We start from the raw sequence: 72,089 nt of genomic DNA on the forward strand, positions 1-72,089 counted from the left end.
TGAATAAATACACGGTTTCTATGCGTAACTTTAAAGCATACAATCAGGCCTTTTTGCACTTGAACAACCATTCCAATTTAAATAGGTGTGGTTCTCTGCTTGCCCTTAGTATTAGCATGACAGTCTCTGGATTCATAGAAATGCTTACAGTTTTCCTCATGGGTGCACATGCAGTCATTTGTACCTTACATTTCACAGAGCTCCCTTTTTCATCATGGTAGTGAGTAAAATGAGCAATCCAACTGGAAGCATACTTGTGTGTATGGTGCCTCCTCTACTCTTTCATAAAGAGTTCCTTTTGTCAGTTCACTTAAAGAAAAAAAAACTATCTCCACCGCATTTTCTTCTAGAAGACTACATATAGAAAAATGATAATCTCCTTATGTGTCTTCCATGCATAAATAGGAGCTAGTCCATCGTCTATGTTTACTCACAATCACACCGGTGACTGAGCCATGCTGTATGCTGCTAACAGGACACATGAGTCTGGCTAGATGTGGTAATGGGGTTTATGTGAAAATGCTGCTTTTGGGGGCTAACCTCTCCCCATAGAGCTTTTACTTTCTGAACAAAAAAAACAGCATTATCTCCTCAAATTTGGGGACGGGTTAGTGATTTGTTAAGCCCTGAATCACTCGAAGCTCCAGTTGATTTAGGATTGATCTGAATAAATTTGCCACATTTAATCAGGAGTGTGAACCCAAAAGGTGTCTTGGGTGCCTCTTGCTATTTCATCATGCCAATGGAAAATAAAAGTCAAACTTTACCCTACACAGTGCTGTTTTTTTTTTCTTAAATAAAACAAAATACAGAAACATGCCTTTCCTGCGCCGCCCCGACCGGGCTGCGCAGTGCTGCTTAAAGCATCAGTACACTTTGCATGTTGATGGTTTTGATACCATCAGCATAGAAAATGGACTAAGGGGACAGCAGCACTGCTGATGCTGGACCATACAGGAAACGTACATGTCTTCTATTTTTTTAAATACCATTAGCACCTATGTAGGAAACTACACGGGTGCTACGGTGAAGTAGAAGGGGGAGCGGGGAAGTTAAGGGGTGCTAGCTGCCCAGGCCGCTTGGAACGCAGACTTGTACCATAGAGTACAGCCCGCGTTCCGAGCCTCCTGATTGGCTGGAGGCCCCCTTCAGGGTGCTACTGGTGTGGCCTTGTTGGAGATATCCGTGGCACAGGATGCCTTCAGGATGGCATCTCTGGAATGTCTGTCCAGCAGAGTTACTTGACACCAGGTAGCAGTTCCATGAGACTATCCATATCTCTGCTTGCGGCCTTGGCAAGTTTTGATGCTGTCAATGGTGTTCACAGGAGATCTATGTGCTGGTAGCTCCATTGGTGCTAGCACCTCGTCAGTATACGGTTTTCTGCCCAAGGCAGTTTGCTGTGACCTTTATGGGGTCTTTCCAGTCCTTCGGCTGCCCCTGGCTCACATTAACAGTCAAGTGGAGCTCTGTATGCTGCAGCTCCTCATTACACCTGCTCTCTCTGCCAGCTATAGCGCCGCTCTGCATCCACTGCTTTCTCCCTTATGAGGCTGGACATACTAAAAAGCATAAGTCTGTCTAGTCTTTGAACCCGATTCTCACACTGGGATTGCTGGGCGGCTTGTCGCGCGATAGCTGAGTGACATCAACTAGCTAACATAACCTCGAATCACCTCAAGAGCACTGTTCGGGACATCACTAGGGTTAAACATACACGTTTTGAATAGTTTCCTAAATCCATAATGATCTGAGGTAGCCTCATGGGGCAAAGGAAGTGTGTTCCAGAAGGAGGAGAACTGAATGACCAAACCTCTTCTGCCCATTCTACTTTTCCTAAATTTAGCCTGTTTTAAAAGTAATGCAGATTGTGATCGTGAATATCCACCCGAGTGGTGGAGTTTACACTCATCTCGGGAGAAAGATGGGGCATGGGCCATTAAAAGATGTGTTGGTGATATAGAGGGCTTTAAACCTAATCCTCTTATTCAACAGAAGCCAATGGGGGTCATTCCGAGTAGGGCGGTAAGGGTTAACGGTCACCGGTAATGAGACCGGTGCCGTTAAACCCTTACCGCCCTATTCCGAGTTCCCTTTGTGGGTTGGTACTTAACGCCTGCTTTTTGCAGGCGTTAAAAAACAAACCCGCAAAGGGACCTTGGAGGTTATTACGGTACCGTAATTTACGGTACCGTAATTACCTCCTTCCCCATTCCCATTGAGCCATATGGGGGCAAAAATGGGAATGGGGAAGGGCCCATGGTGAATGGGGAATTAGCGCCCCGCCAACCTTGGAATGGGGCGGTAATTCCGCCATTCACCATGGCAGAGATGGAAAAATACCGGCTTCAACCATGGCGCTAAAAGCGCCATGGTTAACGCAAGGGTCGTAATGAGGCCCAATGTAATGCTTCATGCATTTCTGTTGATGAATCCAAACACGGCTAGGATGATCCTAACAGGACATCCCCTTAAATACACCAATTTCCAAGAGAAGGTATATTATATTTGACTTGCAACAGAGGCAACACATATACATGAGCACCAAACTGCTCATTCTAAACGTGAACCCCATTCTACTGCAATGGCTGTTATGAAAGCAACTTTATGACACTATTTTGTATTTGTATTTATTATTTGTATAGCGCGCAAAGCCCTGAGGTATCTAGGTGCTTAAACTTAGTTACAGTGCTTCAGGTTACAGGGTGGGAGGCGTAGGAAGTATCATACGCAAAGTGCAAAAAGAGAAGTAATGCATACATTGAGTCTGGTGCCAAGTTACAGGTGGCAGTAGTTCACAAATGCAAAGGACCAGCAAAAGGCAGGTAAATGGTGCCTACCCCATGTTGTAGGGCGGCACCGACACAAAAATGCAAAGGTCCAACAATAGGCAAATACATGGTGCCTGCCCCATCTCACAGGGCAGCAGCACCACAAGTGTCAAATCCGTGGGCAAGTACATGGTGCTTGCCCCATGTTGCAGTGCGGCATCAGTATACAGATACAAGGGACCAACAGTAGGCAGATAGATGGAGACTGCCCCATGTTGTGGGTCAACGGTAGCATGCAAAGCGATATAAAGATTAGGTAAGGTTGATCAGGGGGAGGCGGTGGGGTGCACACAGATTCAGAGGCGACCAAGGGGAGGGGATGGGGGCACACAGATTCACAGGTGACAAAGGGGGGTGGGAGCATACAGACTCACAGGCAGCAGCCAAGGGGAGGGAGTGGGGGGCACACTGATTCACAGGCGACCAAGGGGAGGGAGTCAGGGCTATACGGACTCACAGGCAACCAAGGGGAGGGGGTCGGGGCTATACGGACTCACAGGCAACCGAGGGGAGGGGATGGAGGGCACACAGACTCACAGGCGACCAAGGGGCTCACCGTGCAAACCTGGATACGAACAGGGAGACAAACAGGGGCCCTAGGAACAGAACAGTGATTTAGCATGGAATTTCTTATATCATTGAGACAACTGTGATCTACATGGATTAATTCGTATTGTTGTTGATTTGCCAATTTCATAGGGATAGCACTGTAATTAAATGTTATATGCCAATGAGTAGCCTTGAGAAAGAACTATGTTGCTCAAAAAATGTGTCGACTAGGGCAAGCCTTTATGTTTTTCTGTTCTTTTGCACCTAATTTGCCAAGAGCAATGCCATGAATTTTGTATTATTTGTGTTGATTAAATAACTCTTTAAGATCTAACTGGAGAAGCGCAGTTTTTAGGTATACCAATTTGTATAACCTATAGCCTGATAAGGCAATCAGTTGCGCTGCTTCCATCTGCCATCTCTATGAAAGGTGAATCAGGTAAGCTGATAAGCCTAAATAAACACTATTCGTGCAATCAATCCATGAAACAAGTAGCCCCAGTGCTGTTCTGGTTTTATGCTCTGCTGTTAAAATAGGAATAAATATGTGCTAAAATGTTCAGAGAAAGAAAGCACCGGAGGGGGTGCAGCCTTGATCTTGCCGGAGTGGAATCCTGCCTCTGTCATTTCTATGCAAGCCTACTCCTCTTTCGAATGCCTTGTCTGCAGGCTCTCTCTCTCTCCTCGCCACTCTCTTACCATGGCTACTGTCTATCGGCCACCTGGTCAGATCATCTCCTTCCTCTCTGAGTGAGTGGACCTCTCCTCCTTCCTCCTAGCCACGGCCACTCAACTCCTCCTTCTTGGAGACTTTAACATCCACTGGTATGCTTCCTGTTCCTCCTCTGGACTCCTTCGTGACCTTTGCGACTCTCTATCTCTTTCTATTCTCCCCTCTGGGTCGATTCACTCTGCAGGGCACACTCTGGATGTTCTGATCTCCTCAGACCTCCCCCTCTCTATCCCTCCCACCACTCGTCTCTCCTGGAGTGATCACTTTCTCCTTTCCTCCCATCTCTCACTCTCTATCCCTCAAACCAAGCCAACTCCAGAACTGCCACCTACCTTCTCGGTCATCCGACCCATGAAGCGTGTGTCAGTTGAGGCTCTCGTTGCCACTTTCTCTCCCCCTCCTTCTTCTCTGGCTGATTCACATCCTCATACAGCCCTTTCCATGCTCCACTCTTCTATCTCTGATACTCTTGGTGTTCTTGTCCCTGTCATGAGGATCCGCTTGAAGCTCAAACCCAAGTGCAACTCCTGGTCTGACTCTGACCTCCTCACCCTTAAACACAACTGCAGGGTGGCTGAGAGGATATGGGTAGCTTCTTGCACATCCTCTGACAAACTAGCCTGCTGCCTGTTTCAAAGGCTATACCGGCTCTCGGTCCGCACTAAGCAGGAAGCCCACATGCAAGCCTGCGTCTCTGCAGCATCTAACAAATCGGCTGAAAATCTGCAAGGAGCTGGCCAATCCTGCTGCAGTCTCTACCTCTCCTGTCCCCTCCCAGGCCCTCTGCATGACCCTGGCTTCTCATTTCATCTCTAAAACCCAGGACATCCTGTCCACCCTCTCATCCTCTCCTCCTCCTCCCTCTACTCTATACTGTACCTTCGGGCCCCCATGTGGCCACCTCTCCTCCCTCCGTCTCTTCCTTTGCTCTGTTCTCCCCTGACAAGGTTTCTAGACAAGTCCGATCTATGAAAGTGTTGTCAAAACAGGTTCTTCCCTGTTCTTCCAAAACCATCAAGGACCACATTGACACTGTCGCTCCTGCCCTGACTGACTTCTGCAACCACTCCTTCACCACTGGAGCCTTCCCTTGCACCTTGAAGCACTCTCTTGCGAACCCTCTTCTCAAGCAACTCTCAGCTAACCCCTCTTGCCCAGCTAACTATTGCCCGATCTCCATCACTCCCTTTCCTGGGCAAACTCCTGGAAAAGCTGGCCATCTCCCAGATTAATCTTCCCACTGAATCTGTTGGTTGTCTCCATGACCATCAGTCTGGCTTCAGAGCAGCCGGAAGCATGGAAACTGCTCTCCTGAACATCCATGAAGACCAGCTCTCTAACCTTGATTCTAATCTCCCCTCTGTCCTCATCTTACTCGATGTCTCTCTTCTGCCTTTGACACGGTCAACCCTGCCATCCTGCTCAATCGTCTCCGTGATAACCTGGGTATCAGTGATCAGGCCCTGACCTGGCTGAACTCGTTCCTCTCTGATTGACCCTCTCAGGTCCAACTTGGGTCTTTACTTTCCTCTATCTCACTCTCTGCCTGGGGCGTTCCCCAGGGGTCTAACCTCTCACCCTGGATGCTCAACCAATATCTGGCACTTCTTGCCCACCGCATTGCTGCTCTCTGCTCCAAATTTCAGTGCTATGCAGATGATACTCAGCTTGTTTTCAGGCCCCCCTCTGACACCTCTTCTCCTTCTTCCATTTTTGACTGTATGTCTGCTATCCAAGAGTGGTGTGCCGCCAACGATCTCTGCCTTAATGCCAGTAAGACAGAGATTATTCTCATCAGCACACCTGCACCCTCCTTTTCTGTCACTCTCTGGCCTGCCTCCCTTGGCCCTCTTCCTTCTCCCACAAGTGAGGCTAAGAACCTCAGGATCATCTTTGACCCCACACTCTCCTTTTCTCCTCACAGCTCTGCTATCTCCAATAAGTCAGACTACAAACTGCAGCTCCTCAGAGGTATTCTTTGTTTCCTCTTCTTCTCCCAGAAACTCACTGTCTCTAGAGCTCTGGTTCTCTCTAGACTGGACTACTGCAACAGCCTCTTTCTAAATCTGCCTGATTCTACTCTCTGCCCTCTGCAACTCATCCAGAACAGGATTGCGAGACTTGTCCTTGGCCTCAAGTCCAGGGATCATATCTCTCCAGCACTGAAATCTCTGCATTGGCTCCCAGTGACTGCAATGATTAAATTCAAGACCCTCTGCATTCTCAGCAAGGCCTTCTGGGGCCTGGGTCCTCAATACCTCTAACTCTCTCTTCGTAAATGCCTTCCTACTCGAGGTCTTCACTCCTCCACCTCCAACTTCCTCAGGGTCAGTCGCTTCTCCAAGCAACGAGTTGGTGGTAGATCTGTTTCTTCAGCTGGGGCCTCCCTCTGGAACAGCCTTCCTGCCTCTCTGAAACTTGAGCAGAACCATCTCGAGTTCCGGAAGCACTTCAAGACCTTCCTCTTTGCTTCTGCCTTCCCTCTTCCTCTCCCCTGCTGATTTCCTGTCTGATACTGCACTGGTCACCTGGCTTCCCTCTGATTTAGGGCCCAGGTCCATGCCCACCCAGTTGCACACCCGCACTGCCTCCCGGCAGCCCTTGCACTTGGGTCTGTATCTGTAACCCTACCGTCCCCCTACCTGCACTTTTGGACACCTGCTGTCTGGACTTTCCCTTGCACCTGCCACCTGTTGGCCGCACTTCTTGTTATTGTTTTGATCCCATGTTCAGCACTGCCCCCTCCCCTTCCCCCTGGCATAATGTTTCCCCTCTCCCTTCCCTTGCACTTGCGCAATTTCAATGTCACTTGGCCTAGTAAGATCGCTGTCTCTGTCATTCCTCTGTTCCCCCTTCCTTGCCTCGTCGCGCCTTGAAACACTTGTGTGTGGGCGCATTACAAATGCCATATCATATCACATCAAATCCTGATTTTCAAATAGGTTATGAACCTGTTGAACTGACAAAGGACATTGACCTCAAACCTCCAACCAACTTTTCTTAATTTTTCTTGGCCAGGGCACATCTGAAGCTCCATTTCTTAAGAAGACCATCTACAGTCTGATCTTTGAAGATTAGTCATGCCAAAGACCATGTTTAAATCCCACTCCAGGATCAATAAATCTCACATTGAATGCCAAATTATGTTATATATATGGTGTTGAAATTGGCTCGCGCAGCTTTTGAAATGCAAGGCCGAGCCAGCAATGGCCTTGCAAATTAGCATCCGCTTATCCGACAGAAGGGCAAAGCAGAGGACACAGAGCCGGTCTATTTGCAGCTACAATTGTTTGCAAATTGACCTGCCCACCAACGTGTACCCTTGAATTGCCGCATTACGACTTAGCAAGGTAAGTATCCCTCACCAGCCAGCACCATGCTGGCATGCTGCGTATTTTCTGCATGGATGGGAAATGGTATTAATGTATTCATAATGTGATGGTATTAGGAGGTCACGCTTTTGTGGTGACTTGAGTAACGGAAATACCCATAGGAAAGAGGACACTTTGTTCAAAATCGACGGCATATTCCACAATGTGTAGAGTGCAACCCCGTCGGAGTGTTACCATGTTTGCAAAACTGGGGGCATTTGGCAATGTTTGGTGTCTCACTATAACAATATACATGATTATGTGGGGTCTGAACCCGTCTGCATTTACACATGCAGCAAACGGCCTTGGGTTGGGGTTTGGTGTGTGACAAACTCCCGAGGCTCACCTTGCTCCCAATGGCCAAGACATACCTCTATCCGAAATAGCAAAGTAGTCATGCCGCTACCAGGTGGATAGAGTGATGTCAAATTTGATGCAGCACAAGCAGAGGGAAGAAGGGGGGGACCTGGGGAGCATGCGGTACGCGTAGCTCCCGATGGAGGTTTAGGGAGGGGGTAGAGTGCCTCCGTAGGTTATTTACAGGGGTGCCAGCAAAGGTTCAAGAACAGTTGGCAGTTAACGTTGTTCTGTGTTGCCTGGACCTACACCGGCACCGAGGCTGAGATGGCAGGCTAGGGGGCACACGGGAGCGGGGTGTCCCAGTGAGGGGGGGGGTTCTAAAGGGGATCGGGATAACAAATAAAAATGTTTAAAAAAGATAATAGGTGTCGGGGCGAAAAAAAGCCTGATTAGCAGCTGGTGGGCCGGCCCAGCCACCCGTTTTATTTAGGGGGGGTGGGGCAAGTGCTCTGCCTGCTTCTTGTTCTAACCCCGGGCTGTCCACAGGGAGGATGGGGACTGTGGGGACATTCCCTTGTTCATGTTGGGCGCTGTGGGGACCTGGGGGAGCCTTTGTGAGCCTGTCTGGCTCCCGGTGCAGGGAGCTCCGTAGTGTACCGTTGGTAGGGAGAGTGCTGTGAGGAGAGTGGGCCACCAGGGGGAAGAGGATGCTGTGCAGCCAGGCGTGAGGGTTATCTCAGGCAGTGGGTTTGCTTTAAGGTGGGGGGGTGTTGTGGAAGGAAAAGGACACGGAGCCCTTTAAGACAAAGCAAAAGTAGAAAGGGAAAAGGGGCGGGCGGGAGGAGGGGAGGCGGGAAAGTGAGAGGTGGCAGTTAGTGTTTAATAAAGCAAGAGTTAAGACGTATCTGGAGTCCGCATCTTATTCCAGGCCCATGTAGGCCCATAACAGGGGGCAGTTCAAAGGAATCATTTAAAAAACAAATAAAACAAGAGCGTATACATATATATTTAGTGAATGGTTCAGAAAAACAAAAGGGTTTGAAAGGGCGCCTGGCAGTTTAAGTAAAGGGGCAGAGGCTTCAGGTTTCCAGCACCAAGGTATAGGAAAAAAGGAGGAACATTTTTGCACCTTAAAAGAGAGGGTGATTTGAGGGGAGCTAAATGCTAATGATTACTGTCCTTCAGAGGTGTAGGGAGTTATACGTTGTCAGGGCACCAGATAATTGGGCTTGGCAGTTGCTCAGAAAGGCTATTTAGCTCACGGGTGTCCAATATTGAAAAAGGGGCACTGCCCCTTCATTGGCTGTGGATGGCTGCAGTGGTTAGGCTGGTTCTAGGGGGCATAGGTGGGGGCAGACAGCAGGGGAGGTTAGAGGGGAAGATGAGCCTGAGTGGGTAGTGGGTATGGGTCTTGGGGAGAGTGTGGGGTAGAGCGGGCACCTCCCAAGGGGCACCCGGGAGAAATGGATGGCTGCCACGGTCTGCCCCATCAGGGGTCGGGAATGCCCCTTTTCCTGCCCCTGGCTTTTGTAGGGGGTGCAATGTGTGCCAGGTTTCCATGGCTCACGAAAGAGTGGGTGGCTAATTGGAATTGGGGGGGTCAGGTGGGCCAGTTAGGTACCGGGAATTGGAGGAGGGAGGAGTGTGGGAGGCATGCTAGGGTGGGTGCCACCCAAGGAGGACTGCAGAGTCCCCTTTTGTGGGCGGCGTCAGAGGGCTCAGTATGGCGACTAGAGTGAGGGGATTACCTGAGATGGCTATCACGGCATGGGGAGATGGCCGGAACGCTATCACCCGCAGATTAGTGGGGATAGATTTGGGACGGCTCCCCTCTGGCAGCGGTGCAGCAGTGATGGGGAGATGGCCAGAATTCCGTCACCCGCAGAGTAGTGGGGTGAAGGTTTAGGCCACCCCCCCTTGGCAGCGTTGCAGTGGCAATGTGGAGATGGCCTGAGCGCCGTCACCCACAGAGTAGTGGGTGAGAGTTTGGACAGCTTCACCCCGGCAGCGGTTCAGCAGCAATGGGGAGATGGCCTGAGCACCGTCACGCGCAGAGTAGTGGGGAGAGAATTTAGATGCGACCCAGCAGCGTGCAACACCGATGAGGTGTTGTGAGCCCCACGCGTCGACAGATTGGAGAGCAGATTGTTCCTCATCTCGCAGCAGTGAGGCAGGATAGAGAAAGATAGGGTGACGAGGAGCAGCGCAGAGGAAATGGTCGGAAGGGTGTTCCAGTGGGCAATGAGGTGAGCAAAGTCTTGAACTGAAGGTGTATTGGTGTTTGGGAAGGGAAATGTTGGTGATGTTGCAAGGTACTTTTGGCTAAATATAAAAAAGGGGGATAAAAAATATGAAATGAAGAGAGGATTTCCAAGGTTGGAGCAGGAGTGGGCGGGTAATAATAATAAAAGAAATGGCGTTGGGAGCACAGAAGCCAAGAAGGTGGATCAAAGGGATGATAAAGAAGAAGGGAGTGACATGGGATGCGGAGGGGGTGTATAGTTTTAGGTTCTATTTTAAAGTTGCAGAGGGGGCCTGGTGCAAAAGTGAGGGGTAAGCGTGAGCAGTGTTCAGTAGTTAAGGAAATAACAGGAGGTGGTATGTTCTAGGATTTGTGGGCAGGAGGTATCGGGGCCCAGGTCCGGCATAGAGCAAGCAGCGGGGGGTGTTTTGGTGCTATGGCCTCCTTGGGCCTTGTGGTTTAAGAGCTTGGTGATACGGCTGGCCTGGCCCGTGCCTTTTCCGGCCCAGGTAATGGTCGCCCCACCTTGGACAGGGCTGGGGGGTTTAAGGAGGCAGAGGGAAGGCAGCAACCTTCGGGGGCGAGGTGGCAGCAAGAGGGGTACTGATGATTGTGAGGTGAGGGGCACCAACAAAGGAAGAATATTGGGGGATAGGTGCATACCAAGTCAGAAGTTGTTGGGCTTGTGTATGGCGACATGTAATATGTTTTGTCGTCTCTATTGGGCTTTTGTTTGGCTTAAAGTGAAAGGTTGGTCAGGAGACACTTAATGTTGGTGACAGTTAAGATGAGTGTATACAGGTCAACAAAGAAGTTTAGGACTGGGATGTTCACGGATGCAGAGAATGTCATTTAACAGGGATCAATTGGATAGGTAGAAGGAGAGGTGAATGGGAGGGGACGAGCATTGTAGAGGTGGGGAGTTATACATTTCTTGACAAGGGAAGGAGATGCTGTCTTAAAAAAAAGAGAAGAGGTAAAATGAGAGCAAGGGTTCAAGGATCATTAGTGGGGAAAAATCATGGGGTGCAAACGGGGATATAGCAGAGAATTTGCACGATGAAAGGGGCGGAAATAGAGTGGCACACCGGGGATAAGGGAGGCATTGGTGCTACATAAAGTAGCAAGGTGTGTGTATTGAACTGCATCGAAATGGGGTGCATGGACGGCCCCTGGTGCAGGGGGGTAACGCTGACCGCATTGGAGCATGTGCAAGGGTGAATATGGGGTGCATTGGCTAAGAAGGAGGATTGCAGTGTTGCTGTGGGCAGTGCGCAGAGGGAATTAAAATGCAAGGGCAGAGGGTGCAGGTACGGCAAGTGGTACAATGGGTGGACAGCAGGTGAGATGCATGGCAAAGATCGGGGGTGCAAGCATTAACAAGGGTGGAACATGGGCGTATTGGCAACGGAGGACAGTGGTGGAGCTATGGCAGGGAAGAGGAGGAGGAAATAGGCTGCATGGACAGAGGGTGCACGTACGGCCCCTGGTGCAGTGGTAGAGCAATAATGACGGGTGCATGGCAAGGTGCGGGGGAGCAATTGGCATGGCTCTGGTGAGTACAAGGGAGTACACGTGGAGGAGTGCGTTGGTTAGTAGTTGGCCATGAGATGCTGTTCGATGTGTTGGCCCCTAAGCAAATGCGACTGGGATTGGTCTAGGGTTACACTGGTTTACAGTGATTGGCAAAGAAGAGGAGTGGAGGTGGGCTATGTTTGGAGGGATGAATATGGGAAAGTACAGAGGATGGTTACAGCAACATTTGTGTTTGGGTTTTTGTGTGAGCATGAGCGGCACTGGAAAGGGAGGGGAGCATGTTGTTGGTGTTACATTATGGGGGGGATTGTCAGAGGGGGAATTTGGTAATCAGGGGGTGACTAGCAGGGTTTGATTTACAAAGAAGGCAGGGGGTGAAAAGAAGTGAGAGGATTATTGTGACGAGCGTTATATAGAGAAGAGGAGGAATAGCAAGGTGGTTCAAGTTCAATTAGTGTGGAGCTTAATTTGTCTTTTCTTTCACAGATGCCTCAGGAGGTGGTGTTCTGAACAAGAGAATAAGGGACTAATTGCTGTATGTAAGGTGTCTATGGATGTAGGGGTATAAAGGTTTTATTGCAGTTTGGCTACAGTGTTTTCCCAGGTGAGTTCCATTGGTGGGGACTGAAGGGATGATGGCTATTATGATTGCGTATAGAGGTAGGGGGGCCATTGTGGTCGGAGATCAATTGTTAGATATCAAGTTACAAAGGGAGTTTGGTATTCAAGGATGGAGTTGGGTAGGGATGCTATAAGCGGGTAGAGGGAAGGGCATAGGAATGATTATAGGGGTACTGTGTACAATTTGAAAGGAGGGTTTGGAGGTAAGGGAAGGAGGAGAAATTACACAGGAAGGAAGAGTTAAAGAACGGTTCTTTCAGTTTGGGTAGTTTGTAGCAGATTTTATGGCACGGCACACTCCTGCCAGGGACTTGTTCCACTAACCATGGGGCGCACAATAAACAACTCATCTCACACCTACCTTAACAAATACCCTGTGTCGCCCTGGACCATGAACCAGGCTGGTGTGTAACAAAGACATATTTATTTATTTTTAAAATTCAAAGGAAAATCAGAGCAAAACAAAATTTTAGGAAAGCAATCAGCAGTGTGGTGACAACATAAATGCAAAGTCTGATAATACTGTTAATTCAACTTTCTAACATCATCTCCATAAACCTAAAATAGTAATGGAAACAAAATCACTTTTTTCAAAATCATAGATGGCCCTTATGTTATGCACTCCCCCTGCAACACTCCCCCAAACACCTGCTAACTAAATTCTGTGTGGATAGAAAGTAGTGACAAGGAGTCAGCAAGAATAGGCAACAATCAGTTTTTAAATTGGACCCATCACTCCAGAATGGGAAGTCAAAGAGGAAAATAAACACCTTAAAAATGAGCAAAATAGCACACTCGGATTGCACTTGTTACTTGTAGACCAGTTTACACTTGCGGTTGAATAGATAGGACAGAAATTTGTGTGGCTGCACAAAAGAGAAAATGAAGCTTACAGGCTATTGAGCAGGGTACTAAAGCAACAGGAACACAGGTGAGAAAATCAATTTTGGGAGGGAAACAAAACAACAAAAATCACATGCGGCAGAATTGCAATTTCTTATTTCACACAGGCTTTAAATTGGGAAACAGCTAAGAAAATGAGCTTAGCAGGCAAAATCGGAAATCGGTTTGTGGGATGAGAAACAAAGACACAGAACAGATAGGATACTGATGGGAAGGGATGACTCTTATGGGATGATGATATGGGTTTTTTAATGGGAAAAGCAAATCGGATTTTTAAAAGGAAAGCAAATACACGGGCAAAATCGTTTTTGTTAAACAAAGATTAGTTCAACTGAGATTATATTTTAAAGACTATAATTGTTAAAGAAAGGCACTTATCATGAAGAGGTTGAGTTCGAATTACAACCAAATCACTGTGAATCTCTTCATAGGGGAATTCATTTGAATTATTCCCAACGATACTAGGGACTTACACAGGTAACTGAAGGAAATAAAGAACAAATATGCTAACAGATATGTACATACACAGATTCTTCTAGGGAAAAAGATGAACAAAGTGCACTGGCAATTTGGGAAATGATTAGGGTTTTTATGGGATTTGAATAGGGTTTGAACAGGATGCAAGGTAAAATAGTGGGATATGCAATTTTACGGGACTTGGTAAAAGGATACTTACAGGCAAGCTTGGGTTTGGTAATTTGCTTAGCCAGTAGGGTCTCTAGGTGGTGGAGCCACAGATCTGGTCACGGGCAGCATGGTCAAGAGATCTGGTTACTAGGTCAGCTGGGCTCTCCTGGTGGGTAACTGCTGGGCAAAGTCTGGTCAATGTGGACAGCGGGATGATTCAGCTGGGCAAAACGGTTTGGTTGCTGGATTCTCCTAAAGGGATCAGTGACCTTTCCTCCTTTCTCCCTGAATTATTGGGATGAATGTGGTTCTGGTTAGGTGGTTCTGCCTGGATCTGGGTCAGCTACCTCTGGACCTGGTTCTGGAGTCTTGGAATCTTGCAGGGTAAATTTTGAATGTTGAATCTCCCTGTGTCTCCCTGTCTACCCTTTAAATAGCCAGAGTGACATCATAGAATTTTACAATATGGGCGGAAATACTCTGGACCTACCCCTTGCATGGGATAGGCCAGGCTACGGGTGTCCCCTCCTCCCTGCAGGCGGATTGGCTCTAGGGAAGTGCCCTCGCCAAATGTGTGTGTGTTTTATGACTTGCTTTGTCTCACCACATGTACTCTTTACCAAAATAAGTTATGGAACAAAACTCTCATATTTATAATAGTCACCATATTAAAAATCAGATTGGTAGATCCCATATTTTACAAGGAATATGCCGGTTTGAACGCCAATTCTGTGCGATGTTGCCTCGTCCTTGGGTACAATTTTGCCATTTTCAGGAGAAACATATTACCTAAAATTCTACAAATGGCTACACATAAGCATAATAGTCTTTGGCTTAGTTTCCCCAAGTTTAATATCTATGCCATTTATGCTTCCCCAGAAATGCATTTTTCCTATCATTTCAGTTCACCACGTGCCAGATAGCTGCACATAGTCTTATTTTGCTTGTTCAAAAATTACATTAAAACTGTCAAAATATCACATTGCTGCTGATTCACATTGCAATTAAAAATGCCTTAAAGTATAATGTTCTGCATTGTCAATGAGGCAGATTTGCCAAAGAAGTGGGCGGCGCTGCCACCCCCCCCAATCCAAATTGTCTTCCCTGGGTCATCTTGCACAAGAGTTTCCAAGGGTTTCCATGACTCCCTGTTTGAAGTCCTCCAGTGGATACTGGGGATGAATGGAAAGAAAATCACACTTACGAGGCACAACACAGGCCTTCCCCCCCAGCCTTTGTCCTTGGGAGCATTTGTGCCTGGCAATCTGGGATAACCTATAATTATTACACGGGCAGGTCCATGGGAACAGGGCACATGCCCTTGCAGCCTTAGTCACTGGTAGGTGCAAATTTTGCCTTTAAACCAAACTTGTCTGACAGTAATGCCTGGGCCTCACCCAGGATGTTGAAGTCCTTTTTGGGGGGATAAAACATAATATGCATATCTTTGCAGCCCCTCTCTCCAAAGGTACAATTGTGTTTCTGTGCGAGCTACAGTATTATTTCACATTTAGCTTTCCCAAGTTCATTTTCTGCTTTGCAACAACAGATTTAGCCAGGTTCATTTTTTTTTCTCATGTTCATTTCACAAAATGCGTTTTTTACCCACACACACCTTCCTTTGCATTTACTTTCTGACCGGCTTTTTATAGATCTGGTCATTTTGTTTAGACACAGAGACATGCTTGAAAATGGTTTCTTAGGCCCTCATTACGACCCTGGCGGAGGACCATGGTGCAATTTGCACCATGGTCCATGGCGCAGAGCTGCCAACTCCGCCATGGGGGTTGGCGGACTTACCGCCCCATTCCGACCTTACCCTTCCCCATTCCCATTTTTGCCCCATAGGGTATAATGGGAGTGGGGAAGGCGTTAATTACGCCACTGTAAATTACGCCACTAAAAGCACCATGGCTGCCTCCAAACTCGTAATGAGGCCCATAATGCACAGATTTCCCAGATTGTGGAGCTGTATTTCCAATCTGGTGAGTAATTATTTGCCAGATCCTCGGTCTGGGAAGATCCGTCCCAATGATAGCATTGAGTACAGATAGGAAGAAATGCCATATGAGGAGGGACTTGTAGATGTTGTTTAGTTATTTGCCCACCCATTGACTTCTCATGGCCATGCTAATCCCTATGGCAATTCTCACCCAGTTAAACACCCTCCCACCCAAAACACCTCCTCAGTAGAACTCCTTGAGCTAGCTTTAAACACGCCTTGCCATCATACGTTGCCCTCAATGTCCCTGCAAGTGTTTCCTCAAAGGAGTCTTCATTGGAGTTGTAAACACGGAACTGGTGTAATAAACATTTCTTAATCAGGTCTGCCTTTAGCCACTCGATTTAAAAACACCTGGGTGTCTTTCGCTGAAGTTCTGTTAAAAACAAGCATTGGCAAAGCCAACAGTTTTGGCTTGTGCATAAGTATTAGGCATTTGCCAGGCACTGCTATTAGCTGCTCAGGTACTCAAACCATGTTGCAGCGGCACTATCAATGGCCAGCTAATACCAATACAGAAGTGCCTTTCCCATGCCTTCACGAATGCCCAAACTGTTAGCATTGCCAGTGCTATTTTTTCTTGACCCTTGATGCACAGGACTATGCATCAAAGTTATAGCAAACATACTACTTGGCTAAATTGGCCCACATTGTATGTAGGCCAATCTAGCCAGTAATAACACTTATAGTACACAGTCAGCCTGGATATACTTTTGGTGGCATGGCATTTTTTACTGGCTGGGAGTCCGTACATGGTAATAATGGCATATATTGATTCAGCCTGCATGGACATAATTAGAACAATCAGCATGAATATATTTTTATACTAGCATATCTTGCGTGCAAAGGCGGCATGACATGCATTGGAAAATGTTCCTATGCACGGTTTGTGATTTGCAACTATTGGGATTTTCCATGTGCTTCCATACAAAACCAATTGCAAACTGTATGGATTTCTACCCAATTTTGCAAAGAAAGTGCTGTAAAATGCATAATTTTAACCCAATGTTTCAAACATTTTCTTCGGAGTGAGAACCCCCCTCAAGCAACCTTTGTTTGGTTTGGACCCCCTCACTGTGCTATGTTGATCCTGCCAAATTGGCACAAACATTTAAGCCTCTTAAGTTAAGAAATGTACCAGCCTCCACTGTACATCATTTGCCACTGTGTATGGTGTGTGTTTTAATGCGCACAGAGGGGCAGGGTGCTCCTTAATGATATGATATGGAATTTAGACCGTGCCTGTACACAAGTGTTTCTAGGCACGATGAGGCAAGGAGGGGGAAACAAAAGAGTAGGACAAAACACAGATCTTACTAGGCCTTGTGTCATTCAGATCGTGCAAGAGCAGGGAAGGGGGGAGGGGAGAAGTGCTGAGGGTCGGGTAAGATGCAGAAGTGCAGGAACAAAGGAGAAACAAGAGTGCAGCCCACGTGTGGCAAGTGTGGGTACTCATAAGGGCAGCCAACGGGTGGAGAATAAGTGCAAGAGAGGGGACTGTAGGGTTACAGATACAGACGACAATTGCAGGGGAGCCAAGAGGCAGTGCAGGATTGCAACAGGACAGGCAGGGACCTGGGCCCTAATTCAGAGCTTGAACAGGTGACTAGTGCATGGATCAGGCAGGTGATCAGCAAGGGAGAGGAAGAGAGAAGGCAGAAGCAAAGGGACAGGTCTTGAGTTGCTTCCGGAGATGGTTCTCCTCAAGTTTCAGAGAGGCAGGGAGGCTGTTTTCAGAGGGAGGCCCCAGCCGAAGAAAGAGATCTGCCTTCAACTCTTCGCTTGGAAAAGTGACTGACCCTCAGAGAGTTGGAGGTGGCGCAGTGGAGAGCTCATGCCATCCTATTAATATTTATGCATATGATACAAAAGTTAATCTGGCATAAACCTTTCTACAGTAGAGAAATCTAACTTTGCTGTAGTTGATTTGGAGTTGGAGTAATACACCATATTTGGGATCCTGCACACAAACTCAAGGGCAGATTTCTTGAGTCTCCTGTTTGCGGAGGTGCCGCCGCTGGCCGAGTGCAAAAAATTCTAAGGGGGCCTCACCAAATGTTTTGCCCAGGCCTCACCACATCCTCTGACAGCCCTGTGTAAACCGAACCGAAGCTGCCAGCAGGACATCACTGCTCTCTTGCGGTTTTAACCGCTCTGTCCAACTAACCATACCCTCTTGCTTTTCAGATCCGTCAGAGCGCCAGGGGACATTACTGCCGCAACCCGTCCCAAAGAGGTATGTGGTGCCGACAGCTACGCGGCTTAGTGCTGTTACACTGGGCCAAGACCGGATGTAAGCTCCACCTCACTGCACTCAAAGAGGTTTGTCATAGAAGTGCAGATACTTCAGGAGCATCTGAATTCACAGAACATCTTCCAGTGGCTGTAAACGTGGGGTGTTTGTGTGTGCATCACGCAGAAAAGAAACTATTTGGGGATCCAGCGCCCACCTCATATCAGGCGTAATGAGGTTCAATCCCTACATTTGTTTTGGCTTTTGTCATTTCTCTTGGAATTACGTAAAGTGAAACATTGTACACTCAGAACTTGATTCAAGCTCTTCTTCACAGAGATCCATGTACTTATTCTGTGGAGGTACTGGATTAATACGCCCCATGGTTTTACTTACTATGTTATGTTAAGTTGTCTTACACTGCGCACCGTTACCATTGGCATGGTCTCCAGGCACTCACGTGGTTTGGGTAGATTAGTGAGGGAAGAGGATATGATAGAGGGGGTGTGTTTCTGTTGGTGTTTGTAGAACCAGGAGGAACTGCAGGAACTGTTGTCTTCTGTGAGTCTGCTTTCTAGGTGTGTTTGGATTGTGTGCACTAGGGTTATTGTGTCCTTAAAGGCAACGTCCAGTGGTTGTGATGTGTGTTTGTGCCAGTTAGTTTCCTGCTGGATGTGTGGGTTGTGTGTTTTTGTGAGATTAAGCTGATCCGTTAGATTGTGTGGGGTCCGTTAGATCGTGTGAGGTAAGTGTGGGGTATGCTGGAGAGGTGTCAGGAGCACTGAGGGTCAGCAGTTGGTGTGTTGTGTTCGTTTTAGTGTTGGTTCTGGAATTTGTATTGTCTTGGGTTATTTTAGGTCCCTGCTGGTATCACTGCGCCCGTTTTATGTTAATCATTATTTTATATTGTCAATTGCAAGGTTTATGGGCAGTTATATTTCTGTTTATCTGAACTCAGAAGTGGGGGTACACTTTATTTTTTCTGGAGCACACACCCTCCGCAGGGATTTTATTCTATATGTAACATAGAGCCATCTAATCTGTTAGCCAAACCTGATGAAACAGGGGTAAAAGAGATCTTTTCATTCTAGTAAGTTTTCTATTAAGATATTAGAGACTGTATATATGGTGGGCCCAGAAAACCTCATAATGTAAACCAGTTGGTATTTTGTTTTCACCACCACCCATGGTTTTAAAAACCATGGGAGGAGGACTGTTTTTAGCCTAAATGTTAGTGCTGTCTTCTAGCTAGGAAGACTTTTAAGATTACTATTTTAGTGACTCTGTTATTTCCCAATTTTAGAATTGCTGCTTAACCTAAAAAAATATAACATTTCTCTACCCTTTACAAATGCCATATCATAACCACTCACGCAATGATGTCACAACTCTTTTATTAAGAATTTCCTACACAGAGCCTACATGACTCCTGCTAGGATGAATGTCATTGGCTCGGAGCGGTCCCACGCATGTCCGAGATGTAATCAAGATTCAGCGGGCTACCGGCATATGGTTTGAGAGTCCGGTGATCTAATGCTATTGGAAGGAGGTGATAGACAGAATCAAGACATTACTTCATAAGTCCTATAAATGTGATCCGTCTATATGCGTGTTAGATACATTATCAGTTAACAAGAAAGAGAAACAAAAAACAAAGATTGCCCACTTTCCATTCTTATTTGTAAAGAGAAGGATAGGAATATCGTGGACGTATCGAAGGGCCTCACTTATCCTTCAATGGGTGCCGGATATAATAAGTTGGGGTTTAGCCGAGTCAGATTGCTGCGTCAGGGTGAAGATGTGGACATGGAGGGGGGTGTATTGTTGGATTGGGGACAACTGTTGAATGCTGTCCTGATTTGAAATCTCCTTGAGGAAGAATACTTCATTTACCGGGGGTTTAACTGTGGGCTCATGCCCTGGATCTATTAATGGGGAGCATTAAGGAAGCTGTTACTCGAATTTGTTCCTGAGAGGGATGTGGTGGCGTGTAGGTAGTCACTGATCTGACCGACTGAGGGAGAAGGCCTCGATCAGTAAAATGTCTGCATTAACACTTTACACAGCCTAATTTGGGGATTGCATTAGAGGAGACAATGGCCCTCATTACGACCCTGGCGGAAATCGAAAATCGATGGCGGAAATGCAATACCGCCATCGAATAGCGCTCGGTGCGATTATGACCCGTCACCGTAAAGTACGATGCCATTAGCGACACCGTAGTGAACGCCAACGCTAACTGCACCAAGTACGCGCACGCGCGCCATGCCAAACCGTAATTACCACCATGGCGCAACGGTACGCGAATTCTGACCCTAGCGGACATGTACCTAACGCCATCAAGCATGGCGGAAAGTACCATTCCGCCATGGTGAGAAGTACGGCATCGCGAACCAACCGTAAACGGCCCTACTGAGTGCCTGTACACCACTCCCTGGCCACATTGCACAACTCCTCGTAGGTGCAATGAAGTCACACAATGCAACCAGTGAAATGTACAAGTCACCCATGCATGCCAACGAACAAATGAATCTAGGGGCTCCAAGTGCCTTGTGAGTGGCCATCCATATTTGCCATGGCACCATTGCCGCACTGATGCAGCACAGGCATGGAAGGTTCAAGTACAGCAACATGAACTGAAATATGAGACAAACAAAAACAGGCCCCCCCATCGACTGACACCAGTGCAAGGCAACATTCAAAGCAGTATCCTGAGTGAGACTGCACCAGCCCTGTACTTCTGCCAGTAAACAAACCAACCATCAGCATAAGCATGTACCACACAAGTTGGCAGAGTGACTGAGCAGCCAGGCTCATCTCAAGAGGGGCCAATGGGAGCTGCAGGGCACAGATGGCACGAATACAGAAGCTATTCCAATGGACATGACCTCAGTCTCCCTCCAAGAAACGCACGCAAACACAGGCACCTGTGACCAGCCATATTCTGATAATCACATCATTCCACCAATCCACCTGGCTGACCGGCATCTGTTACACAAAAGCTAATCCCCCGCCCCTGAGCATGACATCATTAAAACAGTCATAATGGTAGCCCCTATCCCTGACCACACTGGGCTTCGTAGGCAAACGCGGCCAGTACAGTACCACGCAACTATACTCAGAAGCCGGAACCCAATGCAGATCTTCTCACAATACATTGCTCCACAAATAGGAATATGCTACATTACTTGCAAAGAAGAACGCTACACGGTCAATATCAGAATAGAAATTTAATGCACAACAAAATCACCAAGCCCATACAGCCATTAGGACATGAACTCCAAAATATATTTCATTATTGTGGGCTGCATCCGCAATAAATGACCAGCTTCTTCTTGTGTGACGCCCTGTTCCTTCATGGTACACAGGGGCTACATTCACGTTCAAAAAGGCAACATGGAAGCGCCTAGAACCGCAGGGCCGTCCCATTAGGTAGGCACTAGTCCAGCTGAAAGGTCGATATGTTGCTCCTAGCCACTAGTACTGCGTAAGGGCATGTGGCCCATTGGCGATCGTCCCATAAGATCGTAATGGTGCTCCACTGATTAACACGAAGCAGCAGGTGTCGGGAGTAAAAGCCATCTGCAGGAGTGGCATACAGATGGCAGCGGCAAAAGGGGAGGAGATACCTGTCACCCAAATGAAATGAAAAAGAATAGTATGGGCATCAGAACTTCATTTGAATTACTCACTTCAATGATCACACTAAATCCACAGCCATATGCATGCTAGCCCACTCAAAAGGATTATTCCCACCCAAAAATCACTTGCGAATCATAACTATAAAAATCGAGGTGAAAACACTATTACAAACGAGTGTTTGTGTGCATGCGTCTGTCAAAACAGAATCCATTAGATGGGATTAGTAACGTGCATAGACACAAGTGTTTGAAGGCGCGTCGAGACAGGGAGGGTTCAACAAGGGCAGATAGACGATGGTCCCACTATGGCAGCTCTGCATCACATAGCGCAGGGGAGGTGGATAGAATCCAAAAAGCCCTGTACATGGCAAACTCTCCATTAAATCATCTGTCCATGCATCCATACATCATTCCCTCATCCCGGAATGAAAGCGCCTGATTATTTACTCACATAACATGTGAAATTTCCATTGAGTCTGTGCGTTATGCAGTCAGCAAAATCCACTGTGCTCCAGCCCGGAATTCCAGTGTTGTGAAGTAACATGTATTTGGGAACGTCCGGCCTTATCGTCCACTACGCTATTGCGCATCCCATACTATTCATATCAATCATTGCATTCTCGCCATGGCCCCTGTCCCAAGGACATTAAACAATAGAACGTTATATTTGCAGTCAGACCTGTGGGCGTCTCCTCGCCGCTAGCTGAAAACCGAAAGCGCTGTCCTTCGAATTCCTCATTTGCAACATCACGTCGAAAAGGCATCTGTGACCGCTTGAAATCACAAATTCATCCATGTAGTGCAGCAGTGTGTGAAAATGGCAACTGGCTTCACTCACAAATGGGACGCCCCGCCCGTCGGTGAACCGCGGTACAGTGCTGCATGAGGGTCCAGCGTTAATCGAGTACTACATTCCACTGACCCTTCACAAGTTTGTTCGCGACTGCAAAGATAGTATGTGAAACAATGGGACCATAGCAGAATGAACATATGAACCAATATTTCACTGCCATCGGGATCAAATACATGATTGTAATAGCAAGATGCCATGCGTCGAATTGCAGCGTTGTGTGCGGGACGTGCTCGCCCAAAGGGGATTGCAGCTTGCACAGGTGGAATGAATCACCACAGGTGGAGGCTATACAGCCTGAAAACACATAAATTGCACACCCAACCCCCTCCCACAACCACACCCACTCCAAAATGCTACCGGCAGGACTAGCGATGTTGGCCCTGGGGGACCTGATAGCACTGCAAGTACTCCAACTTCAAGAAGAAGACGAACACCAACTACTACAACAACCGGCCGCACAGAGGAGACGGAGGAGGAGGAGGAGGGCAAGGCAGGGCCAGCAAGGCCCACCAGCACAGCCACTACCACCACGCAGGCAGCCCGCAATCCCACGCCTCCGAGCTCATCCGTTCAACCTCACTGCTGAGCAGATCCACACCCTCTACCGTTTGGACCGGGACACCATAACCGCCATTGTGGACATGACACAGGCTGACCTTGTCAGCATGATAGATAGCCCAACCGCCATCCCACCCCTACTGAAGGTGGTGTCTGTACTACACTTCCTGGCCACAGGCACCTACCAGCACACAGTCGGACAGTTGCATGGCATTTCACAGCCAGTGTTCTCACGGACACTATTGCAAGTGCTCGATGCCCTCCTGAAGCACGCAGACGACTACATCTCTCTACCACGCTCGGAGCAGGAAATTACGAACACAAAAGTGGGATTCCATGCACTTGGCGGCATACCGGGTTGCATTGGTGCCATCGACTGCACCCATGTGGAATTGGTCGTCCCACATGCCATGGAGGCCCAGTACCGCAACCGAAAACAATTTCATTCTCTTAATGTACAAATGGTGTGTGACTCCAACAGGATCATTACACATTGTTGTGCCCGATTTCCTGGATCAACCCATGATTCTATGGTCTTGAGGAACTCTACAATACCACGCTACATGGAGCGACACGCAGGGAACAGATCCTGGCTACTCGGTGAGTCTCATTTCATGCATGATAATGTGGGGTATGTGATGCGGCAATGACCTGGCAGGAAGGGGGGGGGGGTGCGTACGTAGCTATGTCATTCCACAAACATCCTTTATTGTCCACATACAGGTGATGCCGCGTATCCACTGAAGAGATGGCTCCTTACACCACTCCGGAACCCACAGAACCAGCATGACGAGGACTACAACCATGCCCACTCACGTACCCGTGTATTCATAGAACAGGCATTCGGCCTACTGAAGACTCGTTTCCGCTGCCTCAGCAGGTCTGGCGGGGCACTCCTGTACCGCCATGAGAAGGTTGCAAAGATGGTCATGGCATGTGTCATGCTACACAACATGTGCGTACGTAGAAATGTGCCCATGCCCCCTGACGCAGAACTGCAAGCACCTGAAGATGGTCATGATGAGGGTGGGGATGTGGCAGCACCTCAAGGAGTCCGCGAGGCACAGGAGGGCCGTGACATTCGTCAGATTCTCATAGATTCATGCTTCTAGCACTCACGCCTGGTGGCTGATACATGGACACGGGACTTGTTGCACTGTGTGTGTCTGGAACATGCACAACATGGACTGTACGCCTATAAAGGCCTCGTACACAAAGATCAATGTCCACACATCTCATTGGATGATCGTGCATTGTTTATAGCATATGTGAAATTATGTTACACACCCCATCGACCCGCCACCCAAGTGAGCCCAACACACCCCCTCCACCCTCCTACCTCCCCCCCGAACACCAGTGTCCAAAGATGCTCATTGTCAGTGGGCAGATGCTATTGCAAGCCCCCTCTCCGGGTATCAGGGGCACCCCTGCCTGTGGAGCGCAGGTTCCTCCCAGATCTACGTTGGGGGCTGCCCTGGACGGAACTTGCAACGGATGATGTCTCTGCCTGCTCACGTCCATGCATGTCCCTAAGGGTTTGTGAGAGCTCAGTGAGCACACGGCGCACAGCGGCAAGTTCAGCACATACGTCTTTGGACGTCGCATGCAGTTCCCCCCTCAGGCTCTCGGTGCTTCTCTCCATTTGTACTCTCAGGCTCTCGGTGCTTCTCTCCATTTGTACCCTCAGGCTCTCGGTGCTTCTCTCCATTTGTGCCCTTAGTGTCTCTGTACTTCTCTCCATTTCTGCCCTAAGTGTCTCAGTTGATGTTTCTATGGCTGCCTTAGTACCCCCACATTCATCAGCATGGTCCTTGAGGAGCGTGGCCAGTTGCTGCTGTTGCACGATCACCTGGTCGAGGGACTGTTGCCTCTGCTGTGCCATGGCCATTTGCGGTGGTGTCACAGAGGGGCTGGTCACCTCATGTTGCCTTGCCACAGGGCTTGTGGGGGATGGCCAGTCGTCGTCTTGTGGGTGCCCCTGCGTGGTATCCTCATGGTGTACGGGATGAAACAAACCGGGGGATTGAGACAGGTCATGGATGGATCCTACATCGACATCCCCGTTTTCTGTGTCGGAGCATGCTGCCATTAATGCAGTGTCACCTATGGTGCTGCTGCCACCAGAAGCAGTGCCTTCTGTGGCATCCATTGGGGGGACCTGTGGTGGTGCTGTTGTGGGCATGCTGGCTGCTGGGGTGCCTGTTGATGTTCCCTCCTGTGTGCTGCCACTTGATTTGTGCTGCTGCCGTGTCTTGATCCGTGCAGCTGAGGTGGAGGGTCTTTGGCCGTTGGTCTTGGCCCTCTTTGCAGGTGTGCTGGTAGGGGTGTCCTGGAGCTCGTCGTTTGAATCGGACCCTGTGGTGGAGTAAAGGAGGGCGAGCGTTATTAATGGGTCTGTGGAAATTGGAATGGCAATGTATCACATGCATTGAGGTGGTACCTGAGGGTGATTTGGGTCAGGGCCTTGGAGGTGGTTTCATTTTTGTGTGGATTGAGGATGCAGTTGTTTTGCAGCCTGCAGTTAGGGTGTGCCTGCTGCACGTGTAGAGGGTGTTTTTAGGATTTTTAATTATTTATGTATTTAATGTGAGTTTTAAAGTGCGCTATCAGGCCAATGTATGTGGACGTTCTCCTGGACATGTGTTTCTGTTGCACTATGTGGACACATGGTACTTCACATGATTGGACATTGTGGATTTGGCATTGTTTTATTTGGGCCACCTACCTGATTCTTCGGATGTCTGCACTCCTTTCTCCATCCCTCCGACTCCCTCTATACTCTCCATTCCAATGGTGGAGGCACAGATTTCTTCCCAGGGGGTCAACTTGATGGGTGATTCCGATCCTCCCCCGGTAGCTGTGGCAATGTTACGGTTGGCGGATAGTATGCTCCGTACGCGTATCCGCAAGTCGTCCCATCGCTTTCTGCATTGCTGTGGGTTGCGGGGTGCGGTCCCCACCGCACTTACCCGCTGTGCCACCAGGGCCCATATGGCCTTCTTGTTCGCAAGTGCCGTCCTGGTCATTTGCGTCGAGAAGACGACGGCAGCATTCTCCTGGAGGGTCTCTGTGAGCACGGTGAGTTCCTCACGGGAGAAGTGGACCTGCCGCTTGCGGTCGCACGCTTTTTTCGCTACTTTTCCCATTTTTATTGCTTTCACTAGGGTGGATGACGGGTTGGGATGTGTCTCAGGGTAGTATTTTTTATGGTTGTGTGGGAATTCTGATTTTATAGGTGTACGGCGTGCTGTTTCCCGTTCCGGGACCATGTTTTTACTTCCGTTTCCGTATATTTACGGTCACCGTACTTTCCGATTGCCGCTCATTACGGTGACCGCTAAGATGGGTGGCGGAATTGCACCTAGGGCGCCGTACGACGGCGGTGAGGGGCGTTTTGGGGACATTTCCGCCATCGCGGACTTTGCACTTCCGCCATGGCGTAGTGCTCGTGCCCGATGGGTCGGAATTAGCCGCACTTTGCTCCGTCGTGCAATGGCGGAAACGCTATTTACGCTATGGCGGTCAGGTCAGTCACTTTCCGCCAGGGTCGTAATGAGGGCCAATGTAATGCATGTCGCCAATAATGTATATGCTCAGACTTGACTGTTTGTTGACTGTTTGTTTTCGTTTGTCATTTTGAAAATCAATAAAAACATTTTTGAGAAAAAATAAAAAAAACAACGCCTGGTATTTTCCCCAAATCCATCTACTGCAGCGACTAACGGCAAGACTGACCTTTCTCATGCATGTTAACTGCAATCTTGATTACGTGTGGTACGGTTTTTATCCATACTTCACTTCCTATTTTATAAAATGGGGCCATGTTTTTGCTTTATGAGGTATGTTGATGTTAGCTGATGTATTTTAGATAGTCAAGCGTTTATGCAATCACACCCTGTGTTATTATTCTTTACCTAATATAAAACCACCAGAGCTAAAAAAGAAATCACTTGCATTGTGAATTGTTCAGTGTGGTCTCTGGCTGCAAATTGCCTGGGATGTGTCTAGCTACCGTCAATTGCTGTTACTTCTCCCCTACTGCAGATGTTCAGAGTTTCATAGCATTCCCCAAAGTCTATTGAAGCTATTCAGGTTATCAGTACTGGTACCCTTACTCTCATGTGGGTTCAATGTTCTTTTTCAAACAGGAGACTTGATTGATTTTTTTCTGAACACACCCAACCCCCCCAAACTCCCATTTCCCTATGGTATTCTCCCTAACCCTACCCCCTCCCCACCTCTTTTAACCCCTCCCCCTATATATTTCGATGAGTTTTTTTCAATGGAATTTTTTCAGCAGAAACTCAATCGAATAAACTCCTGTCGACAAAAAAGCACAATTCCTCATATATATATGAGAGAGGAAGGACTGGTTAGAATAGGAAGGGTTGAATTACACTGAGACGGCAATGTGTTTTTATCTACTTGGAAGGGAGATGGTGCCATGACTGCAACTTTCTTAACATATTTTGGGCACTGTTAGAGCTGCTAAATCACGCACAGATCTTTCGAGACATACCATCTCATCAAGTGGCATGTTCTGGCTTATGAAATGGGTTACCACAAGGTGGAGGATAGGGCTTAAGCAGGGTATATCATTGTTTCACCAATTCTCAGTGCAGCTACAATGTTAGACCCATTATTAGATGTCACAAAGAGCACTTGTAAATCACAGAAAGGAAGTCAGTAGAAATGAATGCCACAGTCAAACCCTTCCATGCACAAGGTCACCTGCTGATGAATGGCATTCCGGGGTCATTGGTGACTCATTTGATTGGGTGCAAGGGTACTCAGACCTTGTTTTCTGCAGTAGTTGAAAAGATTTAAGTTTTGATTTACATTCAAAACATACATATTTCTCCTTGTACTGTCGCACTACGCTGCTGCAAAAAGGCAATGATTCACCATTGCAAGGTGGTGGCTGCCATACAGGATGCTGGTGGGGTTTGCACTTAACGGGGGGGTCACAATATGCACAATGAATATTGTCTATGTTTTCTGGACTGACCCGGAAGGACTCTGTACAGATGTTGTTGAATTTTAGAAGCAGTCCTTGGGTGGTCAGCGATCCAACCCTACAGCTTCTCTTTAACAACAATGGCAGATGCTCAGAGCTGGACAAATGCACATGCTTGTTGTGTTGGGAGTATGGGGCTGATGCAGAGACTAGCAGGGAAGTGTAGACAAAATATTTGTGTGTATGTATTGGCATATCATGGATCCAAAGACAAGACCTAGCCTGACTTATGGTTTCAATGTACTTTAACTATCTTAGTGTCGTTTTCTGAGGACAGAGGAAGATAAATCAATGACTGAAGCAGAATGTCCATTCCCCTGGCCTACTTTCAGAAGCTTCTTACTACCCTTGTCTCTCTGCCGGTAATCTGGGTTTTATTGGAGTTCTTCCTAAACAATGTCCTTTGCAATTCATTTTCAATCCTAAACAAGAATATTCTTCCCGGAGTGCTCAGGTTACTTCTCCTTTCCCTATTTCGAAGGAAGATAACAAAACAATTCAACAGGAATGTCTCTTCCCAACCAGGCAAACATACAATATCCTGACCGTCTCCTCTGAAACGTTTCAACAGATTGAGGGTTTCCTTATCAAGGTTGCAATTGTTCAGGGTATCCTAGTCTCTTAGGTGGGCCCTCTGTTTTTGCTCTACCTTATCTCTAGTTGTTTATGTGAAATGACTACCTTGACACCCTTTGTAACTATTTTAGACAATGCTGTGTCTCCACCACAAGCTGAAGATACAACTGGAGCTTCCTTCTCCTCAACTTTAGGACAGAGCCAACTGGGGTTTACTTCTCCAGCTTCCACATGTAAGAGTTGTGAGAAACCTGAAGGTGTCTCCCTGGCTAGTCCCCGGGATCTGTCATCCAGGTGGCCTGGACACGGCCATCGCTATTGGATCCAGTTCCATGAGGTGGACCAGTGAGGGAGGATCACCTGGATGGGGTGGTCCTTGGGGAGTGGGAGTGTGACACCGACGGGAGAGACGCAGTATCTCCCTTATTTGTACACCTTTTCTCCATCCTACCGCGTAGGATATTCCAAAACACTGCACTCCCTTTTCCGATACGAACATATTTGCACAACACAAAAGACAACAGACTAACACCAGAGCCCTTTACCTGCCATGTCTCAATACAAAGGTCAGGCAAAGTCAGGTAATTGACCAGAATCACACACACCTGATGGCCCTTTTCCTGCCCCACAGGGATAAAAGGTAGAACACAAGAGCACAGGACGAGCAAGGCAGATCACACAATGTGAGAGCTAACTCAGCACGGCAGTTCAAGAGGAGGAGAAAGACGGCACATACCAAGAGGGTGACAAGGAGAGAAGAAACCTTGCTCTTTCTGGCCAAGGCCCATGAAACCTCTGTAGAAGGAATCATAAGACTGCGAACAATAGACAGCGTGTGTTGCAGCAGAAGTCAACGGTACACAAGACCCGCCTCTGCTGATTACCAAGCCGGGGAGAGACGCTTGTCTCTGTGGTACCAACCTTGACTCCAAATAGAAAGAAAGCCAAGCGTTTCATCACAGCCGGTGAGTCCAGGGGAGAGTCGATAAGAAACTGAACTGTGTTGAACGAAAAGTAGCAAACAGCTAATTTGAACTTTAAAAGGCTTTAAAAGATATTGGAATAAGGATGTAATTCAATTATAAGAAGAAACAATGTTGATACATAAAGAGACGTAAGGAAATGTAGCTGTGAAGCAAGATGGAAGTATTCAACCAGCTAATGCTTGTAAATAAGCTTGGAACGCACCAAGCTAAGAAAATAGAACTAGTTGCAATGCTTAGTAGAAGAATAGAGCGGCATGCGCCAATTATATATCTACCTCAATTAAGCACATTATACAAGTGTGACTCCATTTTGTAAAGCAGAAGTAAGCCCATGCTGCAAGGGGCTAACAAGGCCAAGATTCATATTCCAGCCAAAGCCAGAGGAACGAGCAGAATCGAAACTCAGTAAGAAGCAGCTCATGCATGGGAATTCGAGGTCAACCTAATGAAGGGAGGAGAGTAGCAACCTCGAAGAATCAAAACTTCAGAGCATACCACCCAGCCAGTGAAGGTTGAGATAAAGAGGCCCCAGGCAGGTGGTGAGGCTGCGGAAGAATCAAATACACGAATAGCAGAAAAATGAAGCAGATTCACTGTGAACAGACACGTGACCGGCCAGGCGCGAAGAGGTACCAACGTCTGATGTCAACCAGAACCAAGGATGCCATAACTTTTCCAGATAAGAGGCTACAGTTTCAAGGCCATCCCCAGCCAACTAATTGACACATAGCCCTAAAGGTACTGATTGATGGAAAGGAGGCAGGGTGAATCTTGGGGCACAAGGCACCTGGGTGTCCATTCTGCATGCTGCCAATTAAAATGGAGATTTATGTCTAGGGGTGTAACCCACCCAATCACAATGGACCAAATAATCTAGGGTCCTATAGCTTGTAGAACCAATAAGACGTCGTAGTTGTAGTGACGTCTATCACAAGTAATGTAGAGGGATGGGTGTAGACACCCACCCGATAAGAATTATCCAATCCTCACGCTCTGTTACCATATACAGATGTAGCACCTTTACTTAAATTACCTTTTCCAACCAATAGAGTTGCATGACAAACTTCAAGCTTTACACGTCAAATGATGACAAATTTTTCCTATAAGAATTGCTGTTTGAATGGAGAAGTTGGAAGTTGAAGCGAGACAGGCGATCGTGACACTATTGATTGTCATTAAACTGACTTCCCTTTGCCAAACTATTGAGTTGTCCTTATTGAATTGTGTCGGAAGAAAGAGAATCCTGCACCCCATCCTCCTCAAGGTGCAGCTATCATGTCATACAGGTACTAGAGGGTGAGCTCTGACCTATGGGCCCGTCAGAGGATGCTCCGCCCTCCTATACACTTGGTAGCAGAGGATGGCTTCGATCCATCGATTATTGATTAATTATTACTAAGACACCTATTGACCATTGACACGAAGTAACTCTAGGTCTTCGGCAATATCACAAGTTCTTCGCCTTTCGGACGAGTAGACTGAGAAGCTTCCCGTGGACAATGATAGTATAAATCCATAAAAAACTGCAGTAGGTCTGAAGGAACCTGCCTTTCAAAACATAACCCTCTCATTCCTACGGGCAGCCGATAGGACGAAAAGGCTGAAGGAGGTGTAAAAGAGGGGCGGTGATCCTGAGGATCCAGAGAGGCAAGATGCGAGCGGTGAGTGAAACAATAAATTCAACATTTTGGCAAATGTCTTGTAGGCATTAGAACAATTAACGGAAAAGGTAACGGAGGGAGGCGGAAAATAAAAATAGTCAGAAGTAGAGAAGACTGAATATATATATAAGGGGATAAAGAGAAAATAAGTGGTTACCGGGGGGACACCCGAGAGAAAATAAGTGGTTACCGGGAGGACACCCGAGTGAAAACAGTGGTTACCGGGAGGGGCACCCGAGAGAAAAAACATAGGATACCAGGAAGGACACCTGAGATAAAAAAAAGTAAGAGGATTCGCCTTGTTCCTGCGCTTTAATATAGCGGTCAGAAGAAATGTGAACTCAGAGCCCACATAATAGGGGACGATAAGGCTACTGTGACGATTAAAGACATCACAAAAGGGGTTTGTTTAAACTCCATGTCGGGGTATTGATTAGAAGGCAGGGATATGTGTGTCCAGCTGGTGTCCGTCTAGTCTGTCAAGTGTCTGTCGTGCGTGTCCTGTTATATGTCAAATGTAAAGAACTGTATCGTTGATTGTTTGAAATGAAGTTTGTGTTTTACGCGATTCTGAAACTAAGAGGGAATCGCCAATGGAATGATGTTCTTGAGTAAACTGATGATATAGAATTTTGGCAGGAAAAGATTGGATTGGAGCTTGCGTATTTGGTGCTGGCTCATATTGTTGGAAGTATTGAAATTGCATGAAAATATTGTTGGTAACGGAATTCAAGAATGGAGGAGATTACCCCACTTGCCCACTTATGTAAGCAGCTGCCCAAAAATGCACCCAAGCTTAAAAAATACAGCACCGAGTGGGTTAAGGGTACCGCCAACAAGATGTTTATGCCATGGCCACAGAACGGGTCCTTAGCTAAAGCCGTTTTACAGCATATGCCGACTTATCTACATGCCACCTATACAGGTAAACAACTAGAAAAACTTCTTGCTGTTCTAGAACTTTGGAAAATGTTCGAGCAGCCGAAGGAGGAAGAGCCACCTGCAGACTGGATATTAAACGTATGCACGGAGGGGGGTGAGACACCTACCACGCCACCAGCCCTGCCTGAGCCAGTAATCAAGGGAAGTAAATCAGAGGGACTCTACCCACTAAGAGAGCTAAAGGCAGCTACGGGATATAGTAACCCCATGTATGAGTCACCTACGTACAGTAGTGACAAAATCCAGGGGAAGGAGCAGGAAATTAATATTACCTCCGCAGTCCTGAGGGACAAGGAGAGACACGATGATGAAAGAAAAGACCAGGCACAGATTGGTGCACCTCTTGACAAAGAGAGAGAAGGAAAGAAGTGGAAAGGAAGTGAAAATAGAGCTGATGAGATAGCATTCACAAAAGACGAATGGATGGGAGGACAGATATTATTGAAACTCGATGGAAAGGGAGGTGATGATGTGAGACCTAGAGAGAAGTCTGATGAGACGCAAAGAAGGGAGAAAGAAAAAGAGAAGGAAATAAGGGACGAAAGGATAAAAAGGAAAGATAGGCTGAAGCGAGAACAGTTATATTGCGAAGAGCAAGAAAAACAGCTTATTCGCAGACAGAAGGCAGCCTATGACCAGTACAGACAGAATTGTTGTGTATGGCTTGGCTTTGCAGAAGGAATGTTGTGGTGTCATGTGGAGTGTTTATGTCTGAGTGATGGAATGCATGGGTGAATGTTCTAACCTGGTCAGTTGGTCAGCCAGATGTCTGGGTGATGGGCTGCCAGTGTTTATATGTCCTACCTGTAACTTAAAAGTAACTTATGTAAAGATTCCTATGAATCTGGAAATAAACTTAGCATGTCAACTTAAGAAGGCTGGGAGTTGCTTCATAACAAGAATCAGCAAAGTTTGGAAGAAGAGCAAAGAGTATGTGAAAAAAGGACAAAGAGGCAAAAGGATGAGGACGTCAGAAGGGTAAATTAATGTAGGAATGAAAGAAAAGGGGAAGAAGAAAGGACTAGAGAAGATGCGAGGAGACGCAAGGAAGTCGATGAAGATATAGAACGTAAGCGTAGACAGAGGGCACGGGATCTTGAATATTTGGAGCGGGAAGTTAAAAAACCCAATCCTGTTGTAGAATGGGAAGACATTGAAGAATTCTTTCCTGCGTATGACTCAGTACCAGGCACGAGTGGGGCGAATATTGATGATGAATCGACACCAGAAGCATCGGGGAAACGATTGATAAAATATACGATGAAATGGGGCTGGAACAAATATCCAAAGGGGGAAGGGAAGATGTGCTCTTGGAAAGCACTCAATTGTATGACACTGAGGATGTCACCCGAAGTAGTGGGAGTAGGGGACTGTCCCTGGACAGGCTAGAAATTAGTAAGATCAACGAAGATACAAGGAGTTGCGTGAACTGGGAACAATCAGCGTCCGACTCCGAAGAGGAGACGGAGGACGAGACAAACGAAGAAGGGAGACGGCGCGAAAGGTGGCTCCCAAGGGACAAAGGGGTGCGATGGTCAGACGCTAGCGAGTCCGCTCCTAGGGCATCAGAATTTGCCACGCAGCCCAGCCGGCATGAAGGAACACCCCACTGTCAGAGGGGGGTGTCAGCACCCGCCTATATAGACAGATTGAGGACATTGCCAGGTAGACGGCGTTGCGGAAATGTTACCCCAGCGATAGACAGAGAGCTATGGGGAAAGAGAAGGAAGACTTTGCATCCCAATTCCCTCTGCTAGAAAAAGGGGGAGCAAGACCACAATATATTCCATGGCCACACACGGATTGAGAGAACCTGAAAAACAAGCTTCCAATGCTGATATCGGGAGCCGGGAAGTGGATACACGAGTTGGAAAAAATGACAGGGGGTGTCACATTAGCAATAGGGGACATTAAGGGCCTTCTGATCGCCATACTTGGTGAGAGAGCAGACGATGTATGAAAACGAGCTGCATACCCTGGTGTAACCATAATTAACACTACCCATGACTGAGCGCCATTTAATAATTGTAGAGCAGCAGTGTGGAAAGTCCTGCGAGTGTTGTACCCAGACACTTCCGATATGGGAGCTATAATGACTTGAAAAATAAAAGAGTCAGAAGATCCGTTGATTTATATCCAGAATTTTCAAGACGCATGGGTGCTCGAAACGCATGAATCTTGGACGAAATCTATCCCTGTATTCTACCATATATTATGCCAAAGGGTTGCCTGAACCGGTGCAAAAACAGCTCAAGAAATTGGTAGGAGTAGAAGCTAAACCATGGGCCCGAATACAGTTGATAATTGCACATTACTGTAGATTGTTGCAAGAAAAGGATCGAAAAAGGAGGCAACTTGTAAGGGTGAGGAAGCGAAGCTGGTGCAAAAGAAACTCTCAAAGTATGCTCTTGAAGGAGCTATGCTGACCGGCCCAGCTGAATCAAACGTACAACAGGCGACTAACCCGTCGCAGAATAATCAGGGTAACGCGGGAATTTACCCGAGGGGAAGGGGATTCAGAGGAAGAGGATGGCAGAGTAATCAGGGAGGTTTCCAGAATAATCAAGGAGGCTTTCAAAATGTGTAGATGGGCAGTCCAGATATTTCAAATGGACAGATAGCCCGTCCACCACCTGTGTGTTGGCTGTGTGGAATGACAGGACACGTGGCGCGCTCGTGCAGAAGCCAAGGCATGTGGCAAAATGGTCAAGGACTGAGAGTAGGCACGGTGAATCCGCCTGCTGCCCCACAACAGGGCGGTGCACAAAATCACACAGTGCAGCAGCAAGCACCAGGCCTGCAGCAAGGTGCTCAACAAGGGGTTCAACCCTCGAACATGGGGAACCTGCCACAAGGGAAATCCCAACAGGCACCACCGCAAATGTCTCAGGGCACAAACTCCGGAAGGGGAGTCAACCCTGGGAATGGAGAAAATACACAAGCATACAGTGGACCGAACTTATACATCAAACGGGACAGCTCGCTGGGAACCATGATGTGTCCTATCCTATCAGTGACACCAGACCCTAACAGGGAACCAAGGGTAAATGTCATCATAGGGGGGAAAGAATATTCCTTCTTAGTTAACACGGGTGCAATACGCTCGTGCATACGAGAAGGGAAGTTTTCATTGTCCGGCCAGGCCATAGATACTCAGAGTTTTACAGGAGCTCACAGCAGAGTTCCCTTTATGGTCAGCCAGATGTCTGGGTGATGGGCTGCCAGTGTTTATATGTCCTACCTGTAACTTAAAAGTAACTCATGTAAAGATTCCTATGAATCTGGAAATAAACTTAGCATGTCAACTTAATAAGGCTGGGAGTTGCTTCATAACAAGAATCAGCAAAGTTTGGAAGAAGAGCAAAGAGTACGTGAAAAAAGGACAAAGAGGCAAAAGGATGAGGACGTCAGAAGGGTAAATTAATGTAGGAATGAAAGAAAAGGGGAAGAAGAAAGGACTAGAGAAGATGCGAGGAGACGCAAGGAAGTCGATGAAGATATAGAACGTAAGCATAGACAGAGGGCACGGGATCTCGAATATTTGGAGCGGGAAGTTAAAAAACCCAATCCTGTTGTAGAATGGGAAGACATTGAAGAATTCTTTCCTGCGTATGACTCAGTACCAGGCACGAGTGGGGCGAATATTGATGATGACTCGACACCAGAAGCATCGGGGAAACGATTGATAAAATATACGATGAAATGGGGCTGGAACAAATATCCAAAGGGGGAAGGGAAGATGTGCTCTTGGAAAGTACTCAATTGTATGACACTGAGGATGTCACTCGAAGTAGTGGGAGCAGGGGACTGTCCCTGGACAGGCTAGAAATTAGTAAGATCAACGAAGATACAAGGAGTTGCGTGAACTGGGAACAATCAGCGTCCGACTCCGAAGAGGAGACGGAGGACGAGACAAACGAAGAAGGGAGACGGCGCGAAAGGTGGCTCCCAAGGGACAAAGCGGTGCGATGGTCAGACGCTAGCGAGTCCGCTCCTAGGGCATCAGAATTTGCCACGCAGTCCAGCCGGCATGAAGGAACACCCCACGGTCAGAGGGGGGTGTCAGCACCCACCTATATAGACAGATTGAGGACATTGGCAGGTAGACAGCGATGCGGAAATGTTACCCTAGCGATAGACAGAGAGCTATGGGGAAAGAGAAGGAAGACTTTGCATTCCAATTCCCGCTGCTAGAAAAAGGGGGAGCAAGACCACAATATATTCCATGGCCACACACGGATTGAGAGAACCTGAAAAACAAGCTTCCCATGCTGATATCGGGAGCCGGGAAGTGGATACACGAGTTGGAAAAAATGACAGGGGGTGTCACATTAGCAATAGGGGACATTAATGGCCTTCTGATCGCCATACTTGGTGATAGAGCAGACGATGTATGAAAACGAGCTGCATACCCTGGTGTAACCATAATTAACACTACCCATGACTGAGCGCCATTTAATAATTGTAGAGCAGCAGTGTGGAAAGTCCTGCGAGTGTTGTACCCAGACACTTCCGATATGGGAGCTATAATGACTACAAAAATTAAAGAATCAGAAGATCCGTTGATTTATATCCAGAATTTTCAAGACGCATGGGTGCTCGAAACGCATGAATCTTGGACGAAATCTATCCCTGTATTCTACCATATATTAGGCCAAAGGGTTGCATGAACCGGTGCAAAAACAGCTGAAAAAATTGGTAGGAGTAGAAGCTAAACCATGGGCCCGAATACAGTTGATAATTGCACATTACTGTAGATTGTTGCAAGAAAAGGATCGAAAAAGGAGGCAACTTGTAAGGGTGAGGAAGCGAAGCTGGTGCAAAAGAAACTCTCAAAGTATGCTCTTGAAGGAGCTATGCTGACCGGCCCAGCTGAATCAAACGTACAACAGGCGACTAACCCGTCGCAGAATAATCAGGGTAACGCTGGAATTTACCCGAGGGGAAGGGGATTCAGAGGAAGAGGATGGCAGCGTAATCGGGGAGGTTTCCAGAATAATCAAGGAGGCTTTCAAAATGTGTAGATGGGCAGTCCAGATATTTCAAATGGACAGATAGCCCGACCACCGCCTGTGTGTTGGCTGTGTGGAATGACAGGACACGTGGCGCGCTCGTGCAGAAGCCAAGGCATGTGGCAAAATGGTCAAGGACTGAGAGTAGGCACAGTGAACCCGCCTGCTGCCCCACAACAGGGCGCTGCACAAAATCACACAGTGCAGCAGCAAGCACCAGGCTTGCAGCAAGGTGCTCAACAAGGGGTTCAACCCTCGAACATGGGGAACCTGCCACAAGGGCAATCCCAACAGGCACCACCGCAAATGTCTCAGGGCACAAACTCCGGAAGGGGAGTCAACCCTGGGAATGGAGAAAATACACAAGCATACAGTGGACCGAACTTATACATCAAACGGGACAGCTCGCTGGGAACCCTGATGTGTCCTATCCTATCAGTGACACCAGACCCTAACAGGGAACCAAGGGTAAATGTCGTCATAGGGGGGAAAGAATATTCCTTCTTAGTTAACACGGGTGCAATACGCTCGTGCATACGAGAAGGGAAGTTTTCCTTGTCCGGCCAGGCCATAGATACTCAGAGTTTTACAGGAGCTCACAGCAGAGTTCCCTTTCTGGACAATCTCCCGGTCTCTGTAGGGGATTGTGAGATGAATGTACCCTTATTATATTCACGCCAGACCCCAGTAAACATTTTGGGTCGAAACTTAATGAAAAAGTTGAATATGACAATCTCGTTCATGGAGGATGGCATAGTATGCTCCACTCCAGGAATGCATTATTCAAACATGTGCGAAATGATCAGAGCATACTCCGGACACATAGCCATGAGACCTTTAACATTAGAACCAGAAGTCTTCGCATATGGCGTGCGTGTGCTTATGGCGGGATTGCCAGGCCTCGCAGATAGAACTATGAGAACCTCTGATGAGTTCCTCTTCAGGCCAAGAATACCTATGCACAAAGAAGAGGGACAAGTATTTCCCTTGGCGATACATATTGCAGCAGTGCGAGGGAAAGTAGCATTGGTCGAAGGATACGATGATGAAGGCAGACAATGGTGCGCGAGTGTCGCCATTGAAGAAGGGTATCGAGTGACTGACATCACCGATGACGATCTGTTCGAAGAACACCTTGATTTAGGAGAGACCAGGGTGGAAGTAAGTCTCATATTCTGGGTCAAAATGATCAAACGAGAATTGCCACAGAGAATGATGTTGGCGTTGATCCGTCCCGCATTCTTTGATGATGACATGGCCCAGCTGCCTGTCTCAGTATGGACTACAGGACCCTATGACGTAGGCCTCATGAAGGAGGTGGGTGAAGTGAAAATCAAATTGAAAGGAGGAGCAATTTTAAAAAGAGCGCGACAATACCCCATGTCCAGAGAAGCGATGAAGGGATCGCAAAGACAATTTCCGCCATGATGGATCAGTGCATCCTAGTGACGTCAGAATCACCCTGTAACACAGTGATTTACCCCGTCAAGAAATCAAAGGGAGGGTCATGGCGTTTAATCTAAGATTTAAGAGCATTAAACGATTTTGTTGAAGCCGAGTTCCCTATAGTTCCTAATCCATCTACGATCTTGTGTAACATACCGATCGAGGTGAAAAACTTCACAGTGATTGATTTGAAAATGCTTTTTTCTCAATCCCGTTACACCGTGATTCGCAAGATCTGACGTCATTCACATTCAGACAAATGCGTCTGAAGAGCACGAGATTGCCACAGCGGTATTGTGAGTCCCCGTCCATTTTCAACAGAGTCCTGCAATTGGACCTAAGCAATATTGCAGTGGACAGTGTTGTTTTGCAGTATGTGGATGACATTCTGATCTGCAGCACCACTGAGGAGCAGTGCAGGCACGATTCAGTCCAGCTACTGACCATACTGGCTGAGAAAGGATATAAGGTTGACAAAGAAAAGTTACAATACTGTCAACAAGAGGTGCTATACATAGTTCAGTTAATCTCACACGAGGGGAAAAAGGTCACCCCATAAAGGGCTGAAACTATCATGAACACGGCTAAGCCGCTCACGATAAAACAAATGCAGAGCTTCCTAGGCCTGTGCAATTATGTTAGAGCATGGGTCTTCGATTACAGCTCATACACCAAGCCCTAAAGAAGGCCCAGGTGACAAAGGAAAAGCTTGAATGGACTGAGGCAATGGAGAAGGGATTAGCAGAACTCAAGAGGGTGATTTGTACGGCCCTAGTTCTCGGAATTCCTAATTATGCAGAGGAATTCTACCTGTTCTCACACACGAATGGCAACGTTATGACGGCAGTACTTGCCCAAAGAAGCTCGCTGGGGTAAAAGCCCCTGGCATAATACAGTGGGAGCCTGGACCCAGTCCTGAGAGGTCACTTCCCATGTGAACAAAGTTTAGCTGCCGCAGCGTTTGCCATAGAGAAGGCGACAACCATTGTAATGGGCTGTTCCATGACGTTATACGTCGAGCACTCATTATTTGCCATCTTGGAGAAACCAAAAGGCACATTCACATCACAGAGGGATTCTGCCTATGAAGTGATTATATCTAATCCATCGATCAAAATAGTTCAATGCAAAACTGTAAACCCAGCTACATTCATAGCTGAGCCAGTCACTGAAGGAGAGCCGATACATGACTGTGCAAACTATGAAGAATTCTATGATGAAATCCCCAGGGTAAAAGAAAATGCCCTGGCGGGAGATGAGATTGTTTTCATTGATGGTTCATCAAGAATCGACCAAGAAGACAGACAAAGATACACAGGTGTGGCCGTGGTAAAACACATAGCAAATGAAGAATTTCAAGTGCTCATCAGTGCACGAATACCATCACATTATTCAGCACAGGCTGCAGAATTATTGGTGCTGATACTCGCCATTGAGAGTCACGCAGATCAGGAAGTAACAGTATACAGTGACTCCGCCTATGTGACGTCCACCGTGCATGCAGGCCTGGTGCAATGGAAAATGAGGGGCTACCTCCGAGCAGACGGCATGCCAGTGCAGCACGCAGCCTTATTGGACAGGCTGATAAAGGCACTACAGCTCTCAGTGGGCACAGCGGTTATGAAGTGCGCCGCCCACACTAAGGAGACAGATTTCGTGTCACGTGGAAACCATGAAGCAGACACGGAAGCCAAGTGTATGGCATCCAAAAGTGAGACGATCATGGAAGTAGAAGTGGTACGCACCCATGAACGAATGATGGTAGCTCGAGCCACACCAGAGGCCTACAGTAATATGGGGCAGACTCAACTGATGGAGCTTCAAGGGGAGGCACCGCAGGATGAAAAGAACTTGTGGAAGCGTCAAGGGTGTTCTTTAAACCCCTCAGGTGGGTTGTGGCGGCAAGACAGCACTGGTAAACCAGTAATGCCTGTAGCCCTACTGAAAATAGCATTGGAACAATTGTATTACCCGTTTCACATGAGAAAAGAAAATCTAGCAGCAACGCTCGCAGAAGACTGGTTTATACCGAATTTAGCGGAGCATGTTGCATTCTTTATGGTGAACTGCATAATCTGCCAGCAATTCACCGCTGGCCACACATTAAAAGTAGTGAGAGGAGTCATCCCCAGGCCAAATGGGCCCTTTCAGCACTTGCATGTCGATTAAGCCGACATGATTCAAGTGTGTAACAGGTACAGGTACTTAATTTTTTTTTTTTTTTTTTATTTATTTATTTGAACTTTACTCGGTAAAGACCAAATTTTGTCAAAATTGACAGTAGTAAAAGGTGCAGATGTTCCTTGATAGCAATTACAATGGCCACTAGCCACCAGCCTGCTACTGTGGCGGACCATCTTTGAGGTCTTGCCGTCTAATTTGGTCAAACACCCGGTCTATGAGTTTAGCAAAGGCTTGCGACCACTTGTTGTTTTCACCGGAGATCAGTCTGTTCCACAGATCGTCTGTTTGAAATATCCATAAATTGTCATCAAGGGCAGGGAGGTACAGATTTCTTGATTCCTTCGTGTTTACGCATTCCATCACCAAGTGTTTCAATGTTTCCGTGGAATCGTGCTTTTTACATAGTCTACAATGTTTATCCCCTCCGCTCCTCTAATGGCACTAATCTCTCTGGTTGGGAGGAGGTTGAGCCTTGCTCTCATAATCATGATTCTCAATCCTTTTTCAGGGAACTTGGCGCAGTATTGTAATGGTTTTTTTGCCTTGTTGCAGGTAGGCGGGAGATGGTTTAACAGTTTGTTCCCGGTGGCATTTTCTATGGTCGTGATCCAGTCCAGATCTTCTAGTTTCTTTTTGATTCTGTCGGGGTTTTCTTTTAGCTCTTTATCTGAACATAGAATTTTTGCCAGATCGTCCCTTCTCCTTTTTACCCAGTTTTTCACGGCCGTGCACTTCCCAGTTTCGATTTCCTCACCTATAGATGCCAGAATGGGTGGTCCATCGGCCATGATGATTTTTCTATATAGGCTCATCGCTCTTTGGTCCACCATAGACGCCAAGGAAAGCAGCCCTAGATCTTTCCTGATCGCCGGCATGGAGGTGGATTTTGGGAGCCCCAGTACTGTTTTCCACACATATCCTTCCAATTTGGCCCATGTATTCCTTTGGAGGTATAGCGAGGTCTCTGCTCCATAGATTAATGTTGGCACTACCTTGGCTTTGTAGAAAGTTAACGCCGGAAACAGGGAGAATTTGCCATACTTGCGGTCAATCACTCTAGTTTGGGCTGTGAGACGTTTGACTTTCTCCCATAGTTGGCTTTGTAAGCTCTTATCCGTTTGTGAACTATCCAAGTTAATCCCTAGGTATTTGAAAGACTTTACAGTTTCAAGTTTGGTATTTTCAAGGAATATGTTTAACTTGGCTGATCCTTTGTTGATCACTTTCTCCATTACCATGATTTTGGTCTTTGTCTTGTTAATTGCCAAGTGGTTTTTCTCGATATACTTTTCAAGGATCTGTAATTTTCTTTGCAATCCTGTCGATGAGGATAACATCGTCTGCGTACATTAGGCGAGGGATCTCCATTTTCCCTATCTTCGGGGGAAAAGCCCGAATTTTCGCTTCAGCTTCTTGGTAGTCCCCTAAGAAAGATATGAACAAGGCAGGGGCTAGCGGACATCCCTGTTTGACACCTCGTCTCACCATAATTTCTCCTGAGAGCGCGCCTTGATGGTTCAATTTTACACGCATTTTTGTATCTGTGTTTAATGCCATCATGGGTTCCAAGATGTTTGCTGGACACTTCCAGCCTTGAAGCTTAGCCCATAGCGTGGGCCTGTCGACCATGTCAAAGGCCTTTGAGAGATCGACAAAAGCCAAGTAGACCTTCGGGGCTCCTTCTTTAATTCTGGCTTTGAGAATATTTAACACCATTAAGTTGATGGAGGTTGAACCCTTTTTTTGAAAACCTGATTGGAGTGGGTCTTTAGCCGGGCTTTTTTTCTCCCAATCCCGAAAGTGGTCCAGCAGGCGGGAGGCATATAATTTGCCCAGGATATCCAATAAAGCTATTGGCCTGTAGCTTGCTGGTTCTTGCCTTGGGCCCTTCTTATAGATTGGGACGATCACAGCCCTTAGCCAAGATTCTGGCAACATCTTTGATCTGGCACATTGGGCGAATATTTTGCTGATCCACTTGGCCCATTCCACCGGAGATGATTTAAGGTCTGCGTTGGTTAGCCCATCCGGTCCAGGAGCTCTAGATGTTTTCAGGTTCCGTATGGCGATTTCAATCTCTTCAGTGTTAGACAGGTCTACCCATGGTGTTTCAAGGTCCGGTGTCATTTCTTCCCTGCTACCTGGGAGTCCCTCAAATTCGGCCGTGAAGTACTGCACCCACCTTTCTTCTGCTACCGCATTTGCAGTGATGGTCCTTTGGTCCGCATTCTTGTTTTTTAAGAGGGACCAAAATTCACTAGCTTTTTTAGATGATAGTTTAGACATCATCTCCTCTGCGTCTCTTTGGTATTGCAAGGCTCTCTGCTGTCTGAGCCAATTTTTGTATTTTCGTTGTTCAAGACCCCAGCTCTTCCAATCTTCTATTGTGTTGGATTTCTTTGCTGTTCTTAGTAATCTGCGGACCACTTTTCTTTTAATCACTAGATCTTTATCGTACTGGTGGGCCGTGACGGTTCTTTCATTTTTCTTTTTTGCACCTTTGACTTGGTAGGCCACTAACAAGGGCAAGTAGTTTGGTCGTTGGTTGATGACCGACTTGGGGTCGCCGCCCTCGTTCCGATCCCACGCTGGGTTAATTTTTTCGATGTCTTGTGCCTTTAAACGAAGTCGGGTTTGTTGTGAAGTGACCTCAATCGCCCAATCATAGGTGTTTAGTTGTTTCTTAGACGTCTGCCATGAGCATTTCAATAGGTTGTGATCACTGTTGGCAGTTTGTTGCACCATGAAACTTGTCAAATCCCTGATGAGACCGTTGGACACAAAAATGTGATCTAAGGTTGCTTTAGAGTCATTACGTTCCCATGTTGGAAGATTCGTTTGCTTGGGGAACAGAGTGGCCACATTTTGAATGCTTCTCGAGCTCAAAATTTTATTCCAGGCCTTTCCTCTCTTTACAGTAGGGTCGGCTGGGCCCCGGAAATTCGTGGGGCATTTTATGTTTGCCATGGGGTCAATGCATTTCGCATTGAAATCCCCGCAGATTATCAGTTCGATTTGCTCGAATTCTTCATAGAGCTGGTCAATCAGCGCACTCAAGTTGTCACAGAAGGCTTTCGTGGATGAACGCTGAGGATTCCAATAACAATTGATAATTGCCACCCTTTTTTGCAGGGTGATTACAGCCTTTGGGTTTTTTTCCTCCTGTGTGGTTAGGATTACGAGTGTTTCGTAGGACTGTTTCCACAACGTTGGTTCTGTGAGGCCTGAGCCCGATTTTATCGCTGTCAGCAAACCAGATGATGGTCTTCCCATCAGGCCTTTGACTGCCGGTGCGATCACCAAGGAGAACCCATCTAGGGCAGGTTGTTTCATCAGCCAGGTTTCCTGCAGGCATAAGATGTCAAACTGGCTAAGGTCAACGTCTCCTGGTGTCGTGAGGTGCATATGACCTCTCGTATTCCAGGATCCGAGTGTGATAGTGTCCTTGCCGGGGAGTTCGCTTATTCTCTCCTTGCAGTTGTCATCGGTGCGAACCGCCCCTGGTCGTTGCTATTTCGCCTGGTTTTTCTTCCAGGCCATCGTTAGCCATTTCCATGGACCCATTGGTTGTTTTTCGATGTTCTCCCCTTTTTCTTTGGGACTACCCCGGACCGTCCTCCTCTGATGCCGTTGCTCTTGATCGGATTTGCCAGGGGGGCCCCTTAGCCTTTGATCATCTCTGTGTCTTATCGGCGAATGCCACATCTGCTCTTGCTTGTTTTTCCTGCTATAATATCGTGGTGACTTTGTATCATCCCTCTCCCCTACTTCAGTTCCACGCATTTCGCCCTTCACTTTGTGCTCTTGTCTATGGTGTTCTTGTCTCTGTTGTGGGTAGGTGTATCGCTTGTCTCGGTATAGTTCTTCCGTTCTTGAACTAAAATGGTAATGTGTTTTGTGCCTCTCCACCCTTCCCTCGTCCCGGTTTTGGGTGCCCATTCTGTTCTTTAGTTCCGTCAGGCAGAAACCCATTTGATCCAGTTCTTGATATACCGAGTCATTAATGTCTTTAATGGCCGTTTCTTTCAGGTGGAGATACGCTTTCGCCCTCTTCTCCCTGTGATAGGGTTCCACCAGCACTAGATCTTTCGTTGAGATGTTTTCCAAGATTTTTACTTTCTTTGTAATTTGTAGGACGGTCGGTCTGTTTAAGATGATAGAATTTCTATCTGATGCCATTTGTTTAAGTTTAAATATTCTGATCTCTTTACGACCTTTTCTTCTCTTTTCAGGGTCATCTTTGGGTAGGCACTCTTTTCGTGGACTGACCCGCCAGTCTTTTATTCCCTTAGTTACTGGGGATGAGGGTGATGTAGTTCTTTTTTCTTATCTCCATAATGGGAAGTGTCCTCCGTTAATCTTTGAGCTGAGCTGCTTTTGGGACTGTGTTCATCCGATCTGCTTTGTCCCTCTTTCTCTTTGTTAATTGGTAGGGTCGAGGATTTTTTTCCTCCTAAGGCATCATTATTTTTTTTTTTTATTATTTCCCGCGGTTCATCCGTTGGCTCCAAAATCTCAACGACCTCGTTTTCTGAATAGGTGGATATATTCATTAGGTCCGCGCATTCTAAGAATTCCTCCACTGTTTTCGGGGATTTGGGCTGGTTAACTTCCTGGTGATTTTTGATTTGTATTACATCCTCTTCAACTACCGCCCTCGGGGCTGGAGCGGCTCTTTGGTTCGTGGGGTTCTTGAAATTGATTCTAGTTTCCCTTTGAATCCGTACTGGTGTTTCAGGCTTCTGTGGCCTCAGCCGCTGGTTCTCTTCCCGTTTACCTTGATTTAAGACAAGCAGAGTATTTTCTTTTCTCTGAGGGCGAGACCCCTCCTCACTCCCTAGAGCCCCCCTTGCAGGTGATTTTACTTGCGCTTCGTTGTTCCACTTTTCCATCTTCTCGATTTTCTTTTCCAGTGCTTCAATTTTTTTTCCCACAGTGTCCTATGAGTGGGTTGCACCTGCGGTGACCCTGGATCTGTAAGTCCTGGTAGCACTTGACCAAGCTGTAGGGCCGTGGTCCCAATTTTTTTTTTTTCAACGGCGTCTAGTTTAGTTGCCCAATGGTTATGTTGAATGAGCATTTTTTCACTGGTTTCTAAGAAAAGAGTTTCCATGTGGTTCAATTTATCCGTCATATTAGATAGGATTGCCGTATTGTCTTGAACATTCCCCTTGATTGTCTCGTATAATTTACAGAATGGCGCTAAAACGACGGTCATCGCTGACATGATAGCGATCATGTCAGGTTTCTTGTTGGATGATTCGTTCTGTAATGACGCTGCAATCTCACTAAGTCTTCGCTGTTTCGGGGGAGTAGGCATTTTCTCTGATCTTCTCGCTTGGGCTACTGAATCAAAGGTGGCCCCTTCTTCTGATGATCCTTGGTCTCTGACAGTGATTCTCCCTGTACTGGGGGAGCCACCACGCTTCCCAGCCATCTCTATGTTCAATTTGGGGAGCGCCTCTATCCTTCTTGGCGTAGCATTTTGTTGGCCGCTGCTTAGATGGGACTTCGGCCACGCCCAACGCTCTTCTTTGTTCTTGTTGGTCTGTGAAATTTGGTCCGTAGTCCTGTCGGTCTCTGTCTCTTCTTCTTCATCCTCATCCTCAATTTCTATCTCCTCTATTGCTGTTGTGCCTGCGTCACCGAGGCTTTCCGTTTGATTGATCTCGGGGATTCTCATGAGCTGGCCTTGTGGGTCCCTTTGTCTACCCTCGGGGACCTCAGACTCTTTGGTTTTTACCACTTCCTTGGGTAAACTGATTATTATCTTGTTGGACATTTCACTCCGGGACCTGTTTGGAGGCCCTATTTTTTTTGTTACTCCAATAGATGGCTCTGTAATTTTCTGTTTTTGAGCCGGCTGAGGTTCAGTTACTAGTTCCAGCATCTCCGCATCTGATATTTCAGTATCGACGCTCAGTTTTCTTTTATGTTGTTGGATAAAGAAGGATTTGAGCGAGCGGAACGACAAGTGGTTGGGAAGCCCTTTCGGAATCGAGGCTCCTCTATTGGGACCTTTTGTTGGAATTTGTACCACCGGTCCCGTAAGGTTTCTAGATCTCATGGATGCTCTCTTCTTTGCTCCTTGGGATCTCACTATAGATGGAATAGTCGTTTTGTTTCTCTTCTTCTTTGAGACCCCCGCTCCCGCCTTCAATTGTTCTCCGTCCGTTTCTTTATTGGAGTCGTCCAGTTCTCGCTCTATTTGGTCCTCACTGTCTGAGGCTTCTACTTCTAGGTCTGACTCAGTCTCCGGTCCGGACCTTTCCCTTTATCTCCGGGGATTTTTGACCGGCTAGACCTCTTTAGCCTTGTCTGTTCCTCGTCTAGGTCACTGATTTCTGCCTCCCCGTTGGTTTTGTGGAGCATCACCTCAATTTGAAGTGGATTAGATGTCTGGTCATATTTATTCCTTTCGTTAATACTCTTCGTGGTCATTTTGTCTTGTTCCCTCCTGGGATTTGACTTGGCTCCAAGTGACGAGCAGTATGGTGAGAGTTTTCTTTGTTCAGTTACTACCGTAATCTCTTTTAATTTTTGTGTTTCTGCTGACTCTTTTCCTTCCCAAAACCCTCCGGTTGATATGACGCAATTGGGTGCCGCGCTCCTCCGGGCTTCTGGGTTTATGGCTGGTCTCTTAGGAGACTGCTGTTTCCTCGCGTTCTTTGTTCGTTCTTTCTCCGGGTTTGTATTCCACGTTGCCTCTTTCACCTCTTTCACTTCACATGAACGCTGGGTATTTTCGGGCACTTCAGAGCCCCTCTCCGATTCCCGCCACCAGGCCCCGCCATTCCCTTCATCCATTGGGTCAGCGCTGATCGATCCTACACCTTGATGGTTAATGGTTGCTTTGCGTGAACCCGAAGGAGGTCCACCTCTCGGCTGGTCCACAATTACCTGAACCCTGCCTTCAACTTGTTGCTCCTCCCCTGAGCACTCAGGGTCCACGGGCCAGGGCTCTGCCCGTTCCTGCCCTTGCGACGCGACCCTCTGCGAGTCCGCTGGGCTGTGTGAGCCGTCCAATGTGTCGCGGGGCTCGGGTAGGTTATCTTCAATTTTGTCAGGAATAATTTCGCCCGAAACGTCTGAGGTCTGTTTGGATGTTTTGCTGTAAGGAGTTGCTAGCAGCTCCGAAGTTAACGGGGACGTGGGCGGTCTATATGCCGAGTCTGACTCGCTTCTCCTTCTACCTGGGCTCATATCTTTCCCCCGCCCGGGCTTCGCTGTCTTTGCCGGGCGTCGGTCTTTCGGGGTAGGTTTAACAGCCCTCGGGTCGTGGGTACCAACGGGGGGACGTACCTCGGGTTCCATTCGGGCGCGGCTCCGCGTCTGCAGCGGACTGCCGCAGACTGGCTCACACCTCAGCCTCACAGCTCCGCTTCACCGCTCCGCGGTGTCAGGTAGAAGAAGTAGCACCTTCCGGACAAAACGATGTGGTCGGACTGCCGCAGACTGGCTCACACCTCAGCCTCACAGCTCCGCTTCACCGCTCCGTGGTGTCAGGTAGAAGAAGTAGCACCTTCCGGACAAAACGATGTGGTCGGACTGCCGCAGACTGGCTCACACCTCAGCCTCACAGCTCCGCTTCACCGCTCCGCGGTGTCAGGTAGAAGAAGTAGCACCTTCCGGACAAAACGATGTACTTAATTGTTGTGGTGTGTCCATTCTCTAGATGGATAGAAGCAGGTCCCTGTACACACCCAGACTCAAGCTTTGCTGCCAAATTCCTGATGAGGGAAGTGTTCCCTAGATGGGGGGTGTGCGAGGTGATGAGGTCAGATAATGGGGCTCATTTTGCCAACGCAGTCTTTGAACAGATCAGCTTGTTGCTTGGTATTAAGCACAAGTTCTCGTCGGCGTATCATCCGGAAGGTAACGGGATTTGTGGGAGGCTCAACGGCTTGTTAAAAGAAAGGATAGCCAAGTTGAAGCTTACTCTAAAGAAGGGATGGCTGCACTGTCTACCACTGGCATTGTATGCACTTCGGAACCAACCAGGCTCAGACCATCATCTTACGCCACACGGGAAGGAGAATGAGGACCCCCTTACCCCTCGAGATAGAGCTAGATGTGATGCCCAGCCAACCCGAGAGGTCTTAGGAGCCGAGCTGCAGGAGTACCTGAACTGTATGACATCCAGTTTCATTGTAATTTCAGACCAAATACAACGAAGACGAAAAGGGTGCAACACAGCACAAGACACAGCAGCAGGCACTGAAACAGATACAGTTCAAGGTCTATGTACGCCAATCATCTTCCCTGGTGATGCCGTCTTGGTAAGAAACCACATGAGAAAAAGGTGGGACGAGCCAAGATTCAACGACCTGTTCATTGTAGAGGACTGCACTCCCTCAGCCGTGAAACTGCAAGGCAGGAGAGCGTGGATCCCCCTTAATGACATTAAACCCTATATCGGTGACATCCCTCTAGCTGCACCCCACCGTGAAGAAATCACAGACAACAGGGAAGAACTTCAGCACATGCAGACGAGATCCATGACGAGGAAGAAGGACGCATGAGCAGCAAAACCAAGACAAACAAACTCTGTTTGAAAATTGTGGCTTAAAACTGGACATTTCCTCTAAGCAAAAAAGGAGATAAGGACATAATGGACACTCTGTCCATCTTAGTTGCAGGGTGAAGAAGAGAATTACACATCTAAGCCACAACGCACTGACAATACGAACTTTCCAATCAAGCCACACCTTGGCATTGTTGAAGAAACAAGACTCTGATAGACTGTACACAAGGACTTTTCATTAAGAGCTTAACACAGTAACCTGAAGCAACCAGCACCAAGACTTTGCTTTGCAGACCTCATGTTATCTCCCAGCAGAAATCTCACATGGGATGTACTCACCTACTTCCAGTTAGTGGTATTTCTTATCCGTCACTTATAGGCAGAGGAACCTGTGTCACAGACTTTGTTTGAGATCCTGCTAACAAGAAAGTAATCCGGCAATTGCTGATTGTCATCGCGGAAGCCTTCGCCGAGTTGCCCGAATACAGTGATAAGGACACAAATGCTTCCACCACAGGTGATCATAGATGAACTCACGTACACGCTTTTCTTTTGCATCATAGAGGAGTGCCCAGGACTTGTCGGGAGAACCACGGACACACTCACGTACATTAGAGATCCAAGAAACACAGAACATTTGAATCAACTGTGGATCAATCTAAACTACGTGGTCGCAATCCACGCAGCAGGAAAGTGCAGAGACTGTTCACGTCAAAAGAAAGGCCTGTGATCCAGAACCCAGCCAAGCAGGACAAATGTCCCTGTCACCCAAGGACAGCCAACTGGCTCACAATGTCCTGTTCTGCCTAGTCACTGACTATTCAGAAATGGCGGGAAGGCCATTGCAGAGGTTGACGTCATCACCTTCCTCAGAGATCCAGCTAAAATCGCACACATGGGAACACTCCTCCATGGAATAATGCTCCAAGTGGAGCTGTCCAACTTTCAAAGAGAGTACCTAAGGAGATTCCAGTGAAACCGTCTGCCGAGGGACAGATCGAAGAGACAGAGACACAGTTCTTCATCCGTCCTCCGAGGGACAGATCTGAGAGACAGAGACACAATTCTTCATTGTTCCGCCGAGGGACAGATCGAAGAGACAGAGACACAGTTCTTCATCTTTCCGCCGTGGGACAGATCGAGAAGAGCAGAGAAGAGAACTTCACCATTTTGTGTTTATTTTTATTTTTTATTTTTCTATTTTGGTTTGATTCTGAGTGATACCTTTTTTTCAATTTTTCCGCATTTGAACAGGTTCCAGCATGTCCTCAGGACTGAAGCAAATTCAGGGAGTGCATTGGGAACTTACCTATTTTGAATATCCATAATGAATGTGATTTACCAAAGATGTTAGTCTAATCTTTTTCCATAGTCCAGTAAGAGAACTATTTCACATAACCAGAGACAATCATCAACCACAAGAGGGGGACACTCGAGAAGCACTTTACACTTTATAATACAAACCTTTTGAGTACAAGAACGGAGTAAGTGAAAAGAATTAACACTGACAATTGACTCATGATTGAAATGGGAGCCCAGAGCAGTAACTTGATCCTCCCGCAAACAGCAGGGCACCCCTGCTTCCCGGGAAGAAAATGCTGCCAGCTGTCGTACCGATCAATCATGTGTATATGAATAGTAATTATAATTGTTTTTCTGTCATTAACAATCAGAAGTGCATTTTTCATTGGTGCACGAAATGTCCCAATTTCAGTGCACCCACCGGATAAGGTACGCATGAGTCCCACAAAAGCCCCTAGACCCTATACAGTAATTCCAGTCCCAAGAAAATCTGATAGTAAAATAAACAAACTGAAATTGAATGTAATTAGCAGTGATTCATACACACCTGAGGTAATGAATGAAGAGAAAAGCTGGAGACAGGGTCAGCGCGGAATAAATAAAAATGTAGCACTGACCACTACACGTGCACACACACTGAATGCACATGAACAAGGGCAAGTGTCAATAGCTACAGAACTTTGAACGATGGCAACAGAAAGTACGAGACTGCCTACCGAACAACCAGTTCCGGAAAATAGTGGAAGTGACCAAGAAGAATCAAGTGAAAGACCAACTAAGGAAGATATAACAAAAGCCCTCAAGAAGACAGACAGCTACAAGGAAATTCACTGCAAAGACACAAATGCTGATAGACCATTTGTTCCTATTTATAGCTAGAGCGAAGAAACTGCATGAGGAACTGAACAATAGAACCACAGAAACTTCTGTGATAAGCACACCAGTTCCAACACAAGAAACAAGCACCAGGCCCAAGACAAAGCCACACGTTGGACAGGTGGTAAACAGGGGGTGGTTAAAGGAGCTCTATGAGAGAATACAAGAGGAGAAGAAGAGAAATGCAAAATCCCCCCTACCACAGCGATCCAGATAATGAAGCCTGCTCGACTGGCGAGCATGCCTGAGAAACCCCCAGCAAGAAAAAGTAGCACAGACGCATTTAGAGATATAGTTATAGCTAACTACAAAAAGACACTAAGAATAAAAAGAAGCCCACATGAAGACAACAATGAACTAAACGATTACCTGGATAGCACAGCACACCTAGGAAACGACATTTGGTACCAACACATGAAGGAAGTCGGAAGAAGGAAAGCTGAAGGAGAATGCTTCATATGTGCACTTCTACTGTACAGCATGGGAAAATCCAAGATCTTTGTGGCTGTAGAAATCAATGTCCCTATAGCACACTGTATGTCACACGTAGCAATGTGCAACACCAGAGGACAATTTATGGGAAGAGACGCCTCATTGATATGGGCAACTGAAACAGAGTATCCCGATGAAGACGGTTACGTCCAGGATATCAAGACAAGAAACAGAGCACACACTAAGAATCACGTGATCAGATACGAGAAGCCTGAAGTGAAAGGATCAGGAACAAGATGGGAAATAAACCCGAGGCTGAACGTCCAAGGAAAGACTGCAGAAGAGGCTCAAATTTGAAAAACAGAGGCCAAATGCAGATCTGGGGAACAGTGGTTTCCCCAAACAGATGGGAAGAAGGAGTTGTAATCTGCCGAGCGTGGATGGTCCTGGGAGCCTGCCAAGAAGCAATAGAGAACTCACAGTGGTTATGCAAACTTCTAAGGCCGAAATTGGTAAAGCTGCTGAGCTGGGACGAAGACAGAGGAGGACCCTTGCAAATAGTACCGCTGGAAAGCACGAAATTGTGCTTCAGAAGTAATGGCACAAGGAAGATGGGAGAGAATCAAAACTGCGGACACATTTTTGAAGCTCCGGGAATGACTCAGGGGACCGCAGTTATTATGGACCATTACTGGGCATATGGATCCAAGGCATATATAAGACTACCGAAATATTGGGGAGGCATATGCACACTAGTGAACATCCACGTTCCTGCACTAGTGATCCTGAAAAGTGACCTGAGTATGGACAGTTTCCAGAAAGCAGATGCTCACCTACGGAAGATGAGGTCTACGGAACTGGTATCCCAAATGAAGAGGGAGAATTACTTTTCTGCCAAATCAGAAGAAGCATTTTATGCCATCCCATATGAACACAGGCTGTTTAGCCTCACCTCATCAGTATTCACAACAATAGTCTTGCCATACATCAAAGTAGGAGCAAATACTAAATGGTTGCAGATAACTAGATAGGAGTTATTTCAGACCATCAACACCACCATAAAAGGATTCAATACGATCAAAGAAGAACTGAGAGCAATCTGATTGATGACCCCCCAGAACAGATATGTACTTGACATGATCACAGCGATGGATGGAAGTGTTTGCGCAAAAATCTGAGAATCATGTTACAGATTTATACCTTCACATGACGAAGAAAATGGAACGTTGACAGAAGCCATAAGCATGCTGACAAACCTAAAGAACCAGATGATTAACAAAACCGACGAAGTGGATGATGACAGCTGGTTTGGAGCACTATTCTCATGGGTCCCACAATGGATGGCAGATGTATTCAAGTTTCTGGGAGCCCTACTGGTAATGATACTGCTAGGATTCTGTGTTATCAAGATAATCATCACACAATGCCAGAAAACTGCGAAGAAAGCCATTGGGATGAAAATCATGATCGATGTCGAACCTGGATGGAAGCCCAGAGACCTAACTGATGAAGAAATAAGAAACTTTGTGAAGGCCAGCGAATTTGTGCCAGAAGGAATAAAGTTTGCGTACCCCAGAAAACAAAGAGGGTATGAAAGGAAATGGATCTACTGCAGCCCAAATGGGCAATGCCAGCTAATGACCTGGAACAAAGACGAACATATAAAAACAGCAGGAGGTTTGAAAGGAGTGATAAAGATATGGACTCCAAGGACACAAACGTTCACACCATCATGTACAAACCCAGAAGACGATGAACAAGATACTGAAGAACCAAGTAAGACGAATCCAAAGGAGGTAGCAGAAGTGGTTGATGAACCGACCAGAAGGGGGAGTGTAGAGGAGGTCCCAGACATGGCCTACACCCTAACCCCACAGTTTGAGGTACCAGGGACATACTCGCCAAAGTACGTGACATATGACTGAAGAACCAAGTAAGACGAATCCAAAGGAGGGAGCAGAAGTGGTTGATGAACCGACCATAGGGGGGAGTGTAGAGGAGGTCCCAGACATGGCCTACACCCTAACCCCACAGTTTGAGGTACCAGGGACATACTCGCCAAAGTACGTGACATATGAGGAACAATTGAACCAACAGAGAGCTGCACTGAGCCTATGCCCAGTGCTCATCAGAAGAGCAATACCTGTTGAAGTGCCTATAACCAGACAACCATGGGCGGCTCGGTAGCCGCTGAGGCGACCATACCAGCAGCTGGCCCGAAGTGAAGACTACTTAAAGGCTGTCCCCGAAGAGACCCAAAGAGCCCTAATGGAAGGTAAATGGTGACGACATAAGAGCCTGGACAGTCGTACAGATGCACATAAACGACAAGCGAAAAGGATAACATGAACATAAACAACAATCGAATGATGACGCACAAGGACGAAATGGAAAGAATAAGGATGTAATGGAATTATAAAAGAAACAATGTTGATACATAAAGAGACGTAAGGAAAAGTAGCTGTGAAGCAAGATGGAAGTATTCAACCAGCTAACGCTTGTAAATAAGCTTGGAACGCACGAAGGTAAGAAAACGGAACTGCTTGCAATGCTTAGTAGAAGAATAGAGCGGCATGCACCAATTATATATCTACCTCAATGAAGCACATTATACAAGTGCAACTCCATTTTGTAAAGCAGAAGTAAGCCCATGCTGCAAGGGGCTAACAAGGCCAAGATTCATATTCCAGCCAAAGCCAGAGGAACGAGCGGAATCGAAACTCAGTAAGAAGCAGCCCATGCCTGGGAATTCGAGGTCAACCTAAGGAAGGGAGGAGAGTAGCAACCTCAGAGAATCGAAACTTCAGAGCATACCAGCGAGCCAGTGAAGGTCGAGATAAAGAGGCCCCAGGCAGGTGGTGAGGCTGTGGAATAATCAAATACACGAATAACAGAAAAATGAAGCAGATTCACAGTGAACAGACACGTGACCGGCCAGGCGCAAAGAGGTACTAACGTCTAATGTCACCCAGAACCAAGGATGCCATAACTTTTCCAGATAAGAGGCTACAGTTTCGAGGCCATCCCCAGCCAACTAATTGACACATAGCCCTAAAAGTACTGATTGATGGAAAGGAGGCAGGGTGAATCTTGGGGCACAAGGCACCTGGGTGTCCATTCTGCATGCTGCTAATTAAAGTGGAGATTTATGTCTAGGGGTGCAACCCACCCAATCACAATGGACCAAATGATCTAGGGCCCTATAGTGTGTAGAACCAATAAGACGTCGTAGTTGTAGTGACATCTATCACGAGTAACGTAGAGGGATGGGCATAGACGCCCACCCAATAAGAATTATCCAATCCTCACGCTCTGTTACCATATACAGGTATAGCACCTGTACTTAAGTTACCTTTTCCAACCAATAGAGTTGCATGACAAACTTCGAGCTTTACACGTCAAATGATGACGAATTTTGCCTATAAGAATTGCTGTTTGAATGGAGAAGTTGGAAGTTGAAGCGAGGCAAGTGATCGTGACACTGTTGATTACCATTTGTTTCCTCGTTTTTTGTACTTGTCATTAAACGGACTTCCCTTTGCCAAACTATTGAGTTGTCCTTATTGAATTGTGTTGGAGTAAGAGAAGAGAATCCTGCACCCCATCCTCCTCAAGGTGCAGCTATCATGTCATACAGGTACTAGAGGGTGAGCTCTGACCTATGGGCCCGTCAGAGGATGCTCCGTCCTCCTGTACAGTGATACAATCGCACGTCTCTCTTGTGCCTCAGAAGTTGGAGGTTCAACTTCCTCCTTCAACCATACAAACTTCACCCTCTGTCACCTCATGCAAGTATGACAGTGGTGCGTGCACAATTGCATTTCTTCCCAATAAGCCAGATTCACTGGCGAACATGGGACCACAAAACAGCCCACACAGACTGGCAGGTTGGCCTTCAGATGTCGCCCTGTTGACCTACACGTCTCTCTTTGCCTGCAAGCAGTGTTAAGCGCACATGCTTTTAGTAGATGGAACTTCAAATCCAATGAAGTTTTAGCACACTTGTGTTTTTGCAGTGGCAGGGAATGCCAAAGCAATTTTAGGCAATTGTGCATTTTGTAGATGAAGGTTAACAGCACTAAAAACCACGTGTGCATTTTGTCCACAGAGAAGAATGGGAAGGCAATGAGAACCTCACGTGCATTTTGCAGGAAAGGGAGTAGGCCAAGGAAATTGGCATTCATTGTTTTGTGGTCCCATGTTAGCCAGTTTGCTGACTTAATATTTCTGCCCCATCTGCTTTAAATCCAACATCCACCATTAATTGCAATGTTAATGAGGACAACATTTTTCAGCATCCTGGCAGCTTTTGTGTGCCAGTCGGAAACCTGACTTCTTGGCATTCTCCTATGCCTAAAAAATGCACATGTGTCTAACAGTGTCTTGGCGTTCTCCTCCCCCTACACATTACACATGTGGTTCTTGCTGCTTTGTCATTCTCCCCACTTTCAAAATCCATGTCAGATTCTCACTGCTTTGTGAGAATCTGACATGCATTTGTGCCCAATACTGCTTGACTCTCACTGGGTTGGTGCACTCCTCCCTCGTAATACTGGTCCATTGTGCACTACTCTAACCCACTTTAACCTATTCATCCTAAAGTAACCCCTAACTAGCCAGAGCTTCGAGCTATTGGTTCTGCCTCTTCAAATGGCATCCATCAAGTGTTCCGAGTTTCAAATTGCCTCGAACCTCACAGCTGGGAGTTCTAAAATCTCACCTGGTTAAAAATCTAAGAGGTTTGAGCATTTTGCAAACCATTTCACCAATACGCAGGGCTCAAGTCGAGGGTACACGCGGGGGATGGAGACCACCCTCTTTTTTCAGAGGGTGGACTCAGTCCCTCCCCCAGCTAAAATGAGTTGTCAGGTTTGCAGGCTGGACGCTTCACCACTGCACTATATAACATGATGAAAAATAACAAACAACTGATGGTGAAATGTCCCATTTCAGTACTCCACGTTCCAGGGAAACCATTTGAATTGGTTCTTGGAGTTTAAAACATGCACACCTTTTAAAGTTTTAAAAACACTATTAGAAGAAAATATTCTCTCTTGGTTTTGTGTGTGTGTGTTGATTTTATGAAAGGCAAATGCCATTCGTCTTGTGCAATTTGGGTGGTCAAGCAAAGCCAATTTAATGAAATGTGCTTATTTCACCTTGATATGCTAATTTCTGGTGATGTCACATCCCATTGCATTTGTTAATGAGTCCCCCCACTTTAATTTTTACGACTTGACCCCTGCCAATACGTACCAGATTCTTCCAGCTTCTAAGGGCTGTAATTATTACCCTATGTAATGGCAGTACAGTATGTTATGATAATGAGGCTTACAGAGCGCACACACCTTGAGGAAGGCATGAGAGCGCTGTAAAAGGCTCCATATGATATGATTGGTTATTTATAATGCGCTTTATCCCAGAGGTTTCTAAGCACGGACCTGGGGATCGAACTTGTGTTGCTCCGTGTCACCTTGTTCCAAGGCGAGCATGTTGCCCCTGAGCTATCCTCCCACAACCACCTAGGAAAAATTACTGGGGGAACAGAAAGGTTGTCACACCTCGTCTAAATTCCAGATGCTGCTAATCATGCACAAGGACAAACTGAGGCCATACCACAGTTTGGCTGTCTGGACAGTGAACAAGCGTCCACTCCATCTTCCATATTAGAATCTGGAAGTCACAAAATGTCCAGCAGAGGATGACCGCATCTCTCTGGCAGGGATATAACACAGACATCTATTCCTTAAAAATTAGAGGGGCAGTGTTATAGAAGACCTTGTACATCAAGCAAAGTTCATTGAACTTGACCCGTTGATCAACAGGGAGCCAATAGAGTAATCGCAGTGTAGATGAGATATGATCTCTGCGACTCAGCCTTACAAAGGCGTTCTGAATAATCTGCAATCTATGAAGAGTCCTTTTAGATAAACCTAAGTCAATTTCATTACAAAGGTCTAGTCTACTGGAGATGAATGGACTACGCAGTTCAATCTTATGAGGGAATGAAAAAAAAGTCCAGAAACCTCTTAAGAGAGCAGAGATGAAAGAAACCAGGAACTAGCCACCGAGGCTACTTGGCTCTCTAGAGAAAAGGAGGAATCAATCCATACCCCAAGATTCCCAGCCTCTACCACTGGAATGGGAAACTCTCCCAGCTCCTTCAGCCAGAGCTGGAATGAAGCATGCTTTGAAGTCCGAGAACCTTCACGCTCATCAGAGAATTTAATTTCTTTTTGCGTAAAATTTCAATCAGTTGGCAGTCATCCACCCATCAATCTGTTCCAGGCAGGTCTTCGCCTGCAGAATCCCCTACTGGCTCACCATCTTGGAAGATCAGCTGAGTATCATCAGCATAGATATAAAACCTAGCACCAAGAGATCCATTTATTTCTCCTAAAGACTTCACATAAAAATTAAATAGAAGGGGATTTAAGGCTGACCTCTGAGGAAGAACACAAGGTACAGGTTTAGCCACTGATACAAAAAGGGCGGGAACTACAGTCTACACCCTTTTGCCAAGAAAAGAGGACAGCCAAGCCAATGCTTTATTTCTAATACTAGCTGCAGAAAGCCGTGCTAGCAAAATTAAATTGTCGACTGTATCGAAGGCGGCAGAGAGGTCCAATAATATCAGAGCCCCACTCCCCCGACCCCATCAGCCAAACCACAAAGATCGTCAATAGCTGCCACTGCCATCAATTCAGTCACTGCAGCACGGTCTAAGGCCAACCTTAGCCGGATCTAGTAATCCATAGGTTTCCACAAATGACTGAAGTTCAGACGCTACAATCGCTTCCATCAACGTACTAGGAATTGTGAGTAATGAAATCGGGCGATAGTTGGATAATTAGGATGGATCCAATGCAGGTTTCTAAGAAGCAGAGTTACTGCTGCTGCCTTTAAGTGCTCTGGGACCGCTCCAGTGCTGAAAGAGCTATTACTCAAATGACAGAGTTCAGGAGCTATCAGTGATTTCACCTTCTTGGATATCCCAGCCGGACATGGGTCAAACACGGACACCAACAGATGGTGTGAACTCATCACATCCAACAGATAACGCCCAGGGATTGAATCAAAGGCAACAAACAGCGGATCCCCTGCTGTTACTGGAGGGACCATTCAGGTGACCATGCAGGCACTGCCCGGGTACTGCACATGCCTATTCCGATTTTAAGTGTTATCCCCGATAAATTGGGCAAAATGTTCACATAAACTCTGCAAAGGTACACAACCTATTTACTGCGGTTGGAGTATGCAGCTCAGACAACACTTTTAAAAGTTCTTGAGCGGTATTATAGTGAGAGAAAATATGAGTAGAGTAATAGCCACGCTTAACTTGAATCATTTTGTTATAGGTTTGTAGGTGCTCAAGGTATCCACCTCAGAAGGGTAAAAGGCTGAGTCATTCTTACCGCGTGATTTGCGCTTGCAAAATGCAGGTTGGTCCCATGTAAGAGGCAATCACTTAACTCTTGCGCTATCTTCACAGACAGAAATCATTGCAAATCCATTTTTCTCAGTTTTGTCATGAGTTACTAAAATGTGGGTTCCTACTCTTTTACTGATGGAACGACATTTCCCTGTGTCTGTACCCCACCGCATTTAAAGCCCTTATCTTGTCTGGGAAGTGACTTAGGTTGCAATGCTGTCCCTGAAGGCACTGTGAGAGTGGAAGTGTGAGTAGCACTGCCAGACCGGAGTGATTCTTATGAGATAAACATGGGGTCAGCATGAATTAAACATAACTAAGATGCTCTGCATAAGTGTTTAAAGCTCCTAGGAGACTCCATGGACTGGCCATAGAGTGCATTGGTGAAGAGACAGACGCGGGGCTCGTCCAGGGAGACCGAGGCGATGGGAGAGCGCTCAGGGTATTGCGTCAGGTGAACAGCATGAGAAGCCAAGAGAATATTTAAGAGCAAAGGAAGACCTCCATGGGGGCCATTTTCTGAAATGTGCAGGGCAGAGAAGCCAAAAGAAATGCCAGAAGGGCTCTGTATCAGAACACTTTACATTACGTTACATTATTTAAGTGCAAACGGTCAGCTCTATGCAATGTTCTAGATTTCCAAAACAGAGTTGAAATGTAAAGAGTAAAACAGACACATTCACATTCATACTCTTCACTTTTCCACTCAGTTTTTGAAAAAGTGTAAATGCCTTGATTGTGGTAGGCATTTACAAGGGATTCCTGTGCAGGCCGTCTGTTTTAACTAGGTGTTAAATTAAGGCTGATTCCATAGGAATTCATTGCATTAACGCTGATATAAAAATCATATGTTGGCAGACAGTGATACTGTTGGCAAACGGACATGCAACGCCTTACCATTCTACCTGGCAAGTCAATGAAATCCCCTGGCTCCGTACAAATGCCTTGAAAAGTAGCATTAAACCATAATGCAACTTTTACTGCCACTTATAACAAACGCAGGGATTGGAAAATGACCTTTAATGCAGGGACGTCAATTCCCCAAAATGCTAGGGGCAGCGGAGGTGACACCACAGACCTGATGACATCATAGGAAGTGATGTCACTTGGCCTTTAACCCGGAAGGCATCAGCTCCTATTTAACCCTGGTAACATCAGTGGAGGTAGTGGCAGGTGTAAAAAAAAAGTACATTAATGTAAACATTTTAACAATGGTGCTGTCTTTATATGCCATTTGATGGGGTCATGATATGAGCCCCAATGGAAAACCATAGGCCGAGGCAATATTGGTTCCAACATCGGGTTTGCTATTTGAAGATTTGAATATATCTATAAGCAATAATTATGACAAAGTATTGAGCAGTTTTGGGGAGTGCTGTGACCTGATTCTTGCTGAAATGGACTAACTTACATTGATGGAAAGCCCAGTGAAGATGAACAACAAAATGAAAATGTACAATGAGGAAAGATATACAGAGAATTTCATTGTATAAACTACAAAGGGAGCCACCCCACTTTTTTCACTGCTCGTGCATGCTCCTAATGTCACAAGGCCTAGTAAGACCGCTGTTCATTTCAATTTATTCATTGTCATTTTCTTTTCTTTTCTTATTTGCGTCCTTGTTCCCTTCGCTTTTGCCTTGTGGCATTTTGAAACACTGGCCCTCATTTGGACTCCGGCAGGAAACCATGGTGCTATTAGCACCATGGTCGATGCCGGAGTCCACCATGGCGGTATGGGGAATTACCACCCCATTCCAAGGTTGGCGGGGCGGTAATTCCCCATGCCACCATGGCCCTTCCCCATTCCCATTTTTGCCCCATAGGGCATAATAGGAATGGGAAAGGCAGTAAGTACGGTACCGCAAATTGCGGTACCGTACTTACCGCAAGATTCCCTTTGCAGGCCCCTAGTTTAACGGCTGGTCTAGACCAGCCGTTAAGGTCGGGTCCCGCAAATGGACCTCGTAGTAAGGCGTTAAGGGTTTAACGGCGCTGACACCTTTTACGGCGCCGTTAACCCCTTAACGCCAGGGTCCTAATGAGGGCCACTGTCTTGTTGTATAAGCACCTTACAAATATCCAATAAATAAATAAACCACATACCCAAGGAAATATAAGGCGATACAACCCTGTGTGATGAGATTCCCAAGGCGGCTAAATTATCATTACATCTATATGTGCTTTCGTCTTAACTTCCTATGCTCCCTAAAAACGTGCGGTCCCATAAGAGGCAAGAAATGGTGGCCGGGGGAGGCAGAAACACTAAAACATAATTGGCCGTAGTACACACCTATGGCTGAGGAAAATGTTATTGGGAAATTTCATAAGGAGATTAGAGGATTTAAACAGTGACGTCATGTGGACTAGGCTCTTGTAAGGATAGTCTACCTCAATGGCCATTCCTTTAGTGAATATTTTAATAGTGCTACCCAAAACCCAAAACGTTGGGGGACAATGTTTTTCACGATTAGTCCAGCGTAATGAAATAGGGAAAGGGATAATTTGTCACACAGGTGTAAAATGTAATCTCGGAGCTAGAAAGGGAGGCCCTGATAGGTACATAGTGTGTGGTATTATATTGAATTGTGTTGAATGAATTAATTTCTGTAATGTTTGCTTTAGAATGTTGTGTCTGGAGTAATGTATTGCCATTTGTAATGAACTAAGATTTTTGAAGTATATGATTAAGCATGTGCTAAAGGTTTTAATAAACTATAAACATGAAAAAATAAAAATAGGCCGAGGCAATGCCATAGATATGCCACTTCAGCATTGTATGGCCAGTTACTTCCATATTATGACAATTATTGCTGTATGTCAGGTATTGTCATTATATGAAAAGTAGATCCCCTACAGTGCCAGTTGCTGCGATAATTTAGTAACCAAAAATCAAATAGCTGCAAGTCACTTTCAGTGCACAGGAGCATTAATGCTTTAATGATTTGTCATTTATACAACGCTTTCACCAAAGCGCTGTACCTACCACATATTTACATACAATTATCACCCCAACCGAAGTTGGTACTCATTTATCAACCTCAGAAAAAAGAAAGGCTGAGTTGGCCTTGCCAGGATGTTAATCTGCAATCTGTAGATCACACACAGATCGCAGCAGTGAGCACTCAACCTGCCGAACAATCTTACCACATTGCTATAAAATAAATGCAATGTCACCATAAGATAAAATGTCAAAACTGGCTGCAAAATGTAGGCCTGATACCTGATAACACTTATCATGTTTACTGCAGCCTGGATGATGCACAGCAAAAAATGCCATTTCACAGTAAGACATACCCAGACTGGCAGCACCAAAAAGCCAATCTAACCACGTTAACACTTATCATGCTTACTTTATCATAGATGCCCAAAATATACATTACCACAGTAAAGACTGGCTGCACCCTGTTAAGGATTTTAAAGATGCAGCACACTCCAGACCAGGACTCGTTCTACTGGCCGGGGATGTGATGCACAATAACAAGGCTTTTAAGTTTAATTAATTCAGATTCAATTTTTGAGAAGGCAGCCAACCCGTCTCACACCCCCCTTAACGTACACCCCGTGTCGCAATGGACCATGAATCAGGCCGGTGTGTAATAATGAAATATTAATTTAATTTTAATTTTGAATAAAATTCAAACACATTCAATATAGGCCAGCAATCAACAGTGTGGTGATAATTACACAGTAAAATGATAGGATACACTTAGTTTAACATTCTAACATCAGATACACAATGCACAAATTAATGAAAGCAAGATTACTTTTTGGGTAGTATTTTTCAATGGCACCACAGTTAGGAATTCCCCCTGCAACACTCCTTCAAACCCCTGTTAAACAGATTTTGTAGTAAGGAGTTAGAAAAACCAGGTAAAAATAAGAATGAAAATCCAACCTACCACCCCTGAATGGGAGGCCAAAATCGGATTGAGCTCCCTTGAAGAATTAGCAAAATGGCACTCGGAATTACTGAATGGTTATTTTACATGTGCGGTTGAACGGATAAAACAAGAATGTGAGCGGCTGTACTAAAGAAGCAGGAAAACTTACAAGCTACAAGGCAAGGTGCTAAACAATGGGCATACAGTTTAGAATCAACTTTGGGAAGGAAAAACAGTGCAGCAAGAATCACATGTGGCAAAATTGCAATTTCTTAGTTTTTACCGGTTTAAATAGGAGAACCACTTCCGAAATTAGGTAAACAAATATAATCGGAAATCGGTTTTAATGCTAAGGTACAAACACACGTAACAGGTAAAGATGCTAAAGTGAAAGGGTGACTCTTGATGGGAACAGTACGGGATTCTCTGTAGGAAAAGTACATCAGATTTCATAATGAAAGCAGTTACACAGGCAAAATCGGTTTTAAGAGGAAAAGGAAAGGTTCTACTGAGACTATTTTTTAGTGGCTAGATTATTACAGAAGGAAACTGCCCGCGAGAAGGTTAATTTGCAATGTTAACCCATTCGTGCTGTGTGCCTCTTTATATGGGAATTACTTCATTTATTTCAAATAATATTAAGGACTTATACACGGACTGAAATGATTTGGAACGAATTGCGCTAACACATGTAGATTAACACAGATTTTCCTAAGGACAGGATACACAGAAGATTCTGACAATTTAAGAATTTACTAGGGTATTTATAGGATTTCTATGGGATTGGACATAATACAAGGTAACAAAGCAATGGATGCAGCTTTTTGGTTACTGGGGAAGGGTGATACTTACAGAAAGCACTTGACTGGGGTAGTTTGGACAGCCAGCCGGGCCTCTGGACAGCAGGACAAGGATCTGATCACTTGGGCAACAGCTGAGCTCTCCTCCAGGGACACATCGGAGCAACCGGGGTCTGGTCACAGTGAACAGCGGGATGCATCGACTGGGCAAAGCAGGTCTGGTCACTGGATTTTCCAAAAGGGTCAGCAGACATTCCCCCTTTCTCCCTGAATTATTGGGATTTTTGTAGCGTTTAGTTCTGGATAGTGGTTCTGCCTAGATAGGAGGTACTGCATGGATCTGGATCAGCTACCCCTGGCCTGGCACTGGAGTCTGGAATCTTACAGGGTGAATGTTGAATGTCTGGATCTCTGGATTTTGCAGGTTGGATTTTTGAATGTCTGTTTCTGGAAGAGTCTGTTCCTTGAATGTCCTGACTCTCCCTAAACTTCCTCCTTTTATAAACCGGATGACATCAGAGGATTTTTACTATGTGGTCAGAGCTAAACAAGACCCACCTCCAAGAAGAGATAGGTCAATCTGTGGATGTTGCCACTTCACTGTAAGCATATTGGACCCAGGTAAGTGACATCAGCTTTAGGGTGCATGTTTTATGATGTGCATTGTTATAACACAGTTACTTTAGCCAAAATCAATTATGACACAAAATGTTCATTTTTACAATTGTTAGCCTCCTGAAAAGTGGATAGGCAGATCCCATATTTTACAAGGAATCTAGCATTCCAAAACCCAAGTTTATACAATGCTATTTTGTCCTGTCAATCTTTCGCAATTTCTAGGGAAAATATTTCCCCGAGAAATCTACAAATGAATACACAGTAGCTTATCAACATTGGGCTTATTTTCATTTAACTTTCATAACCGTGTCATGTACACTTTTTTCAGAAATGTCTTTTTACTGTTGTTTGTGTTCCCCACATGCTAGGAAGATCCACATAGTCTTATTTTAATGGTGCGAAAATCACATTAAAAACCATCATAATTTTACATTACTGCGTTTTCATACCATTGAAATAAATGTTTTAATGCAAAAATTTTGATTCTCATGGGCTGGCTTTGTTCTCAAAAGTGGGAAGTCTTCCCAACCCCCCAGCAAATGTCTTTCCTTGGTCAGCTTTGCCCAGAGGTTGCCATGGATTCTCCTTTGAAGTCCCTAGTTTGAATGCAGAGGATTTTCACACTTCTCTGGGAAACACATGGGTTGGAGTCCCCCTTTGTTCTTGGGAGCATCCCTGCCTTGCAGTCTGAGGCACCCTCTAATCATCACACTTGGCAGTCCACAGAACCGGGTCCCTGTCCTGGCAATGGGAAATCATGGGGAGGTGCCAGATTTGGCCTTTGAGCCAAACTGGTCAAACAGGAATGCCTTAGTCAGCTAGGCTGTTGAAATTCTTTTTGTAAATAAAATAAAATACACAGTTAAATATAACTATATTTTTGCAGCTTTGCTTCCCCCAATGTACAGTTGTGTTTCTGGGCATTTTACAGTATTCTTTGCCATTTAGCTTCAATCATGTCCTTCATTTCTTTGCAAGGCAAAGTAGCACGGTTCCTTTTATTTTGATCCATTTAACAAAATGCGGTTTTCCTTTCGCATTTTGCTGTCTGAAAGCTTCCAGAGCTCTAGTCAATTTCTGTACACAGGGATTTGTTCAAGAAAAGGGTTCTTTGAAACTGACATAAGCAAAGGGAGAGAGAGAGAGCTTCTTGTGAAGAGTTTTGCCTGTGTTACTTTGTTGCAAAAGTAAACGCTTGCCTTATGGCCTGAAATGAATTTCTCTGCTCTTTCACAGATTTACTGGAAACCACAATGCCTTTCAGGGAGGACTGGCCCTCATTTGATGGGGTTCATCCTGAATTTTGATGGGCAAGGCTGTGTTTTGCTAGAACCAAACTGTGTAATGTTGAAAGATGAAAATAGCACGAGTGCAAAGTCATTTTAAACACAGAACATTTTCTCTTTCATTTGGAAGTTTTGTGCTGTCAGCATAGCAGCGCTGAGCCAGGCTGCCTTTGAATTCTTTTCTTTGGTGCACATGAAGAAAATAAATGCAGCCATTCTCGGGGTGTTCTATGTTCCATCTTGCCCCATATGTGCTTCACAGAGACAGTGCAGCCATTATTTTTGGTAACTGCTAAAAACGCAGTTTTGATGCAAGGGAATATGTGCTCAGCAGTCCCAGCACAGCCATTATTCTTGTAACTGCTGAAAATGCAATTTGGTGATGCAGGGGAGTTCTGCCGGGCTGGTAAATGGACCCCACAACCCAAATGCCAGTCTAGCCAAATCATTACACGTATCATGATTGCTTTATCAGAGATGCCTATGTCAGGTGCATTTACAGGCCCTAACAGAAATCCTTCACCTAAAAACCGCATTTAAACATTGCCATCCAAAAACAGCTCTGTTGTGTTTTCACTGGCACATGTGTAGCAAATATTGAACACTGCAACCCAAAGATGGGCTCTGAAATTGTTTTATTCCATTTTGAATGATCAGAAGCTGAACCTTTCACCAAGAACGGCTTTGAAATTGCTTTCCTTTCATCTGAATAATGGGAAGTCATGACCTGCATTCAGAATGGCGCTGTGCATACTTTTCTTTTATATGAATAATAAGAAGTCACGACTGCATTCAAAATAGCCCTGCATTTACTTTATTCCATCTGAATGCCAAAATGTTAGGCAATACATTCCAAAAACAGACTTGTCTTACTGTACAGTCACATGAGGGGCAAGGATTTCACATTGCAACTGACACAGCTTTGTTGTCCCATTCATGTGGACAGCAGCACTTTGAAACACTGCAAAGGAATGAAAACGCTTGGTTTTATTTTTCATCCTGTGTCAAATCAAAATGCCCTGTGCAGAAGGCTTACCTCTCCGTGTCCATGGATCAACAGTCAATGCAGACCCACTCAAAAGGACAAATCAAATTAATCCTATGACCTACAGAACCACATTTAAACATTAAAGGAAATGCGGCTTGCAACACGTGTGAAAGAACATAAAGAAAAAATGATGTTTAAAAGCCAACGTAACACAGGGATTTTGCTTGCACAAGAAATGTCAGTGTGGGTGGGGGTTTGGTAACATATGTCCATGTGTTCTCCCCCCACAAGACTTCAATTACCTTGAGGTCCAGAAGACCAGTAAAACCCTTTTTTGGGCTCAATTGAAAGCCTGTCCCCTCACTGGAAGTCATATTAATCGGTGAAATAATTCCGCAATGAAATGCGATGTGGAGCAGGGTGGGATGATCCTCTGTTCTACGAGACTAAAAGGCAGCCCTGGCCGAAAAAAACAAAGAGAGCAAGTGTGGCCATTGCTGGACCAAGAAGTGTGAGTTCCTTTTGCATCCACTTCCCAGGACAAACTGACGAACTTCAAAGGGTTCAATAAAAATCCTTTGTTTCAAGCTGAACTAGGGGGAGACATTTGGCTTGGGGGTGAGGCACCGTCCTCCCATCTGTGACAGTGCCTTTAAAATTGACATTAAAGGAGTTATGCATTTTAGGCATGTATCCCCGGCACCAGAAACAAGAAATAATGAGGTTTTATGATATTTTTCCATGTGATTCCCAGGCAGATTTTCAGAGACTAAATGCATGTTTCTAGGACTTTGTGAACTGAAATGGCCAGGAAAGACTTTCTGGCTAATTTTAAAATGAGACAAATCTGACAGTCGGTGGAAAGATGGAGATGTACATTATGAATATGCTTAATTATTTGCAGAGTGATAACTATTATACAGTTTGTGAAAAGGACCAAAAGGTGCCATCGAGCAATGCTACCTCGCACAGAGTCAGTAATCAGTTTGTCTAATTCCCCATGAACCCCTGAAGCCACCTATCTATTTCTTATGGCAGTGTCTGGTATAAGTTAGGAGTTATGATACATAACTCTGTTTTGCTAAAATGTTGGGCAAGAGAACACAGAACTGTCACAAATGTCAAATGGACAGATGGCAATCCCTCCCCCTGAACCACTAAGACCAGGGGGCAGAGAGAGGAATGATAGACTGTCCAATCCTGGGGTAAGGGTAATTTTAGAGTACTCCCCTAGATTGTAAAATAAATGATGTCATTTCGGGCTATATAAGGGGGGACTATACTAGAGGAAGGGGCAGATATACACACAAGAATCCAGGGAGACAGGAGAAAGAGGACAGAGGTTGCTGATCCCATCCAAGAGAGTGCTGAGACCAGACTCTTGCCTAGCTGTCCAGAATCCCATCCAGGAGAGCACAGTAGCCAGATCCCTTGCCCTAGCTGTCCAGAGGGTCTTTGATCCAGCTGACATTCCAGAATCCCAAACCAAGGCTTACCTTGTAAGTAGCAAACAACCTCAGTCTCAAATTGCATACCCCTATCTTTTGTGACATAAATCCCATAGAAAATACTATTGAAAATCACATTCTACGTCCAAAACGTCAGTATAATTCCTTCGCCTTCCATAGAAGAATCTGTATTTGTCTGTTTATGTTATCACATTCCTTTTATAAATCTTTCAGTTGTCTGTATAAATCCTTAGCATTATTTGGAAGTAAATCAATTAATTCCCATATAAGGAAATTCATGGTGTAAGCTGGTTGAAAATCAAAATTAACCCTGTTGTGCTTAGTGTGTTTCTTTAATAACCATAGTATTTAAAATATAGTCTCTAAGAAGTAGTGTCATTGTCACTGAAAACAGGATTTACCTGTGTGTTGAGTGCATTCCTCATGAACTCTTCACTTGCATCTGTCCTATAGAAAACCCGACTGTAGTCCCTTTGAGGGCAGTCCATTGTGCCTTGCATATTACCGGATGTGTGCCTTTGTCCCTGTCCTTGAAAATGATTTCCGATTTTGACAGCTAAGCCCCTTTTCTTAGCTGCCTGTCATCACAAATCCTGTGTAAAAATGAAATTCTATTGCAGCGTGTATTTTTCTTTAGTATTTGCTTTCTTCCCAAAATTGATCTACCGACCTTGTTTCCATGTTGTTCTGTGTGCGTATTAGTAGTCCATAAGCTTTCCTTATCTCCCTAAGTGTAGCAACAAACATTTCTTTCCTAGCTGTCCCACCGCGGCTGTGAGCTGCTGTGCGAGTAACAAGCAAATCTGATTCTGCCGTTTTGCTCCTAAATCGGGTTTTATTTTCTTTTCTGACTTCCCATCTTTGGGTCGGGGCTATATTCAAAATCTGATTTTTCTCTCGTTATCCTTACTCCAAGCCACTGCTTTCCATCCAAAAGGAATTAAGTTAGCTGATGTTGGGTGGTGAGTGTTGGAGTGGGAGTGCTTAATCTTAGTGCAATCACCTATTTCAAAACCATTTTTCCTGTTTGCCCTTAAAGATTTATGAGAATTGTGTTAGGATTCTGAACCAATTGTTCTGCAGGAAACATTGCATTGTGTGCCACAACCTTGGTGGTTGCTCTAAAGTGTATTTTGAATATTTTTCCTTTTTCCATTAAAGAATAAATTAATAAGTATCTTACTGATACTTACCGGCCTGGTTCCTAGTCCATTGTGACACGGGGTGTTTGTAAAGGTGGGTGCAAGATGGGTTGGAGGCCTGCTCAAAACGAATCTGTGGTTCATTAAAGATAAAAAGTGTTTTTATTGTGCGCCACGTTCATTGTCAGGGGAAGGAGTCCCTGTCTGGAGTGTGCCGTGTTTTAAAACCGTGACACCTAGTACAAAATGTTAAGCCACAGTAAGACATGGCTAGTCCAGCTGCAGCAAATTGCTAGTCTAGAAACGTAATAACACTTATGATGCTTACTTCATCATAGATGTCCTGACAAATATGCCATGATGCACTAAGAAATGGCTAGACTGGATGCACCCAAATGCCAGTCTAGACAGGTAAATATCTTGGTTGCTTTATCATAGATGCCTTGTAAAAATGTCATGCCACAGTCTTCCAAGCACCAAAATCAGCTCCTTGGCCCAGCATTACCTCGACGCCCCTCTTCCTTGTTCCAGTACTTATGTATGAGGCAAGGTGCTTCATAGGCAAGTACTGGAATGAGGAAGAGCCATGAAGATTACCAGTAAGTAATTTAGGCATTGCACACAAGCACACACAGTCATACACCATTCACATGATCATTTACACATGTACCCATCCACCATTCACTCACACACGCACACCCATCCACCGATACATCATGGCTCACACACAATATGTAATATACATATACACACACACACACACACTTGCATGCACGCACACAGACACATTTACAAAACAAATATTTTCTTATTTTTCCCGAATCCGTTGTTGCTCAGAGGAACTCCTCTGCAGGCAGGCCTCTCTGGAGTCAATGCTCCACGCATTTAAGGAACCAGCTCGGTTCCTTTCATGCGCAGAGCCGGGGGAGCCAGAGCCTTCCATGTCCTGTGGAGGGGAATTCTTTTTGAAGTCATTTTGACTTCAAATAAGAAATTATTTCCATTATAGTCTATCATTTCTTTCTATAGTCAGAATGACTTAAAAAATAAATGAATGTACCGAGGTCTCTCGTACAAGAGCCCGCTCTACTTTCGGTTTCTCCCTGCCTCTGCAACACATAACCAGGGGTCGCAGAGGCATTTTAGGAGTAGCCGGGGACGTCCCTGGCTCAATGAGAGAAGCACATCCCGAAAACGTGCTGCTCCCATGCAGGCACCCAGGGCTTTAAGTGGGCCGGGGCCTGCCGGGGCCGGGCCCCGGCAGTCTCCAAAAAGTGGGACTGAGCCGGGGCCCTGCCGGGGCCCCGTCCCACCACACGCAACATTGGCGGGATGCATTATCCCGTCGCCGCGGGAGCCGCGACGGGAGATGCGCCTGCCATGAAGTCAGGCGATCTGACAGAAGTGGCAGCCAACCACAGCGATGCTGTGCCTGGCTGCCACTTCTGTAAATCATAGTAACTGCCTCTGGTGACCTCTCGCGCGAGGGGTCACCAGAGGCAGTTACTGTCCCTTTGTTTCCCCAGGTCGCCGAGGCGTCTTTAACCCTCGGCGAACCTGGGGATTCCTTGACATTTTTCGAGGTTTATGAAAGAAGGCTTGAAAAGTACACAATTCAAGCCATCTTTTATAAAGCTTTGCCGACGGACAATTTTGTCCGTAGTCAAAGCTTTATAAAAGATGGCTTGAATTGTGTACTTTCAAAGCCATCTTTTATAAAACCGAAATGTTTTAAAAAAAATGGCCTGAAAAGTAGGCAAACCGTAAGGTATGCACACACACACATATATATGCATGTTATATATCTGTGTGCGTACCTTACTATGGTTTGTGTACTTTGCAAGCCATCTTTTCTATTTCTATTTTTAGAAAAGATGGCTTGCAAAGTTCACAAACCATAGTAAGGTACGCACACAGATATATAACATGCATATATATGTGTGTGCATACCTTACGATTTGCATACGTTTTAGGCCACGCCCCCGCAAGCCACGCCCCCAAATGAGGGCCCCCCCTCGATTTCTTACCCCACTTAAAGCCCTGCAGGCACCACACAATAAATAGGGCTCAGTCTTACTCTTCTAAACCACAGTTTAACTGTGATAACTTCTTGCAATTATCCATGCTGCCTGGAGAGAATGACAGCTACATTTCCCTTAGATATATGCATTATGGTATTAGCTGGACTTCAACACCCCATATAACCGCTGCTGTATCAAATCGAAAAAGAAAACATGTCTTTCCAGACGAGAGCTCCTGACCCCAGACCCAGGGGCGTGCTCACTCACACCAACGCTACAACGAGCAGGTGGCTTTCAGTATACTCTGCACCACTGTTAAGTGGTCAGCTCACACCCCGTGCTACATACAAGATAATTGCTCTGAATTCGAGTTCAGGATACATGCAAGAGCAACTCACCTAACAACAAACACTTTCAGAAAAAACTACAGTCTCATATACTTCCTGTAGATGTCCAGACGTATATATATATGTCCTGTAATGTAGAGACAT

The sequence above is a fragment of the Ambystoma mexicanum genome, chromosome 2p (genome assembly GCF_040938575.1).
Source record: "Ambystoma mexicanum isolate Mex_15411 chromosome 2p, UKY_AmexF1_1, whole genome shotgun sequence".
NCBI lineage: Eukaryota > Metazoa > Chordata > Amphibia > Caudata > Ambystomatidae > Ambystoma > Ambystoma mexicanum.